General features: G+C 34.8%; 1 protein-coding gene across 1 annotated transcript; it reads right to left on the bottom strand.

Annotated features, from left to right (window-relative positions):
- Nucleotides 1-27,391: 27,391 nt before the first annotated feature.
- Nucleotides 27,392-60,646, bottom strand: ETS2 (ETS proto-oncogene 2, transcription factor). The gene is made up of 10 exons (XM_051984875.1): nt 59,438-60,646; nt 50,146-50,217; nt 45,199-45,319; nt 42,914-43,033; nt 42,262-42,462; nt 35,186-35,269; nt 34,036-34,260; nt 33,346-33,613; nt 29,942-30,056; nt 27,392-29,121 (listed from the first exon to the last, which is right to left on the bottom strand). Exons 2-10 carry the CDS (start codon nt 50,215-50,217, stop codon nt 28,906-28,908), a joined length of 1,422 nt encoding a protein of 473 aa, XP_051840835.1. The 5' UTR covers nt 59,438-60,646; the 3' UTR covers nt 27,392-28,905.
- Between the last annotated feature and the right edge of the window lie 11,443 nt (nt 60,647-72,089).

Below are 72,089 nucleotides of genomic sequence, written 5' to 3'. Positions count from 1 at the left end.
TTATGAGTCCTTTGGGATTGTCTTGGATTATTGTATTGCTGGGAATAGCTGGGAATGCAAGTCATTCATGGTTCTTCATTGTATAATATTGCTGTTCCTTGGTACAATGTTCTTCTGGCTATTCTCCCTTTATTCTGCATCAATTCATGTAAATCTTTCCAGGTTTTTCTGAAACCATCCTGCTTATCATTTTTTGGTAACATAATAATATTCTATTATAATCTTATGCCACATCTTGTTCAACTATTCCTTAATTGATGAATTTGCTCTCAACTTTCAATTCTTAGCCATTACAAAAAGAGCTACTACAAATATTTTTGTACAAGTAGGTTCTTTTCCCTTTTGGGGGATGTCTTTGGAATACATACCCAGCAGTGGTATTACTGGAGCAAAAGGTATGTACAATTTTATAGCCTTGTGCATAATTTTAAATTGCTCTCTGGAATGGCTAGATTAATTTACAACTTCCCTAATAGTGCAATAGGGTCTCAGTTTTTTATATTTCCTCTAACATTTATCATTTTTCTTTTTTGTCATTTTAGCCTATGAGATAGATGTGGTACCTCAAAGTCATTTTAATTTGCATTTCTCTAATCAATAGTTATTTAGAGCATTTTTTTCATATTATGATAGATAGCTTTGAATTCTTCTCCCTTTGACCACTTATTAGTTGTGGAATGACTTATAATCTTATAAGTTTGAATCAGTTTGAGTCAAATATGTGAGCTACTTTATCAAAGATATTTGCTGTAAATTCCTCCCATTTTTCTACTTTCCTTTTAGTTTGGTTAAATTAGTTTTGTTTATTAAAATTTTTAAAAAGTATTATGAACTTTAAAAAAAGTGGCATGAAATGGAGAAACAATTTTATGAATAACTCTATTGTGTTTTGTCAAATACATGGAAATTCTTTTTCAGTGTTTAAATTCGTAACAAGAAAAGAAAATTTAAAAAAAAGAAAAAGATTTCAGTTCTGTCATGTCCAACCTTTTGGCATTCCATAGACCATAGCGTGCTAGATCCTTCTATTACTCTATTATTTTTTACCCTATTTTCCTCAAAGTCTGTCCAAATTTATGTTCATTTTTCATGACTCTATCTCATCCTCTGCTGTCCCTTTTTCCTTTTTCCTTCAGTCTTTCCCAACATCAGGATTTTTTTTTCCCCACATGACTCCCAGATTTCTCATTATATAGCCAAAGCATTTAAGCTTCAGTTTGGGTATTTGACCTTTCAATGCATGACCTGAACTAATTTTTTAAAATATTGACTGATTTGATCTCCTTTTTGTCTAAGTGACTCTCAAAAGTCTTCTCCAGCATCAAAATTCAAAAGTATTGATTTGGTGATACATAGCTTTCTTTATAGTCCAACTCTCATAGCCACACATTGATAATAGAAAAAAGCATAGCTTTGACTATATTGAGCTTTGTCAGCAAGATGATGTCTCTCCTTTTTAGTATGTTATCCAGATTTGCCACAGCTTTCTCTCCAAGGCACAAGTATCTTTTAATTTCATGGCTGCAGTTGCTATCTGCTGTGACCTGTAAGCCCAAGAACGATAAGATTTAAAATAATAAAAACACCAAAATTCAGTGTGTTTAAGGGAAACTTCTTGACCACATTAGGAATAGTAGAACTTCTGGCTACTGAAAACTATATTTGCCACATTGCTATTTAAATATATACTCACTAGACTTTATATGTATTTGTGATAGAATGTAATAACCTTTGGGAGAGGGGTGTTTTGTATTAATTGTTCTTTTTTATTTTTTAAGCTTTTTATTTTCAAAATATATGCTTAGATAATTTCAACATTCACCCTTGCAAAACTTTGTGTTTTTGTGTTCCAAATTTTTTTCTCCCTTCCTTTCCTCTACCCTCTCCCTTAGACAGCAAGTAATCCAATATATGTTAAACATATGCAATTCTTCTCTCTATATATTTCTACACTTATGCTGTACATGAAAAATCAGATCAAAAAGGAAAAAAAATGAAAGAGAAAACAAAAAGCAAGCAAACAACAACAAAAGTGAAACTACTATGTTGTAATTCCTACTCAGTTCCCACAATCCTCTCTCTGGGTGTAAATGGCTTTCTTCATCAAAAGACCCTCAGAACTGGCCTGAATTATCTCATTATTGAAAAGAGTCATGTCCAGTAGAATTAATCATTGTATAATCTTCTTGTTGCTGTGCATAATGTTTTCTTGATTCTGCTTACTTCACTTAGCATCAGTTCATGTAAGTCTCTACAGGCCTTTCTGAAATCATCCTGCTGATTATTTCTTATAGAACAATAACATTACATAACATTAATATACCATAACTTATTCAAACATTCTCCAACTGATGGGCATTCAGTTTCTAGTTTCTTGCCAATACAAAAAGGGCTGCCACAAACATTTTTGCACATGTGGGTCCCTTTCCCTCCTTTAGGATCTCTTTGGGATATAAGCTCAGTAGAGACACTGCTGGATCAAAGGTTTGATAGTCTTTGGACATAGTTCCAAATTGCTCTCCAGAATGACTGGATCAATTCACAACTCCATCAATAATTCATTAGTATTCCAGTTTTTCCTATTAATTTTCCCTATAAAACCTACTTAGGGGCCATTCCATGGCTGCCATTCTTCTTTGAGTTAGCCCACCACAGTATCCTGCTTTGTGGTGTCTTTTCCCTTCCTCCATAACATGTGGTATCTCTAACTGCATTGTGCTTTCTGACCCCACTTCTTTTCTTTAAAGCTAATTAACTCTTTCAGTCTGCCAGTTAAGAGCATGCCCCAACCTCATGGGCTACGGTGAATTCTACTAAGAAACTTATAAAATCCCTTTCCTTGATAACTATATGTTTTCTCAAATCTATAATAAAACCTTTGTCATTGTAATTATTTCCACCAGGACCTCCTAATGAGCCTATTCAGCATACAAATTAGGGTTCTGAACCCCCACCTCCCATCTGGGGCCCTTCCACCCCCACAATTTGTGTCCCCAGTAATTAGAATAAGTAAAATTTCACAAACAAAACTGCCTATCAATCACAAAAAATGCTAAAAAAACAAACAAAAAAACTCCAAAAAACCAAGGAAACAAAAAAACCCCCAAAGCCCCCCAAAACAGATAAGATATATGTACCTAGCAACAGATTGATGACTAGGCCAAATACTCATTTACTTAATGACCACATATTTTCAGACAGGAAAGTATAAGATATTATATCTATTGAATACCTACCCTGATTATAGAAATTTGCTATAAGATGAAGAAGCTGGGACATGATTATAATCAAAAACTAGTCTTTCAGGATAAAGGATTCTTGGTTCAGTTTAACAATTCTACCTTACAGCCAGACTCAAGAATAATCAGGCAAGTTATTACACCACTGGGAAACTGAGTCAAAAGGATCCCACCTTAAGCAGAGGCCAAGGTTGTTCTCCCAACTTTTACCCAGATAGTAACCTCCACTTGTAATATTTCAAGATCATGTTCCTCTAGGTAACTTGTGGCATATTCCTTTTAGATGGTGATTTACTGGCTTGATGATCCATCAGACAATTCATATCTGAATTCAAAACTCCAAATAATATCAGCTAAAGTCCCAAGAAATTTTATCTCAAATAGCAAGTCTCATTAATCAAAATTTCAGGTGAATCTATCTCTCAAGGATCACTTATCCTAAATAATTATTGACTATACCTACTTACATTGATAACAGTAAGAGATTCATCCTAGAAAGTTCACAGCTTGTCTTCATATCTAAGTAGATGGGTTTTAAATTCAACATTACACAAATCATTTTACTTTAAGATGCTCAATAACTAATCTATATCAAAACATGTTATTAAACATGTTTTGGACAAAGACATAGACCACTGTTCTCAGAATCTCCCTAAAAAATGGAAAGTTTTAAAATTATTTAATACAACCAATTAAAACTCACATAGAATATAGAATATGCTAATTTCACATTAAAGAACCCTATCAGAATTAACATTAGTAATTTTTTCATCCTAAAAAATGTTACTTCAATTTCCTTCTATCAAGGAATCCTTATAAACTTTTCTGGAAATATAAATAACAGGTACAATGCAAATATTAAAATTCCTCTAAGCACAATTACTCTCCCCTCCCACCAAAACATTCCTAATTGCAAAGTCAATTTTAGAGGTTATAGATTGTCATTACCAGTGTATTCTTGAGGTTCCTTCACAAGCTCTTTAAGCCTAGCTGTGTTCTAAGTTTGCAGATGACAGTATCACTGATGTGCAATGTTTGGTGATATACTTCCCATGCTACTTCTTCCAGGACTCCTGGAACTGGAAACTCCAAAGATATTGTCTAGGTCAGTAAATCTTTCTTCCCCAGGGGTTAAAAAGGGATGAGGACATGGCCAGTATACAATTCCTTAAAAACATATCCTTTGTTAAAAAAGAGGGTATTCTCACCCTTTCTTTCTCCCAAATAAAAGTAAACTAAACAGCATCTCATATGGGGAAAGACCCAGATCATTTTTGGGAACAGTTCTAATTTTTTAACAAAGGCAAACACTTGGTCAAAGGCAATTTAGTCTCTAACATCAATTTAATAATCTATTTCTTAAGAATCTGATTCATTTTTTCCACTTTCCTTAATAAGAGCAGATGCCCAGTATATGGATTTGCCAGTCAATTTGCAATCCCTCCCCCTTATTTCTTATAAAACCTTAGAAATAAAGTATGTTCCATTATCAGAATCATCGGTCCCTATCAGTACATACTTGGACACAATGTTTTTCCACTAACCCTTCTTGAAGCAGCAGAGCTCAGGGAAAAGCTTCTCCCCATTCCCTATATCTCAATTTCTTTACTGATGTCATTTTATTAAAACCAAACCTAAATATTTTGGAGTCAGGCTCCCAACTTCTGGAGGGATACCTCCTCAATATCTTCTTATTTATCTTTAGACATATTACACACCTTTCAAATACAGTTTGTTCTGCAATTACACGTATCCCTATACACCATATTTTCTTGCTTTTACTTCTTTGTTAAAGGGAGAAAGCAAGACAAACCTTAAGATTAATATTCTAAATAACTTTGGATTAAATTTCATGAAATTTATACCACATATCCAGCTGGGCTGACGAAATGTTAAAGCACAACTCATTTAATTTTTACAAATTGCCTAATATACAATTTATCAATCTAATAGCTTAAATATTTTTCATTTAATTAGGAGATACAAACATATGACTTTTTTAAGTTATCAGAAAAACAAAAATTTTAAACTTAAATTAAATTAAATACATATTTAAATTTCTAATAACAATATTTCAATAACAATGCACACACATTTTTTCGAATCTTATACAAGAATAAACAAGTTCACAATTTTAGCATACACTAGTTTTTTTTAAAATTATAGTTTTTTATTTACAAGAGATATGCATAGGTAATTTTTCAGCATTAACCCTTGCAAAATCTTTTGTTCCAACTTTTCCCCTCCTTGCCTCCACCCCCTTCCCTAGATGGCAGGTAGACCAATATATGTTAAATATGTTAAAGTATATGTTAAGCACAATATATGTATACATATCCATAGAGTTATCTTGCTGCACAAGAAAAATCGGACTTAGAAATAAGGTAAAAACAGAAACTGGAAACTGAGAGGATGCCCATCAATTGGAGAATGGCTGAATAAATTGTGGTATATGAATATTGTGGAATATTATTGTTTGGTAAGAAATGACCAGCAGGATGATTTTAGAAAGGCCTGGAAAGACTTACATGAATTGATGCTGATCGAAATGAGCAGGACCAGGAAATCATTATATACTTCAACAACAATACTATATGATGATCAATTCTGATGGATGTGGCTCTTTTCAACAATGACATGAACCAAGTCAGTTCCAGTTGTTCAATAATAAATAGAATCAGCTATACCTAGCGAAAGAATTCTGAGAAATGAGTGTGAACCACTACATAGCATTTCCACTCCCTCTGTTTTTGTCCACCAGCATTCTGATTTCCTTCACAGGTTAATTGTACATTATTTCAAAGTCCGATTCTTCTTGTGCAGCAAAATAACTATGGATATGTATACATATATTGTATTTAACATATAAAAGATTTTGCAATTTTCAATGCTGAAAAATTACCTATGCATATATTGTAAATAAAAAGCTATATATATATATATATATATATATATATATATATATATATATATATATATATATAAAGATAGAACACATATTCAAGTAACTAAACTAAGGGGGTTGGGAATTGGTAAATCAATATAAGTGGTGCAACCAAAGCTTAAGGTGAGGCAAAAGCAAAAAATCATTGCCTTTTGGTTGGGATTAGGGCAAGCTTCATACAGAAGTTTACATTTGAGGTTTAACTTACCATAGGTAAAGTTAAGAGTTTGAAATTTCCAGTAGTAGCCATAATGACCATTCTTTGAATCAATGATCTCATTAAGTTCCATCCAAAAAGTCGATTCTTTTACAAAAGGAGATTATGAAGACATAGTTCACTCTAGAGCTACTAAATTGTCATTTTCTTTTTGTATAAAATTGTCACTAATCTTGCACCTAATTTATAAACATAATAAAAAATAAGATAAGCTAAAAAAAAAAAAAAGAAATAAGGTAAAAATAACCTGAGAAGGAAAACAAAAATGCAAATGGACACAAACAGAGGGAGTGGAAATGCTATGTTGTGGTTCACACTCATTTCCCAGAATTTTTTCTCTGGGTGTAGCTGATTCTCTTCATTGTTGAATAATTGGAACTGATTTGGCTCATCTCATTGTTGAAGAGGGCCACGTCCATCAGAATTGATCATCATATAATCTTCTTGTTGCCATGTATAATGATCTCCTGGTTCTACTCATTTCACTTAGCATCAATTCATGTAAGTCTCTCCAGGCCTTTCTGAAATCATCCTATTGGTCATTTCTTACAGAACAATAATATTCCATAACATTCATATACCACAATTTACCCAGCCATTCTCCAATTGATGGGCATCCATTTATTTTCCAGTTTCTAGCCACCACAAACAGAGCTGCCACAAACATTTTGGCACATACAGGTCCCTTTCCCTTCTTTAGTATCTCTTTGGGGTATAAGCCCAGTAGTAACATTGCTGGATCAAAGGGTATGCACAGTTTGATAACTTTTTGAGCATAGTTCCAAGTCATGCACTAGTTAACAATAATTATCTCATACAATTTTGGAATAGCAATTCCAATTTAAACAACACAATCCCAAAATTTAAGGTGAAAAAAAACTGCCCTTTCAAATCCATCCATAGAGTCTTAAGAAATTGACAGAGAACCTAGAGGAAAAGGGTTTGAGAAATTTGGATCCAGGTATCTGACTGCAGATCTGTGACCTAGTGACTAGCCTACCTTCTATGCCAGATATGAGAGAAAACAATGTCAAAGATGTTGGGGCATCAGCACAAACCCCAGGAGAATTCAGTCCAGTTGCTGACACTTCTCCTAGCCAGAATAAATTCCACAAACCTGAGATGCTAGGAAAATCCCAGAGAGGGTGGTTTTTTTTTTTTTTTTGGGTCTTCTATCTCAAGTTAAAGCCTCAGAAGACTTTTAATCATGTAAATTTTTTTTACATGCCCTTCATAAACAATAGATCAATTCAACTTGGCTGATAGTGCCAAAACAACTTAAAACTTAAGTCTCAAAAGCTCTAGAATCTGCTAAAATGTTTTATCAGTTCTGTAACTTTAACTATTTCTGCAAGTCCAAATTATCCAGTTCTAATTCCACAGAAATGTCATTATTTTTTCTTTTTGGTGTGGCAGTTAAAAACTTTTCCTATTTCAGAACTAGTCCTTTCTCTGTCTAGCTAAAGGCTATTTGTATAAGTCCAATTATGTACAAAATAAGCACTTTTAAAATTCCAAACAGCCAGATCTTTTCCTTTGTAATTCAGCTGAGAGAAACAGAAGACAAACATAGGCTTACACACACACACACACACACACACACACACACACACACACACACACAAACTGCTTGGAGTAGACTTGAGGAGGGGAGTAGAATCGAGGAGGCCTTAGGAAGCCTGCTGGGTATTGAAGGTTCCTTTGAATTTACATCCCATGCTCAGGGGGAATGGACAGTTTATTTTATCCCAATTCTTCCTAGGACTCCAGATAGGTTTAGAGCCAGCTACTTTTCTTTCCTAAGGTTTGCAATATCTTATCCTCTTTTAATGTAGAATTTACCTGATCTTACCAAAGGAAAATAATTAATATTGTATAATTATTGTATAAAATATATAATTATTAATTTTGTTTAATAATTCAATATTGATCAATGATCAATTAATTAATATTAACATTGATCAATAATTTGATCAATCCTTAAGGACTTGAACTGCCTAGGATTTTCCCACTATCAAAGGGAAATGGGAGGTTTTTATAGACTCTGCTTAAATTCTCCCAATCCCAATCCCAGTCGCTCAGATAGCTCACTAGTTGCTTGGCAGAGTCTTCCTCCCTTAGCAGTTTTTGCTTTTCTGGGCTGTGCTACACAACTTTCCTGACTGATTTCAAACTTTTCTCAACTGGCTTATCTCCTGGGCCAAATTAATCCTTATCTTTTCTAGTTTACTTCCATTTTTGCTTTCTCTGAATGTCTAAGTTAAGTCCAAAGACTAATAGAGAACTCTCCAGAGGGCGCCTGCCCAAGGATTCCATACAGGAGAGCCCCTCATAAACAGGAAATATTCCAGACAACTGTGTGCATCCACAAAAACAAAGACTCTCAGAATAAGAAAAAGCAAAAAAAGGGTTTATTATGATCTCACAAGAAAGGGCATCTCCCATTGGATAAGGTGCTTGTCAGTAAAAAGACTGAAAAGTAAAAACTGCAAAATAAAAGATTAAATAGCCTTGTGTGGGACAGGGGAGGCATCTTCAGATACAAACAGGAAGCATTTATTTGGTCTTTGCAAGGAAAGGCCCAAGCATTCTAGCTGAGCAGACAAAGAGCCTCTCAGCTCACATCTCCTAACATTGTGCCTGGCCTAGTGAGCTGGAAATAGTGAATTTGGTTAAATAACAAAAGACTTGGGTTCGTTGGAAGGACTGAAAAGGAACCATTGACCAATGGTTAGCAATGCTATCTACTTCCTGTGGGTCATATAATTTCCTGAAGCTTAGGCCTAGCATCTGACCATTCTGCCTTATAGATCTATGAGAATAGGGATGGTGTGACTTCCTGAAACTTAGGTCTAAGATCTGGCCCACTCCATGTCATAGACTTTTTGAGAAATCTTCACCCGGTCTCATTCAGTCCTTCCTCTTTATTTCATCCACTTGAAGATTTCTCACACCAGTCTTGATACATTCCTTCCACTAGAATATCCTTGTTTACTAAGCCTTCAGGCTGGTCCCCTTCTTCAGTATAAACTGTAACGAGCTCTCACCTGCCCATCAGTGGAAGTTTTCAGGAGCCTTTTTAGCTAAGAAATCTTGAACTACTCTAATGATTAAGTGCATAAACAAGTGGGTGATGGGATAGTGCTGCTTAAAGCAATGAGCAGGAGTCAGAGACCCCACTTCCACCAACTCCCACTATGTCTTGGAAACTCAGTCATTTCAGACCAACAGATTGGCATCTGGCAGCCAGTGTTATACAGCACTGAGGAGGCCCTGGAGCCTCAGGGCCATTGTCACATCATCCCCACTGCAAGCAGCCCAGACCCAGATTCATTTGGGATAGAGGTCTCATCTTCTGGAGCTTCTTCAGGCTGATAAGGGACGTAGAGCTATTCTTGCCCAGTGGGGTCCAGACTGAGGAAGAAAGACAAGTGACTTGTAGGCAGCAGCAGCATCCAGTGTTGAGTGTCAGAATTAGCTATCAGGTGATTTCAGGTTGACCAAGTGGTTGGAATTTCATGGCTTGGAATCTGGAAGAAACAACTCTCACAAGTATATAAAAAATGCAAGGACTAAATATGAACAACAAAAAAAATATAGAATAAACAAAAGAGGAGCTAATATGGGGGTTACTGGAGACAGTAATCAGGAATTCAGAGGAAAATGGGTCGGGGGGAGATGAGGTTATCATGAATGTCTCTCATCCAGACAGCTTTTCCTAGGATAAATACCAAAGAATGTTTTCCCCAAATTCCTGCTTTTGTTTCCTCAAAGGAGTAGGGGCAATGGCTGGAGTATTGTGGCCTTAAGTGAGTATGGTTTCTTTTAGCAAAAACTCTAGAGCATTTTTAACAGTCCTTTCAGAATTTACTTGCCTGGGAGCTATATGAGGGAATACAGGAGTCAGGAGTTGGGGAATTGAAGGTGCCACCAGCCAGGGGCATTCAGGCACCAGCACAGGCAGCTCAATCTGCAAGTCTGTTTCCCTTGGCCTAAAGTGGATTCCCCTTCCTTTTTGAAACATGATAGAAACTTCTCTAGATCCATGGACAGTTTGCAATAATTGTTCTTCTGTGTACTTAGAGGAAATATTTGGTTGTCAAAATAAATAAACCCCCTTTCTTTCCATATAACCCCCATGATCATGCATAACATAAAAAATGTATTTGGAGTCAGTATAGATATTCATTCTCATTTCTTTCTCCAGTTCTAAAGTTCTTATATAACAAAAATGCTCTGAACCCGGTGGGGAGCCTGAATATCTGATGATTGGCCCAAGATGAGCTTAGGAGCTTTTTCAATTACAAGGGCTGTGGCAGCTAGCTCTAAGACAGGAGGATCACCCCAAATACACCAAGTTTCTTTGAGAAGTAAGCTAGACTCTACAATAGGATTCTAGAGACTGAGTCAAAACTCCCTAGGACCTGGTCCTGTCCTCCATCAATGTACAGTGTAAAAAGGTTGGGTTAAGGCAGGGGAGAGGGCAATTTAGCTTTCAAGAGCTTTAAAACCTTGGCCTGGTCAGGACATGATAAGATTGTCTGCTTCCTCTCCTAATGAACAAAAGGGAGGTGGGAAATGGCCCAAGTGGGCCTTCAGGCAAAGAAACTCACCTGGGAAAAGGGGGTTTTTATGGCAGCAGCCAGAGAAACCTCTAGGACTAGGTGCAGATGAAGATATTATCTATATACTTGTATTGATTTACTGATTCTACTGACCACTTGTTGTGATTACAGAAATTTGCTATAAGAGGAAAAAGCAGGGACATGATTATAATCTAATCTAATCAGTCAAAACTGATTCTTCAAGGCCTCAATCTAAAAGCACATACATGACAGGATAAAGCATCCTTAGCTGTGACAACCAATCATGCAGTAACAATTCCACCTCATAGACAAACTCAGGAGTAATCAGGTGGGAAGCAAAGAAACAAAACTAGGAAACTGAGTCAGAAGGATCCCATCTAAGCAGAAGCTAAGGTTGTCCTCTCATCTCTTATCCAGGTAAGATGTGCACTTACAGTTCAGGAAGGCATCCTTGTGAGTTTGCCCCTTTACATAATAACATCTACCTTTTGCCAAAGATAATGGCCAATATGTATTCCTCACATGACCGAACCCCAACTTTGATGCCTGTTATCATCTGGTGTCCACATAGTACCTAACAATTTTAGGTTTCAATATTAAGACAATAACCCTAAATAATTTCGTCAACAATTTCATAATTTTCATAAGTGATAGCCAAATAAACATAATACAATTTATCACGAAAAATGGGTAGGAATCTCATACAATTTATAGCTGTTTACAATTTTAATATACACACCAATTAAAAAGTTATTTTAAAAAATCAATACTTTATCTTGTGATATTCTAACTAGATGTTCCATTCAAATTACCAATTGCTTTTGCAAATCAATCTTTCTTGTCCCTTGTTTTTAAAATCACTTAAAAAAAAACTTTAAGGTTCACAATATAGCTAATATCCAAATAACTTTGGACCAAATTTCATTAAAACTTATACATATGTCCAGCAGAGCTGACAAAATTTTAAAGCATAGCTCATAACTTTTTACAAATTACCCAATATACATTTTAGAAAATAAACATCCTTAGGGAATACAAACATCTGACTTCCTAAGGTAAACTTTCAGAACTTTGTTTTAATAACCTGTTTTTAAAATTTAAAATCAAATCAAATACAGAATTAAATTTCCAGTAGTAATGTTTCAATATTTGCACAAAAATTTCTAAGATCTTGTGCTTAAAATAAACAAACTCATAATTCTAACACATGCCACTTAATAGTGATCATCTCATATAATTGTAAGAGACTCATCATCTGAAATTTACAACTCATCTTGATATCTGAGGAAGTGGCTTTAAGTTCAACATTCCTGATATAAAAGCCAATCATTATAAGTTATTCCTACTTAAAATTGTACATTATCAGTAAAGTCATTCCTTCATTGGGACTTATGCAACTCAAACAAGTTGTTTCTCATTTTACAAAATAGTTTTAAAAAGCTCAACAAATTTACAGTTGAAGAGAATTCCAGAGGACTCCTCTTCACATCTAACAGTTTACTTTAATTGACATCATCTTTCTTTGTTCTCTTTTACTTTCACCCATTCTCAGGTCAATGCAAACTTGATCCAGATTTTGCTCACACATTCTCCCTCCCTCTCTCTCTCTCTCTTTTCTTTTCTCCCTCTCTCCTTCTTTCTCTTTTCCCCTCCATTCTTCCCCCTCTCTCCTTCTCCCTTCTTCTCTCTCTATCCCTCCCTTCTTTCCTCTCTCTCTCCCTCTCTCTTCCCCTCCCTTTCTCCCCCCTTCTTCTTTTCTTCTCCCTCTCTCTCTCCCTTTCTCTCTTCCTCTTCCTTTCTCCATTCCCCTTCCTTCCTCCCCTCCTCTTTTTTTCCTCTGTGAATCAGAAAAGGCTTGTGGATTAGGCTGTTTGTTTTAAAAGCAGCTGAGCCCTTTTCTGTTTTCCCCCCCAAAGTCAGTACAAAAGGATTATAATTTATATAAAATTGCTTTTACTATTATATTTCAAATAATAAATTTCACTGAACTGATTGAACATATTTTCTTTCTTGCCCTCTCACTCCTTGTCCATGTGTCCCTGCTGAAGTCAGGAAATGAGGGAAGGGGAGGGGGAGGGAAGACAAAGATTCTCTTTTATTTTATGCAGTATCCTCCTCAGGGAGGCTTTAATTTAGTTGAATTTGCTTCCAAATTACACACACACGTTGGTATTATATGTTGGTACATCTAAAAACCCATATAAAATTACCAAAACAAAGAAATTAAATCCAATAAAGAAGTTAACACTCATATAGCATTTATTTTTATGCTAAGAACTTTTGAAATTTTGAAATGACCAATTGCCAAACTCCACAATCATTGCTCTCATAGAATTGGCGAGACTTACATGAACTGATGCTAAGTGAAATGAGCAGAACCAAGAGATCATTATATACCTCAACAACCTCAACAACATATACTGTATGAGGATGTGATGGAAGTGGATTTCTTCGACAAAGAGATCTAACTCAGTTTCAATTAATCAAGGATGGACAGAAGCAGCTACACCCAAAGAAAGAACACTGGGAAATGAATGTAAACTATTTGCATTTTTGTTTTTCTTCCCAGGTTATTTATACCTTCTGAATCCAATTCTCCCTGTGCAACAAGAGAACTGTTCAGTTCTGCACACATATATTGTATCTAGGATATATTGTAACCTATTTAACATGTGTAGGACTGCTTGCCACCTGGGGGAGGGGGTGGAAGGAGGGAGGGGAAAAATCAGAACAGAAGGAATAATGTTGTAAAAAATTACCCTGGCATGGCTTCTGTCAATAAAAACCTATTTTAAAAAAATCATTGCTCTCATAAATTAGCTAAGTTCTTCTGCATCCCTCAGCTTGGCCAGAGATGAAGTGTGCAGGAAAAAGTTGGATTTCCTTCCTTCCTTCCTTCCTTCCTTCCTTCCTTCCTTCCTTCCTTCCTTCCTTCCTTCCTTCTTTCCTTCCTTCTTCCCTCCCTCCTTCCCTCCCAAAATCTAGCTCACAGAAAGACACAAACATAGACAAAAATTATTTGGAAGAGGACTGTTTCTTCCCCTCCCAACAAGATAGCAATATCTCATCAAGTGCACACTCTGGTGATAGTTTAGATTTTTTTTTGCTCCAAAGATTTGGTTTGGACTGTTCCTTCCCCTCTCCCTCTAGGGAGAATAATCTTCAATCTCATAGCTTGAGATCCTATGATACACAGAGCTGATCTCTTTGCTCAAATCCATAAACCTAGAGGGGTCATATTTGTGTGGAACAGCAAGTTCTCACTCAAAATGATTACTCAGAGATTTCTCAAAGTGAAGAATCAGAAGTTTTATTAGAATCACATGAGAAGTAAATGGTCCACTTCCTGGAGTTCTTCAGAAAGAGGAGGCTGATTTCACAGAAGTTAAGGGCAAATATATAGTCATAAACCACAAGAATCCATGACACCTCTTCCCCCCTACCCCTGCTCCCTTATCTGGTTAATTTTCACTGCCTGCTTAGATGGAAATAGCACAGTTTTGTTAAATTCTAGCCAAGCTGATATAGTTGGCTTATTGCAGATATGTTTACCTAAGTTTATGGTGGTTAGTTTCACTAAGTTTACAAATGCTTGCAGGTGTGTTTGCCTAAGGTTATGGGTTTATGTGTGGTCAGCCTTACAAGGTTTACAAATGCTTACTTGAGCTAATATGGACATTCTATTATAAAGTTTATACAAAGAATTTCATTTTCCAAACCCATCAGATCTTCATAAACTAAATTTAGGTTGTAGGTTCAATCTACCTTAGTTAATAATTTTATGAGAAACCATATAATCCCTCACAATAAAAATATTTATTTAGAGGTAAGTAATCCATTAAGCTAGAATAACTGAGTAGAATTAGTTTATCTCAGGCTTCCTCAATCAACAAATAGAGATAGCTAGTTTGAAGACTTCTTGACTATCTTTAGGGCATTAAATAATTAGTCATGTTTTTTTCTCTAAGCAGTTAAATAAAGGTCCAGGAGGTTATTTCAGGTATTTCTGCTAGAAGAGCAAGTCTCTTGTCCTTCTTCCCAGAACCTTAATGAGTAACAGACCTTTGGTGCTGAGACTTGAATTTCCCACAGTTATTATTCTGAGAAGTCCTCAGTTTCCTGTTTTACTTATCCCCATCCAGCAGTCATCCAGAGAATCCCTGGCCCTTTGTCATTTATCAAGACTTCTTTCTAGCTTATTAGGAGGCATTCCTTACCCATGGATTATCAAGCCTTGATGATCCCAGGGTCCCCTTCATCCTAAAGACACTCCAAGGACACAGGCAGTGGCCTGGGGACAGCAACTCCGATCTGGACTGCTCCTTCCCTTTTACCTCTGGATTATGTATACACAAGTTACCTGACTATTCACTTGCCCTCAGGCTTCTTCAGAAGCTTTCCTTCTGCTTCTGTTTGTATCTGGACACCTCTCTTCAGATTCATACTTCACAGAGAGGGAGGCTGATCTCAAGGACATAAGAGAAAACCCAATCTGGTGCCTGCCCTGCTTCAGAACTCTAGCCATCTCTCTGGGAAGCCACAAATCTCGGACAAGCCCCCATAAACTGTGTGGGATGGGGGCTCAACCCCTTACCCAAATTGATATTCAGAGGCATTTTCAGATACAAACAGGAAGCATTTATTCAGTCCTTGCAAGGAGAGGCTCAAGCACAACCAAGCAGACATAGAGCTCTCAGCATCCATTTCCCAGCATTGTGTCCAATGTTGAACCAGAAATAATGAATTAGTTAAATAGCAAAAGACTTGGGTCCATTGGATGGACTGAAAAGGAAATAACCATTGACCAATGGTCAGCAATGCTGTCTACTTTCTGTGGATCATGTAACTTCCTGAAGCTTAGGCCCAGGGCCTGATCTTTCCTGCTCTACAGACCTCTGAGAATGGGGATCACATAACTTTCTGAAACTTAGGCCTAAGGTCATAGGCTTTTTTAGAAATCTTCACTTGGTCTCATTCAGTCTGAATGCAAAAGCCTTCATATCCCAGTCTGTCTTTTTCTCCCATTGTTTGGGGATCTTACATTCTAGTCCTGGAAATCTATCCCAGAAATAAAAGAATAAATTGTCTTTAAAAGAGGTACTTAAATGCTAATTAAGAAGTCATGGGAAACAGGAGGGGAGGAACACCTGCAACTTTTTTTCTTTTCTTTTCTTTTCTTTTTTTAAGCTATAGTTCTAGTTGTTGTTATAAAGTCTCAAGTCATAAATAAGGTATAGTTTAAGGCTATATTCCCCTGAGAGTGTCTTCACTCAATTTATCCCATTGGTGGAAAACTAGACATGTGATGGGGACCCCTCTATGAAAGATATCTTAGTGAGACCAAATCTTAATGCATGTAGCAAGGACTACCTAATGAGCTATAACCCTGACAGTGTGGGGTAATAGCAACAATGAGATAAGTTTGATTCAAAGCAGGGTTTCATGACCAGTACATGGGTCCTGCAGGTGCTTGTCCAAGTTCAGAAATCACTTGATGCTGGTATAAAACAATTCTGGGATTTTTCTGCAACAAAGATCATCCACAAAGTGTGAGTACAAAAGATTATTGTTACAGCAAGCTCAAGGCATAGCTTCTTTGGTGGGCCTTAGCTCTGGAAAACAGGGTGTCTTCTAATAATAAAAAGGGAATAGTGAAGAGAGAGAGAGTGATTCTGGTATGTGGGACAATAGCATCCACAAAAACAATCAGACTATCAGAATAAGAAAAAACAAAAAGAGGTTTATTAATATCTTGTGATAAAGGGAGAAAGAATATCTTCCATCTGACCAGATGTTTGTCAGCAAAGAAGTACAAGGCATAAATTGTAAAACACCCAATTAAGTAGTCTGAACTCAGAAGCCCAACCCCCAAGCCTGGCCTTTTCTCCCATTGTTTCAGGGAGTCTGGGTTTACAATCTAATCAGATTGGGAAATCTAACCCAGAAATAAAAGAATATAAATAATAAACTCTTTAGAGAATCAGAAGCCATCATCACCTTTAAAAGAAGTACTTAAATGCTAATTAAGAGGTGGTGGGATGTTTGTTCCCCAACAAGAGGAGAATGTTCATCTAAGACTATCAAACATCTGCAGTCTTTTAGCTATAACTCCATTTATTATTATAAAGTCTCAAGTCACAGTTAAAATATACTTTAAGGCAATTTTTCCCATGAGAGAGGCTTCAGTTAATTCTTCACATTGGCATGGAAAACCTGACACTTGACCCCAGCAGAATCACCAGTCCCACAACTTGAGGCCATCTAATGCAATCCTCTCAGTTTATCAATTGAAGAAACAAGGACAAAGAGGTTTACATCTGAAGTATCAGGAATATGATTTCTTACTTTTCTTCATTTTAAAAAAAAATAATGAAACCCATTTATTAATAGAGAGTAGAGGAAGTACAATTACTTGAGCTCTTGAGATCTAAAGATCTGTTCAGAGTTATACAGGTACTAAGCTATACACTAGGGATTCAAACCCAAGCTTTCTGATTTCCAAGTCCCACTACATCATTACCCCACACCAAACTTAAAGATGGGCCCAATTGTAGTTTATTTTTTAAAAATTACCATCAATATCAGACATTAAGACAATGAATAAAACTTGCTTTGCAACTATTTGTATTTTTAAAAAAAAATAATTCTTTAAAAATGTATTTTTTTAATACATATTGCTTTATGAATCATGTTAGAAGTGAAAAATCAGAGCAAAAGGGAAAAACTATGGGAGAGAGAAAAAAAACAAAAAAAGTGAACATAGAATATGTGTCTATTTTACCTTTAAATAATGAATTTCAATGTAGATAATGTCATTACTTTTCAGTCATTTTTTAAGTCTCCATCAAGACTTTCACTGTTCATTCTTTTGACATTAAGTATACTCCATTTTCTGGTTCTGCTTTTCATAGTTTCAATTATTTCATAGAGTTTTTTTTGGATTTCTATTTTGCTCATACTTGTTAGGCTTAATAACATGATATTTCATCACATAATGTAATAGAATGTATTTAACATTTCCCTATTGTTGAACTTTAGGTTGCTTCCATTTTTTAAAATATTTTTTTAAAATCCTGCTATGAAAATCCTTGAAAATTTTGAGTAATATTTTTAGGGTATAGGAATATGATTTCAACCTACATCCTCTGACATCAGCATCAAGTGTTCTTTCCACTGTATCTCCCTCATAAGAGAACAGAGAAATACAATTTCTCAATCTGTACCTCTCTACCTCATCTCACCTAAGTGGTCCTAGAGGGCATTTCCTGCTCAGTCCCATTTTCTAGATTCTTCTTAATTCCCAAAAAGAAGACATTATTTTTTCTTTTTCCCTCTAAAATTTATGAGATTACTCATACCCTGTCAAAGCTGAAAGGATCTCTACTTCCCTTCCCTTCTGCCATCCATTGCAAAACAGTGAACTGAAGATTCAATTCAATTCAATAAATATTGACTAAGTGCCTGCTATTTACTCAGCTAAGTGCTGAGGATACAATAAGAAAAAGACAATCCCTGCTCTCAAAAAACTTCTAATAGGGGAAGACATACACAAAAGGAAATTGGGAGAGGAGGAAGGATATCCTTGTAGAAAAAGAATGAAGTGAGCTGGAAGTCCAGTTTCTTCATCTATTAAGGAAGATTTGGGGAATTCAGTATTCCACCTTCTAACTGTAAAATCAGGTAGAAGAAGAGGCTGAATGGAGTAGAAAGGTGTCTGAATATCCAAGGATGAATCCGCAGCATGGTATTAAGATTAGAAGAGAGGAATTTCTGTCTCTGAGCCTGAACAAAATGTTGTGATCTCATTCACAACAACATTTTCAACTCATATCCACATTATTTTTACAAGTACTGATCCTTTTATCACTTCTATCCTTGAAAAGAAAAAAATAAGAATAGTAAATTTAAAAACCTAATAATTATACCATAATAAATTCTATAACATAGACGAGTCAAGGGATAACATTCCAAAAGCAATGAAAGGTAACATATCAGTCCTCCCTAATTTATTCATTATTCTATTCATCATAATAGCTATTTTCAAACTTTTTCTTCTCTCTTCAATATTCCTACTTTACCCTTTTACATATGATTACCTCACCTCATACTGAAGAGGGGACCCCGAAACTCTGAAAATCCTTGAAGGAGAAAATCTTCTTCAACTCTGCCTCAGTGAGGGACCCTGCCCCTAAGGACAAACAGTTTCACCCTTGTTATCTGGGTGGGGTCAGCTCAGTCCCGAAACTCATTGAATTCAATTCAAATTCTAGCTCAAGCTGAAACCCAGGGAATAGCCAACTTGGGACTCTACCCATGGGTCCCTTTAGCTAAATCTCTCATTATAAAAAGAGCCAAACTAAAACCCTCTTTGCAGAGATTCCAAACATGCCAAGCTCCATGCTTAGCATGCTAAGGGCCTCTGTCCACTGGAGTACTTTTTCCAGTGCCAACCTCTCTTTACCCTCACCTATATCTCTAATCAGACTTTATGCCTCTCTGTCAGGATTTCTAACCTTACTTCCAATCCCCATAATAAACCCTTCTATAATTCTATGTAATGTTTTTCACTAAAATATAATGTTCTCTGGGAGCAGGTTTCTTGGGAGGCTTCTGGAGGCAGCCTTTGTTTCAGTTTAGTGTAATCACCCCAAATGCAGCCAGGAGTAAAAGTCCAAATCCTTTATCATCTCCTTCACTTGGGACTTGGCTAGTTTTTCTTAGAGGCCTTCTGTAGTCTTGGTTCCAAGAGCAGAAGCTGCCTTCTCTGGCTGGTGAATCTCCTCAACTCAATCCTGGCTGAGGCTCAGAGACCTTTTAGTGGGCTTCTGTGTCTGGCCCTGAGAGCTTCTTGCTCATATGCTGTAAATTGAGTATACACCAATCATTATATCATTAGGAAACCATTATTTGTTGTAGGATTAAATCAATGCTAAACTAGATTTCAACCATTGTCTCCTCAATTCTACTTACTTAGCACCTTGTAAGAATCCTAACAAATCTAGGTTTTCGGGTCTGTAAATTCTTTTATGGAGAACCTCTGCGCCGCCAAAAGGGAGTCCCCCAAGCTCCCTATTCTTGCGCTGAATCCCAAGGTGTTGCAGGGGAGCCAAAGCTCTCCATTGGGTTCCCTGAACTCCAGACCTGCCACTAGACCTTATTTAATTCCCTGACTACCAGAAACCCTAATTTCATTCAACCCTAAATCTAACCTCATCAATACTTTACTGAAAAAATGCAAGTTATTCCCTTTGAGTTGCTTCTTCTTCCTTTCTCATTTGTCAGTTTCTTCAGACCATTCCTCAACATTTTTTCCTTTATTCAAATCTCTGATGAAGGGGCAGGAGGTGAGACCTTTTCCTCCATAAAATCAACCTCTCAGTGATATTTCTCCCTTGATCACATTCCTTCCATATTCTACAACATATTGCCCTCACTGTTATGCCCCATCTCTATCAATGATCTTTAATCTCTCTCTCTCTCTCTCTCTCTCTCTCTCTCTCTCTCTCTCTCTCTCTCATATTTTTGCAGCAGTCCTAAGTAGTGCTTGTCAGGACTCCTGAGTGTTAAGAGATCCTCAGAGAAAAACTTTTTGTTATTTCGCTGAGGAAGTCAGTCTCCTAGCAAAACTGATCTCTGCAGTGCCAATAAAACTTTCTTTTTGCCATTAACATTCAAGAATTCTTTCACATCAAACCTGTGTCGACCAGAAGGGGATTCCCACCTCAACTCTCTGCACTGCCATTAGAACAGCAGCAGCAGCAGCAGCAGCAGAAGCATCATCATCATCATCATCATCATCATCATCATCATCATCATCATCTCTCTCTCTCTCTCTCTCTCTCTCTCTCTCTCTGCTGTTTAAAAAAAAACAAACCTGTTTTAAAAATGTTTAGATCTAGATTTTCTCCCTTCTTCCTTCCCTACCCCACTCCATTGAGAAGGCATATGTGAAGATACACAAAACATTTCCATAAAAATCATGTTGTGAAAGAAAACAAAATCTCCCTATGCCCCTTCCCCTTAAAAAAAAAAAAGCCTACAAGAAAAATAAAGTAAAAAAAAAAGTACACTTCAATCTGTAGTCAGACATAATCAGTTTTTTCTCTGGGTATAGATAGCATTTTTCTTTCTAAATCCTTCAGAATTGTCTTGGATCATTATATTGCTGAGAATAGCATTCATTCATAGGTGATCATCCCAGAATATTGCTATTACTTTGTATATAGTACATTTCACTTTGTATGAGCTCATAGAGCACTTTGGAGATTTTTCTGAAAGTATCCTGCTCATAATTTCCTAGAGAACATTAATATTTCATTATAATCACACACTACAATTTATTCAGCTATTCCCCAGTTGATGGACATCCTCTCAATTTCCAATGCTTTGCCCTAAGTAGAGTTGTTAAAATATTTTTTTAATGATCATTTAAAATATATTTCCATATTAGACACGTTGTAAAAGAAAAGTTAGAACAAAAGGGAAAATCCACAAGAAAGAAAAAAACAAAAAAGGGTAAAAATAGTATGCTTTGATTTGCCTTCAGGCTCACTTCTTTCTCTGGGTATGGATAGAATTTTCCATAATGAGTCTTTTGGAGTTGTCTTAGTTCGTTGTATCACTGAGAAGAGCTAAATCTATTATAGGTGATCATTGCACAGTGTTGCTATTACTGTGTACAATGTTCTTTTCCTCACTTAACTCAGCATCAATTCATGTCAGTCTCTCCAGGCCTTTCTGAAATCATCCTGCTGATTATTTCTTATAGAACTATTCCATTTCATTCATATACTACAACTTATTCACCATTCCCCAATTCCCATAACTCCTTAATCTATTCCAGGCTTATTCTTAAATGTAGTCCACAAATGGATAATATTTATGACTCAAAGTCAAAGCCCTTCCAAAGTCTGTAATGATATTTTTCTTAAATATTTTTCATGAAATGACTAGAAAATGGCGGTCACTTGTGCTGCATTATCTGAAACACCAGTGTACATTCTACATAATGTTCACCTTAACTTCTGTGAGTGCTCCTCTGAAGATTAATGTGATAATGTTCGTAATTTGAGGGGGAAGCTTCTTCCTTATCCCTATCCTCTTTTCCCAAACTGAATCTTTAGACTTCAATTTCTGTAGCACCAAAACTATATTTTCTTCACAAGGGTATCTAGTCTAAATATAACATGTTTTCTGTAGTTATAACAGAAGGTGCACTGGTCATTCTTGATTGTATCTTTTTTAGGCAATCATTTCTTAGTACCATTACTTTTCTAGATAGTATGGTTTTGTTCACAGTTCCATCTCTCACCATTTAAAAAAGTTTCTTTGGTCTACTTTATACAAGGTCCCTATTTTATTCTTTTTGCTGGGGAGAAGGTAGAAGGCTTGAAAAACTCTTTGTAGTCATTGCATTGATTTCAAGTCAATCCTATCAGGGATCTCCCATAACTTTTAACCTGATATCATCCACAACCTGATAAATACTTTTTAGGGGTACTGTTTTCTGATGAACTTTGTTATTGTCATATTATATATTGTCATATATTGTCTCTTGAGAGAAGAGACATTCGGTATATATTTTTTCCTGCTTCCTTCAACCCTTTTTCATTTATCAGCCCCAAATGCATTGCATCATCTATAGTAAGTGCCCCTTGGCTATACCTCTCAAATGCTTCTAGAGGCTCCTATCAGCTTGGATGACACAAGGAACTGTATGGTGGCAAGAATAAAACACCTTAAGGATTGATTCATTCTTTCTGCCTTTAATGATGAGAAATGTTAATATCTTAAAATAGTAGAAAAGAGAACGCAACATGGGATAGTGGAAAAAAGCACTGTTCCAGAAGTCTTAAAGATCAGTGTTCCAGTTTTTTCTTAGTCAAGACCTGGCTGGGTGATCATGGACAAATTACATTTCCTCTGGTAGTCTTTTTATCTGCAAAATAAAAAGGCTGGAATAGATTATCTTTAGGATTTATCTAGATTAAGTTTTAGCCAGTTATGACATTCTATGGATCCAAGTTGTTGTTAAATAAGGATGAACTTCATATTTTTCTACGTATATAATACCTTTCCCAATCACCATTTCTAGAATTAATCAAGAGAAAAAGTTTCCTTACATAACTACTTCCATAGACTTTGATAAGGAAGAAAGTCCTGGAGTCTTGATAGACCTGAATTTATACACTCTTTCTCATTATTATTAGTTGGATAATGATGGCAGGATTACTTAAGTCTTCTGAATTTGTTATCTGTGAAATAGGGATAGTAATATTTCCAGGAACTACTTCACAGGGTTGTGTTGAGAATCAAATGAGTTTATATGTAAAATCCTTTGTAAATCTTAAAGGGCTATATAAATATCAGTTTTAAAAAAAATTTATTTTGAGGAGAAACATTGAGAGGATGAAATTTGAGACAACTTCATGATTGAAAGTAGTAAATTTTGATTAGACTCTAATGATACACACACATATACGTACTTATATATTTTCCTTTGATTATCCACTAGAAAGCACTTAAAAGGGCATTAAAAAGTTAGATTAAGTTGAAATGTTTAAAACAGAATTCATCTTCTCTCCAACAAGCCCACTCTTTCCCCTGGAATCTGTATTTTTGTCAGTAATATCATCTACCTAATGAGTCAGGCTTGAAACCTTAGTCATTCCTTTCTCTCTCTGCCACCCCCATCAAAGTTCCTACACTCCTTATGTCTCTAGACTATCTAGATTGCTTTCCATGCAAAATTTCAAAAGTTCAAATATTTCTCTTTTAACCAATTCATGAAAAGTAGCATTTTAGTACACAAAGAATTCCAATGGAGACTATATAGGAAGGTATTTTAGTGTTTCACACCTAGTTTGTGAAAGAAAAATTTCAAGATAACATCATATTTGCATTGAGAATTGATTCCACTTGCAAGCAAGCAATGTAGTACACTGGGTAGAGAGCTAGATATGAGATCAAGAACAACTGAGTTCAAATCCAGCCCGTTAGTAAGTTATTTAACCTCTTTTCCTATTTTCCCATCTAAAAAATGGGGTCAATTGTGCTTCACAGGGGTGGAGTTAAGATTCAATTAAGATAATCAACGAAAAGCATTTTGCAATGAGTGCCAGTTTTTAAGGCACACTTTCGTCTTGAAATTTCTTTCTTAAAAACCTTCAAAGACTACCAGCTAGATGGTACAGCGAATAGAATGTTGGATGGACCTGGAGCCAAAACCTCAGTTCAAATCTAGCTTCAGACACTTAATTAACTTAGTGATCCTCTCAAGTTGCTTAATGTCTGTCTACCTGTTTCCTCAAGTATAAAATGGGGATGATATCACCTACCTCCCAGGATCATTGTGAAGATCAAATGATATTCTTATAAAGCATGTTGTAAACTTTAAAGCACTATAAAGCTAGTTATAATGACCCACTACTTACAAAGTCTAAACTTGTTAATCTGACATTAAAAAGGCCTACCACAGTAAGGTTCCAACTTATCTTTCTAGTCTTTTCCCCCTATGCTGCTAGTCCTATATACATAATTTTCAGGCAACTGTACTCATTTTTCCTTAGCCATAACCTATACATGCATGTGTATACACATAGAGATAGTTATACAAATCCATTCTACATCTTTTTTTAATATTATCTTCATTTATAAGTATCACTCTCCCTACTTCCTCACTCAAATTCCTCTCATCCACCAAATACTCTAATTATAAAGATTTTAGGGGCAGCTAGGTGGTGCAGTGGATAGAGTATCAGCCCTGAAGTCAGGAGGACTTGAGTTCAAATTTGGTTTCAGACACAACACTTCCTAGCTGTATGACTCTGGGCAAGTCACTTAATCCCAATTGTCTCAGGAAAAAAAATTTTTTTAAAAGGAGTTCTATTAAAGGGTGGAACAAGTCCCGTCTTTTCTAATATGCACTTACATTTATGTTGTTCATACTGCCTCTCCTGGTTTTTCCACCTGTCAAAATCCCCTACACATTAACAAAATACCAGATCCTCTATGAAGCTTCCTCCAATGTGATCTCACTCGCCTCTGAACCTTTCTTATCCTATTCTGCTTTGTTTCAATGGGATACTTTGGCAGATGGGCTAAGCCGGGTTGAGGGTACGACAGGCCTCTTATAGGCTGATGTGTTGGGGATGGTCCATCTGAAGCATGGGAAGACTTCTGCCAGAATGAGGCTAAACTTGTTCTAATATGCTATGAAAGTGGCTGAAGCAAACACCCTTTAGAGCTGAGAGCTTAGGAATCAAAGATGCCAAAGTCATCCACTGCATCCCAAGCCATCGCCCACCATCTTAATTTTTGTCTCCAATGACTCTGGAATGAGTGAGACCAACTTCACACAATTCTCCCTCACTTAAATCTCATTCACGGACCTCATTCTGAATATCTTTGGTCCTCTTTGAGAACAAAGAACAAGAAACAACACTTTGTGTTTACTTATGCTCCCTTTTATCCCTCACTTGTTTGAGGGCAGACTCATCTTGCACATGGGAAACCCTCAACAAATACTTATTGAAATCTGTTCTTCAGAATAGGAAAGGAAAAATTAGGCAACATTTTTTCAGTTCTCTCACACTATTACCTTCTCACTTGCTTCTCTCTTGGATATTAGTCTCAGTAGGTAGTAAATTTTCAGTGGAGACCTTATTGGTTTGATATTCTTCTGTGAAGTTTAGTGAATCTTTAATTTTTTGGAGAAATCCTAGTAGCAGTCTCTTTTGTATTTGCCTTTCTTCTATTAGAACAAAGATGCTTGCTAAGTGAAATGAGCAGAACCAAGAGATCATTATATACCTCAACAATGATAGTTTGAGGATGTATTCTGATGGAAGTGGATCTCTTCGATAAAGAGAGCTAATTCAGTTTCAATTGATCAAAGATGGACAGAAGCAGCTACACCCAAAGAAAGAACACTGGGAAATGAATATAAACTGCTTGCATTTTTGTTTTTCTTCCCGGGTTATTTATATCTTCTGAATTCCCTATGCAACAAGAGAACTGTTCGGTTCTGCACACATATATTGTATCTAGGATATACTGTAACCTATTCAACATGTAAAGGACTGCTTGCCATCTGGGGGAGGGGGTGGAGGGAGGGAGGGGAAAAATCGGAACAGAAGTGAATGCAAGAGATAATGCTGTAAAAAATTACCCTGGCATGGGTTCTATCAATAAAAAGTTATTAAAAAAATAATAAAATAAAATGGAGTTAAAATATAACCTACCTCAAAAAAAAAAAAAAAGAACAAAGATGCTTTGTTTCACAAACTTTAAATCCTCAACACACGTGTCTCCTATAAGTAAGTCATCTTGGAAAGTTTCTTTCACAAAGCAAAAAGTGAAATATACTTAAGCCTTCCCATTACAGTTTCCATTGGGATTCTAGGTGCCAAACAGTTTTGACTTTTTGATTGCATAAATTTTGATGCTGATTAGTTGAATTTTGGGTCAATGGTTTTTTAGAATAGATATGCATTAACAGAATGTAAGAGATAAGAAATACCTTAAAATTACTCATTTGGTAGATAAGATGAGGTCCAGGGAAGCATAACAGCCTATCAGGACTATAACCCAGGTCCCATAACTCCTAGTCCAGTGACTGACACCATCTGACACTTACTCAAAGATTAACAAAGGTCAGAAGAGTAGTAACAGTAGACAATGACCCATGTTTGCAGAATTTTTTCTTTCCCATTTAATGTAAAATAATGGGAAATGACTATTGTCAAAGAAAACGTGCTGTTTTAATACTTAAACTGGCAAAGGATCCTCATATTGTTAAATTTTGTGATACTGTTTCTATACCAATGCATATATCGGCGAAGAAAGAATTAAAAATTTGTCAACTCTTGTGTGCGTTGTCACATTGTATATTTCAATACTGATGTTAAAAGTGTGAAGTGAAGTGGAAAGCTATCTTTGGGAATTTCAACAGATTTTCCTTCACTTGACCTTGTTACACGTAGCCAATTATTTTTGGCAGTGAGCATTAACAATGAATTGTGCTTTATTTATGAGCAAGTCAGTTCAGATTACCTAGTATGAGGTTAACCATTATGAGCTGTAAAAGGTCACAGTTTCTCATATTATCTACTCCTAATGTTATTTTATTAATTATAAATTGTCATGATAAAATATAGAAACAATTTATCTGATCTTCTAAATTTTCTTCCACAGCTTCAATTCCCTGAATTTAAGTTTATCTACTTCTCTAATACAAATTTTAAGTTTACATATAAAACTTATATTCATTACTGAAATTCTAAAAAAATCTGCCTAGTTAGAAATTATGTTGTAATAAGTTCTATATCTCCTATACCTTCCTCTTTCCTTCTTGTACTACACATTGCTGTCCCATAATTTTACATAGATGATTAGACTGCATGGGTAATTTTTATGAAAACAGTACTTTAATATTACCATAAACTGCTCTTTTGAAGCCAAAGATCTCCACCTGAGATCAAAAGACAAATTTTTATTTCAGCAACTGCCAATATTCTCTCCTTAACAGCTGATTTTCGACAGTTTCTAGGTCTTCACAAGAAAGGATGTTTACTGTGAACACTAAGCAGAAATACATTTGATGGTAGAAAGAATCTTGAGCTATCTTGAGGAACAAAAATTTGACATGCCATACTTTACTTTATATTTTAAGAGGTTTTAATAAAGACTTGATTTTCAGGAACGTCTTGCTCTGTATAATATAATACATTTAACTTTACATGAAGCTAAGATAAAAATAAAACTTTCTTACAAATTATATTTTCCAGTGATTTTTTTTTTTGCAGTAAAAATAGCTGCTACATAAATCCCTCCTGATCTCTGAAAAGGAGTTGCATATTTCCAAAAATAGAGTTCCTATTTTAATCAAACAACATTAATTGGGGACAGGGAACCACATAGGAGAGGACATGTTTGAAGCAAGGAGGATGGGATAAATACAATTAAACCAAAATAAGTCTTGAATATAAACTTACTGAAAAACATGCACAGAAGTGGAAAACAGCATTTATCAGGAAAGATACTGCTTCTTAGCTAGTAACTTCAACATCAGAATAGAAACCACAAAAAGGTCAGTTATGCCCCATTACAATATTATTTTGTAAAAATGCCCAAATATACAAAGTATTTGCAGCCATGGCAAATAATAATAACCTTCTATACCTTTTCCCATGTAGGAATATATTATGTTTAATACACATTTCACAAATTTTCTCCGCCTGTCCCTTAGCAGATTAAATATTTTTCTAATGTTGTAGGTACTATTAACAATTAAACATTGGTAGTTCTTTGTCCCTTCCTGGTTGCTTATTTCAAGCACACTTAATAATTAGCTTAAATTACAATATATAATTTCTGTTAAAAATAGCACTGATGGAGATTTTCAGGAAGAGCCATAAGATTACAACAGCATACAAATACTATCACCTGAAATGGCATTATTTTTCCTCCTCCTTGAAGGAAATGCTTTTGCATTTGCTGCACTTGGTTCTACAAGGCAAAACCAAAAAGTGCTTGTGGCTTCCCAGCACATCTTTGTTAAAAATAAAATTCTTATGTGCACTGCTTTCATCCAAGAGAGCAGAACATTCCCATCCTATCTTTCAGGAGTTAAAGAGAAACATAAATAACATTTTGTCACTGGGTGTTAGAAGTAAGAAGCTTTGTTGACTTCTGTGTTTCTCAGGGAGGTTTCTCAGAGCCATGGTTTTGGATGAAACAAGCCCACTGCTTCCTTTGATATTTTTCCAGGGCTTACAAAATGTCTCCCTTTTTAAGGTCCTTCTTTTGCAGCACTTGCCCCTCTGGGAGCAGTCAGTATGGGTTGTCCGCAGTGGCATCCCATTCACAGTATATGTGGAGCTTGGCCACGGCCACTTGGGATACAGACCCACACAGTACTCAGTCTTCTGTATCCGGCTGCACTCCTAGCATGGTGTGAAGTTCTTCTGCCGTATATCCAAGGAGATTCTGGAGGTCACATACAAAGCGGTACACGTAACGTTTGCCAGATGTCTTGTGAATGATATTCTTGTCGTAATAATAGCGGAGGCCCCGGCTCAGCTTTTCATAGTTCATTTTGGGCTTGTTTTTCCTTCTCCCCCACCGTCGGGCTACCTTTTTATGAAAAGGGATATGAAAAGGAATGCTTAGATTCAAGGGAGCTATATTCTCCAGTAAAATTCCCAATTTGTTGTTAGACATATTTTAAAAAAACCTTAGCAAATGACTAATTGTTAAAAGGCGGGGGGAGGGGAAGGAGAAAAGGGAAGGGGGGGGAAGAGAAACACTTTTATAGACTGACAAGCTTAGAACTAGGACAATTCCAAATTGATTTCTTCTTTTGTTATGGAATGAACAGCATTAGGACACTTATCTCAGCATTAAGGTTATCCTTTTATGGAGAATATGTCATCTTTTCTTTGACCTATATCTCCAGATTTTACATATGCAGGATGCCAAAGAGCTGTACTTTGGGCCTGAGATATTAAGTATATAGAAGTTACTATTTTGCCTAAAGAAATCCTAGATTTTCAAAAATACTTTTCAAACAGTTTGAAAACATTTATAAAATCTTTGCTATCTTGGTCATTGCAACTGAGAAGGGGATATAGCTTAAACTTAAAGAAAGGAAGAAATGGATGCGTGGCTGACACTAGGGCACTTAAATGCTTGCTGACTATTTCTAACCATGAAGGCTCCAAGGCAGGTAGGTAACTACAGCATTAACATTCTTCATTTACACAAATATTTTCAAGCTAACTTTTTTCTATAAAAATTCCATATGAGGAAAATGTTTAAAAACATTACTGACAAAGTCCATCTTTACTTTTAATTGGTTGTATTATTTCATTCATATCAATAAAATAACAAAATCAAGAGGTTAAAGGACAAAAATTTCCCTATCACTATGAACATACTGTAAAAGCCTACATACTTCATCTGGATCAGCAAGTTTAAACTCCCATCCATCTCCGGTCCAACTAATAAATGACTGACAAGATTTGTCTGTTAACAATTCTAAAAGAAACTGCCATAGCTGAATAGGTCCACTTCCTAGAAAGAAAATAACAATAAAGAAACATTAATATAATACACTTCATTAAGCTTTCCCAAAGAGATAACAGATATTACTGTAACTAAGGGCCATATGGAATGCTACAGAAATGGAAAATTTTAAACTGACAATTAAAAGAAAACTTTTTTTTTACTGACAGTTTTTGTTAACTTATGAAGAAAAAACTTCTTGAGAAGAGATTTTATTTTGTATCTTTAATTAAATGACGGAACTGTGTTTTTAAAAGAACAAAATAAGTCAGTTATAACGATGATTGTACACCTGGCTGTTATCCTTTTCACAGCTAAATGTAAACATGTTTTATTGGGATTTTATGTGAAAAAAGTTATTAGTATCTACCTTTGAGATTTCCCTAGGATTAGAGATTTTTCTAATTTACTAAATAATCTTTAATAGGTGGGGCTCTGAAATTAATGGATAGTTGAAAGTTATGCTGAAATTTATTAATGAATGAGGAAATATGTAGCTATAACCTTGGGTTATCCTAGATAAACAAAGGAAAGAGTCAAGTAGCAGGCTACTGAGTGACATAAAATTAACTCCAAAAACTTTGATACATTTAAAAAAAACAATTCAATTTGGCTCAACTTTCTATGACGCCAAATAGCTATAATGGAGTGTAATTAATGTAAAATCACTAAATCTTTTAAATGGCTCTTAAATTACCTATTGGTGGAATTATGCATGTTTTAATTATTAGGGAGAATTATGTCCAAAAGGCTATAAAACTCTGCATATACTTTGATTCAGCAATACCACCAATAGGTCTGTATCCCAAAAAGATCAAAGGAAAAGGAAAAGGGAAAGACCTATATATAGAAAAATATTTATAGAAATTTTTTCTGTGAGTGGCAAAGACATGGAAATTAAGGGGAAGACCATCTCCTGGGGAATGGCTGAACAAACTGTGGTATATGCTTGTATCAAATGCTTCTGTTTGATAGTCAACTGTGAAAAACTTTAGCTACTCTAATTAAGACAATGAGCCAAGACAATTTCCAAAGGACTCATGATGAAAAATACTCTATCCACCACTTCCACAGAGAATTGATGAACTCTGAATGCAGATTAAAGCATAATGATTTCATTTCATTTTCTTCTTTTTTTTTTTTCCCCCAACATAGGCGATATGGAAATGTTTTGCGTGATCTCACATATATCACTGACATCATATTTCTTGCTCTAAAAAGGCTAGGCCTAGGTATCTCAACTTTTTTCTTTTTTGTCATTTTATACCCCATTCCTGGTAGAAAACAGTTGTTTCCTCAATTTTTTTTTTTGGCTGAGGCAATTGGGGTTAAGTGACTTGCCCAGGGTCACAGCTAGGAAGTGTTAAGTGTCTGAGACAGATTTGAACTCAAGTCCTCCTGACTTCAGGGCTGGTGTTCTATTCACTGTACCAACTAGTTGCCCCTTCCTCAATTCTTCTGTCTTCCCCATGCCCTCCACAATTTTATCCTTTGTACCTTACTTTAAACCTTTCTCTTCTCTATCCAATTATTGATTTTGGGAAAAGCACTTCCCCTTTCTCTGTGATTAGACTCTTGTTCTCTCATCCTCTAAACCAGGACTTTACATAGAGTGCTCACCCCGTCCCCTTTTAGTCATGGATCCTTTCTCTCTCTCTCTCTCTCTCTCTCTCTCTCTTTTTTAAATAACTTTTTATTAACAGAACCCATGCCAGGATAATTTTTTACAAAATTATCCCTTGCATTCACTTCTGTTCCGATTTTTTCCCTCCCTCCCTCCACCCTCTCCCCCAGATGGCAAGCAGTCCTTTACATGTTAAATAGGTTACAGTATATCATGGATCCTTTCTCAAGAATGCATTTTAAATGTATAAAATACAAAGAAAACAAATCATTTTGAAGTATAACTACTAAAATATTTTTAAGATGCAAAGAAAATAAGATAGTAAACACTGCTCTAAAATGAGGGAGATGGGTAGACAACACTTTTTCTCTACCATTGATGGGATGCTTATGAATTTTGAGTCTAGGCTTATACGACGAAAAAAACCTGAATTTCAGACCCATGAACCAACTAATCCAACTAATCAATCTACTTGACTTCTTGACAATCTACCCTGCCTCTATGCCCTGTGGATTCCCTAAAAACTCCTTTGCCCTGTCAATGCAACCTAAGACCAACTAGATTTTTCCATCTTCACTGCATCTTCTTCAGTATGAAAACAGGGATCCTTGACAGCAAGAATTGTCTTGCTTCATTTATAACCTCACTGATTAGCAAAGTGCTTAGAATATAGTAAGGATATAATAAATACTTTTCTAGCCCATTGCATTCCAAAATACTCTTGTTCTCAGTCATAGGATTAATGTTTTGGGAGAAGGAGGGAAGATTTAAGATTAAGATTCTATATTCTCCATCTAAACCAAAGAATAATAATGCGGCAGCCTTCTAAACAATGTATTTCTTTAAAATATATAAAAACCATATACTGTGCTAGGATATAAGGGCAGTTTATCTGTTTTACAGCTATTGGTGCCTCTAAAAATTTTGTCTTGAAACTGGTTCTTCTTTCTTTTCTCTCTCCTTCCTTTTTATCTATCTATCTAGTTTTACAAGAAGTATTAGTTTGGTGATTGAGAATTATTACTTTAATCTTCAGAGTGGGCTTTTAAAAAATGTTTTACAACCTTTGGTAGTTAGGATGCCTTACATTATAAATAACCAATGTATAAGGAAAACAAATATTTTAGAGGGAAAAATTAGGAAATGCAGAAGCATTAGAAGTATTTTGATATATAAAAACAAAGTAGTTTAAAAATAAAAAAAAAAAAAAAAAACAAATCTGGGCTGAAGAATAGGAAGGGTCTGAAACAGAACTTTAAAATAGGTGTAGATCAGTGTTTTAATTCCAAGAAAATTCAAATAATGCCTCTATTATTTGACACTGGCTTTTTTGCCTATGTCAGCTTGTTTCCTTTGAAATTCTTTAAGTGGGTGAGTCAGTGTGAATTCCATGTACCTAAATACTCCCTAAAATCCTTTTCAACTGACTCAAATGGAATACTCTTTTAAATTTTTATACATTACATTTAGCTTTCTATACCCTAAAATATTTGAATTCTAAAAATGGAAATCTTGCAGGAATGTGATAGGTCACATACAAACTACAGAATGTAAATAATAATGTACTTAAAGCAGAAATATCTTTATAATCATGGAAATACAGCCATGCAGGGAATTAGAAGAGCAAACAACTAAGGTCTCAGTCTATAAGCTCTAGGAGGTTACAACACTTGCCTGTAAAGCCAGCAAGAATGGCAGCTGGTATAACTGGTTTGCCTTGTTCTACTGGATCACTTCTTTCTTGAATGTAATCCTTGAAAGACATGGTAGGTTTATTCAAGCATAAGGACTGATTGCAGTCATCTTCAAAGCTTTCAAATGAAGGCACACGCTGCACATCCAATAAAGAAGACTGGCTATTCCATGACTGTAGCAGAGAATCAGAACTTTCAAAACTGTCTTTGCCATTCTCAACAGAATCATGTTTTCCTGGCTTACCTTTTGAAAGACAACCAAAATGCATATTTTATTTCTTATGAAACAATGGATCAATATTATTAATTACTATACTCACTTTATTTGGCTTTGAATTGATGCTCTAACCCTACTGATGTGTAGTTTAGAAATGTTCAAGAATTTTAGGATGAATGACTCAGTGCTATATTATGTGGCTCTATGAATCATACAAGTTGAACCACTCACATAAAAATACTTAAACAGGGAACTAACCCATAGTAAGTGGCAGGGAGAGCATAAAGTAATATAGAAAATCAACAAGTGCTTGCTTGATTCCTAATCTAGTGGCTGACCACAAAACATACTTATTAAGAAAATCAATCCTATAACTCATTTATGTTAAATGATTTTTCTAAAATCTAAAACCTAAAACAGATTTACACAAAAAGGCATTTCAATCTTACCAGGATTACTGATGAGCAAATTCAAATTGTTTCCTGGGAAGTCTGGATTCACTGAGCAATAATTCACACTTATTGTGTCAAGTCGGGATTTGGAATACAATTGAAAGTCCTGTTCAGAACTAAGAATATTAGGTCCTGTAGATGACTGACACAAACTATCCAGGAGAGTTGTTTTGGTACAACTTTGGGTCTGCATTCCATATGACAGCTGATCCATGTTGCCTCCTGTAATATCATTGAAAAGTATTGATACAGGAAATAATAATACCATCTTTATCTCACTTTTTCAAAAACTCAAACCAAAACCCATTTGTAATCTTGCCATTTACTACCCTAGAAAGCCACAATTTAACATTTGTGAAGAGGTTCCAAAAATAGGGGGCGGGGGCAGGAATTGATCATATTTTCACACTTTTGAAAAAATCAATTTCTCTTCTCATCTAAAGTCATCTAGACTTTACTGAGAGCAAATATCAACTAATTTCCCCCATATCTCTAGAACTTATATTATTTCTTCCAGATGGATGATATTCTGTTATGAGAAATCTAATTTTTTGGAGAATGATGTAAAGTGATTTACTTCAGTGCCATGTCATTTTATATCTGGACTATATGATTATTCTCTGCTGGTATTATGAAGACTAACTTTAAGAATTATGAAATATAAGGAAAACCCACAGGAAATTGTGAAATATTAATTTATATAGATCCTGCGGGGAGAAAGGAAGAGGTAGAGGAGGGAATAAATGGTTGTCATCTCAATAGTATGTCTTAGAAAATTTAGGCTTTTGACAAACCAGAAGTCTTGAATAGATGACTTTTTTGGAAATCTTATATTAAATTCAGTATTTCTTTCTACAAAATTTGATTTTATAATCTAGTTAAAAAAATATAAACTGAAAAGAAAGACTTCAAATTTGTTCATGTTTTTAACCTGTCAAGGCTCAGAAAGATGATTTTTTGAACTGGGCCTGCCAAATGTGATTCCTTATTTTCAATTGGGTTTTAAATTTCTAAGGTTAATGAGGTGGTTAAATTCTATTTCTAGCTAAAGTAATTGTCCAGATAACATTTCATATTACAGAATCCCAATCTAAGATAAAGCACAGATGATAGTGATATTCTTAAATGTAAAAGCAATTAGACTAACCTAGTGAATTGCTATTGATCCAGTGAGGCATTGAAGTGAGATGGGAGTTTTCTGCATATAGATCATCTGTTTTTTCTTGATTCTCTGAAAAACCAAAAAGAATATCCAAAAGTTCAAATATAGGTTACACATAGCAAGATACTGGAATGGGTATACATGTACACTCCTCCCCACCCCAGTTTACATATATATTCATTTTTATCCATGCATTTACTTATATGTACAAAAAAAGAGAAAATAATCAAGACAATATCCTGCCTGCAAAAAATTCTGTTTTCCAAATTGTATGATATATCAGAAAAAAAAGTAAAACCTCCTGATATGTATATACATATATATTGAGATTATACATTCAACTGAATACTTTAGAGTAAAGAAAGATTGACAGATAAAATGTAAACTAATATGATTTTTTTTTTAAATTGGGAAAAAAAAAAAACAAAAACATGAGGCTGCTGCTACAATAGTGTAGTTTAACAAAATCACTTCACTCTTGGACTATTACATTACAGTAGCAATAAGGTTGGTCTCCCTGCCTCAAATCTCTCCCTATTCTGTCCATCCTCCATTCAATTATCAAACTGATTTTCCTAATGCACAGGTTGGCCAGATCATTTTCCTATTCAATAAACTACAGTGATTCCCAAATACCTATAAGCTCAAATAGCAAACCCTTAATAACAGGCCCCTTCCTCCTTTTTAGTCTTCTATACCCTACTCCTCCCATATACTCCAAGTCCAGTAATACTGCTTTCCTTCATATTTCTCACATAAGACTTCATGCATTCACCTCCTCAGTTCATGTGTTTTCACTGCCTGACTTCCATGCTTGAAATGCTCTCCCTTCTCTTCTCTGCCTCCATCACAGGTTCAGATTGAAAAAGACTGATTGTGGTCTCTCAAAGATCGGAACACAAAGCAGGAGGTCAATAAACATGCCTTTCCTTAAATCATTCCACCTTGGAAAAACTGAAAACTTATAGGTCTCCCGAATTAGCTCTGAAAACATCAGCAAGAAAAACCTTGAGCAACTTCTCCACCTCAGGGACAGAGGCCAAACTAACATAAAATTAAAGTCAAGAAATTGACTGGAAAATGAGGAAAAACAAACAAACAAAAAGAATCTGACCAAAGGAAATTAATATGGTGATGGGGAAGATGAAAACACAAACTCAGAAAAGGACAATGTCAAAAACAGCCAAGCTGAAGCCTAAAAGAAAAAATGTGAATTGGTGCAGGCCCCAAAATAACAACTGGAAGAGCTCAAAAAAAGAATTTTAAAAATAAACAAAAGGGGCAGCAAGATGGTACAGTGATTACAGCACCAGCCCTGAAGTCAGGAGGACTTGAGTTCAAATGTGACCTTAGAACCTTAACACTTCCTAACTATGTGACTATGGGCAAGTCATTTAATCCCAATTGCCTCAGGGGGGAAAAAGAGAGGCAGAAGGAAATCAGGAAAAGGATTGAGAGGGTCACAAGAGAATCATGGAAAGAGCCAATAGTTTGGTAAAGAAATAAACAAAAAAATGGAAAAAATATAGAAAAATTCACTGTAGAAAAAAACTTGTTAAAAGTAGAACTGGCCAAATAGAAAAGGAGTACAAAAACTCCCTGAAGATAATAATTCCTTAAAAATGAGAAATGGGCAAGCGTAAGCTAATGAATATGAGACATCAAAGAAATAAAAAAACAAAATAAATAGAATGAAATGTGAAGTATCTCATTGGAAAAACAATGACATGGAAAATAGATCCGGGAGAGATAATGGACTACTCAGATTAACAGAAGAGGAAATAGAATACTTAAATAACCCCATCTTAGAAAAAGAAATTGAACAAGCCATCAATAACTGCCTCAGGAACCCCCCTCCTCCCCACAGCAAGATGGATTGACAATTCTATTAAACTACTAGGGAAAATAGGCAAAAAAGGAGTCCTACCAAATTCTTTTTATGACAAAAATATGGTGCTGATGAGAAGAGTGAAAAGAGAAAAAGAAAACCATAGACAAATTTTTCTAATAAATATTGAAGCAAAAATTTTAAATAAATATTTGCAAGGAGATTAAAGCAATATATTATAAGGATTATTCACTATGAACAGGTAGACGTTTACAGAAATGGAGGCCTGTTTCAATATTTTGAAAATTATCAGCATAACAGCATATCAATAGTAAAACCAACTGAAATCATGTGATTATCTCAATAAATGCAGAAAAGGTTTGACAAAATAAAGCATCCATTTCTAGTAAAAACACCAGAGAGCATAGGAATGAAGCTTTTCTTATAAATAATATCTATCTAAGAATATCAGCAAGCATTATCTATACTGAGGATAAGTTAGAAGCTTTCCAATAAGATTAAAGTTATCCATTATCAGTATTGTATTAGAAATATTAACTATATTAATAAGAGAAGAAAAAGAAACTGAAGAGGCAATGAGGAAACAAAAACTTTCTTTGCAGGTTATATGATGGTACAGTTTAGCAGGGGTCTTCACACTTTTTAAATAGGGGGCCAGTTCAGTGTCCCTCAGACTGTTAGAGGGCCGGACTACAGTAAAAACAAAAACTTTGTGCTGTGGGCCTTTAATTAAAGAAACTTCATAACCCTGTGTGAGGGGGATAAACGTCCTCAGCTGCTGCATCTGGCCTGCAGGCCGTAGTTTGAGGACCCCTGGTTTAAAGAATCAACTAAAAAAATTACTTGAAATAATTAGCAACTTTGGCAAAACTAGGATATAAAATAAACCCATGTAAATCATCAGCATTTCTATATATTATCAACAGTTTTGTAGAAAGAGGTAATAAAGACAACCCCATTTAAAATAAGTGCAGATAGTATAAAATACTTGGTTCTATCTAAGTTAGGATCATACCAATCAAATTACCAGATAATTACTTTATAGAGCTAGGCATAAAATAGAGCTATGAATAAAATAATAAAATTAATCTAGAAGGATAGGTCAAGAATATCAAGGGAATTAATGGGAAAAAAAAGTGAAGGCAGATGCTGTATCAGCAAACTGATTTATAAACCTAAAATTGTTTATAAAGTGATAATCATCAAAACAATCTTGTAATGGCAAAGAAACAGAGTGGGGGATTAAGTATACAATATAAAGTAATAAATGATCATAACAATCTAGTGTTTGATAAACCCAAAGATTCAAGCTTTTGGTACAAGAATTTACTTTGTGACAAAAACTGTTGGGCAAATAATGTTTGGGCAGAAACCAGATAAATATATCTCACACTGAATCCCAAGATAAAAAGTCAAAATGGGTACATGATCTAGATATGGAGGCTGATACAATGGGCAAATTAGGAGAACACAAAATAGTTTATTTGCCAGATCTATGGATAAAAGAATTTATTTTTTGTATTTAAGCTTATTTTATTTTTTCAATTACATATAAAGATAGTTTTCAATATTCATTTTTATAAAATTTGGAATTACAATTTTCTTTTTCCATCTCCTGGACAGCAATCTGATATGTTATTCATGTACAACCATATTAAAACATATTTTAAAGGAAGAATTTATGACCAAACAAAAGATTGTGGACATTATGCAATATAAAATAGATAATTTTGATTATTTTAAACTGAAAAGTTTTTGTAGAAACAAAACCAATGCAGCCACAACTAGAAGGAAAATACAAAGCTGAGAAATTTTCCCAGCCCATATCTCTGATAAAGACCCTGTTTCTCATATATATTGAGAACTAAATCAAATTTAAACAATACAAAAGTCATTAAATTGAGCACAGTCAATATCCTGTACCATTTACTAATATAAGGTCAAAAATGGATACATGATCTAAATGCAAGAGACAGCACATGAAAATTAGGAAAACATAGAATATATTACTTTATCAGATTTATGGATAGGAGAACAATTTATAAATAAATAAGAGATAGAAAGCATTGTGAGATGTAAAATAGATAGTTTTGATTACATTAAAAAGTTTTTGCACAAATAAGACCAAGATTAGAAGGAAAACAGAAAATTGGGAGAAAGTTTTTACTGATAGTTTCTCAGGTAAAGGTCTCATCTCAAATGTATAAAAAACTGTCAAATTTATGAGAATGTGATTTATTTGCCAATTGATATGTGATAAAGGATATGAACCCATAGTTTTTTTCAAAACCATATGTAATCATATGAAAAAATGCTCTAAACCACTATTAATTGGAGAAATGCAAATTAACACAATCTAGAAATATTAAATCTATCAGACTGGCTAAAATGATAGAAAACAAAAGCAACAAATGTTGGAAGGTATGTGGAAAAACTGGGACGCTGATTTACTGTTGGTAGAATTGTGAGACAGCCATTTTTTAAAACAATCTGAAATTATGACCCACTAATATCACTATTAAATCTATTTACCAGGGGATTAAGGAAAAAGTAAAAGAACTTATTTATATGTTCTGAAATATTTATAGCAATTTTCTTTGTGGTGGCAAAGAATTAGAAATTGAGGGGATTTTGATCCAGCAGTGCTACTACTGGGCTTATACCCCAAAGAGATACTAACGAAGGGAAAGGGACCTGTATGTGCTAAAATGTTTGTGGCAGCCCTGTTTGTAGTGGATAGAAATTGGAAATTGAATGGATGCCCATCAATTGGAGAATGGCTGGGTAAATTGTGGTATATGAATGTTATGGAATATTATTGTTCTGTAAGAAATGACCAGCAGGATGAATACAGAGAGGCTTGGAGAGACTTACATGAACTGATGCTAAGTGAAATGAGCAGAACCAGGAGATTATTATACACTTTGTGTATAATGTATTCGATACTGTATGAGGATGTATTCTGATGGAAGTGGATTTCTTTGACAAAGAGACCTGAGTTTCAATTGATAAATGATGGACAGAAGCAACTACACCCAAAGAAAGAACACTGGGAAACAAATGTGAACTATTTGCATTTTTGTTTTTCTTCCCGGGTTATTTTTACCTTCTGAATCCAATTCTCCCTGTGCAACAAGAGAACTGTTCGGTTCTGCAAACATATATTGTATCTAGGATATACTGCAACATATCTAACATACATAGGACTGCTTGCCATCTAGGGGAGGGGGTGAAGGGAGGGAGGGGAAAAAATCAGAACAGAAGCGAGTGCAAGGGATAAAGTTGTAAAAAAATTACCCTGGCATGGATTCTGTCAATATAAAGTTATTATTAAATAAAAAAACAAACAACCAACAACAACAACAACAAAAAAAAAACAAACAAAAAAAGAAATTGAGGGGACATCCATCAACTGGGGAATGGCTAACCAATTGTGGCATATGATTGTAATGGACTGCTACTGAGCATAAAAAATGATGACCTGATTGATTTTATGAAAAACATGGAAAGATTTGTATGAAACAATAAAGAGTGAAAGGAACAGAAATAAGAGAACATCGTACACAGTAACAGCAACATTGTTCTAAAAATAAATAAGCCATTTTCAGTAATAACAATATTCAAATCAACTACAAATGACCTATGAAGGAAGACTCTATACACATTCAAAGAAAAAAACATTAAATAGAAGTATGTATAATGAAAAATGAACAGCAGAGAACAAAAGAAAAATCAGAAGGAAGCACAGAAAAGCAAGGCAACTTTGAAAATGTGTAGTATTTATTACATAGTTAAAAAAAAAAGTTAACAGTGTAAAAATGGAAATTTATGGTTTTATATTGAATTCTCTTCTTATGTTGTACTGCGTACATAAAAATGTTCCCTTTTTTGTCTTTTTGTATTTAAGTTAAAAATGAATTTAAAAAAATACAAGTTATTCCTTAATTGATAAATAGCCAAAAGATATGAATAAGCAGTTTCTAAGAAATTAAATCTATCTCTAGTTATATGAAGAAATGCTCTAAATTACTATTGATTAGAGAAATGCAAATTAAAATAATTCTGAGGTACTACCTTATACCAGATTGGTTAATGACAAAAAAAAAGAAAAAGAAAAAAGAAAAATGATGAATATTGGAAGAGATATGGAAAAAATGGAACACTAATGCACTGTTAATGGAGTTGTAAACTGATCCAACCACTCTGGAGGATAATTTGAAACTATGTTCAAGGGGTTATAAAATCGTGGATACCTTTGACCCAGAAGTCCCAATAATAGATCTGTACTCTAAAGAGATTTTTAAACGGGCAAAGGATTTAGCTATACAAAAAATATTTATAGAAGATCTTTTTTTGTGGTGGCAGAGAATTGGAAATTGAGATGTCCATTAACTAGCAAATGATTGAACAAGCTGTGATATATAATTGTAATGGAACACTATTGTGCTATAATGAAGGATGAGCAGAAAGGATGTTGCAAAGACTTACATGAAGTGATACAAAGTGAAGTGAGCAGAGCAGAACCAAGAGAACATTGTACACAATAACAGCAATATTGTACAATGATCAACTGTGAATGATCTAATACAATCCCAAAGGGTTCATGATGAAAAATGCTTTTCTCTAGAGAAAGAACTTATAGTTTTTGAATGCAAATTGTACTACACTATTCTCCACTTTATTTTTTTTGTGGGGTTTTATTGGCCTGTGTTTTTTCTCCCATAATATAACTAATATGCAAATGTACTCTGCATGACTACATATGTAACCTATACAGAACTGCTTACCAACTCAGGGAGGAGAGAGAAAAAAAAAAAAATGTTAAAAATGGTTTTTATATGCAATTTGGAAAAAAAAAAAATTTTTTTTTGAAAAACCAAACCAACCCCCCCCCCAAAAAAAACAAACAAACAAACAAACAAACAAAACAAAACTTTGCCATAGACACTTACTGGCTGTGTGACCCTAGGCAAATAAATCACTTTACTTTGGTTGGTCTCAACTCTAAACTGGAATAATAATAGCACTTCTTACAACTGATGTCAAGATTAGAGGAAGTAATATTTGTAAAGTACATATCATACTGCCTGGTTCATAGTAGTTGGTTTATAAAGAATAACAACCAATTAAAAAAGTACACACATACACACACACATTCTCCCCCTCCCCCTTAAGAACTTATAGGAGATAAGACATGTCATTCTTTAGGTACCTTTAATCATCTGCTCCAGGTGCTCCCAAAGAATGTCACCGACGAAGTCAGGTGCTAGTTCCAGAAATCGTTCCTTGCCAAGATTGCATAAGACTTGACCATTCATGATAAATTTTTGGAAGTTTACATCCATCAGACTGAATTCATTGGTAGCCCAAAAAAGCCACTGGCATACCTGCTCCTCTGTCCAGAGCCAAGGATCTACATTGGAGGGAAAAGGACCAATGTGACACAACACAGAAAGATATCAGAATTAAAGTCAAGCTTGAATCCCATGGGCTTTTTGTAAGAAAAGTACTTTGTATTAAATATTATTCTTATAGAAATGGAAATATAAATAAAACATTAAAAATTTCTGACAAAACCATTCCTTTCATACAATCTAAACATGTTTATTAAAGATTTTTTAAAAATGTGCTGCCATTAAAATACTACTACAAAAAATTCTGAGATTAAACATCATTACTAACAACTCAATGATTGTTTTAGCCTTACTCTCTATTTGCTAGTCTTTGGAAAACCATTTTAAGCCTATGTTTTTAAAGTAAGTCCAGATCAAAGATATTTAATTCAATAGTGGTTGGTTAAGATGGACTACTTACTTAGCAGCTTTATTTTACACATTAAAAACTGACTATAAAAATATACTTACTGTTAGGAATACCAAGACGACATTGTTCCTTTGTGAAACCACTAAAAGTGGCTTTTAAAGCTTGACTCATAACAGCCTTACTACATGGAGTAAGCAGGGGTAATTCACAACTGGCAGACTCTAGAAAGCAAACAATACAACCACATTTCAAACATGAGCACATAATAGAAAATAAAGAGTTTGATGGCAAATACATATAATATTCTAAAATAAAAAAGAGTATATATACATATTTGTGAGAAACCTCTATCAGTTTTGGCTAAGAATTTTGACATCAATCTATCAATAAGCATTTAGGGAAAAGTCTACCATGTAATGGGACTAGAGACAAAAACAGAAAAACTGATTGGAAAGAAATATACATTGGTTTCTTTTTTTGCCTTAATTTCTTCAACTATAACATGGGCAGAGTCATAGGACCGGCCTCACAGGATTGCTGTGAGGATTAAATGAAATGATATTTGTAATAAATGTTTAGCATACTGCCTGGCACAAAGCAGATGCTATATAAATGTTTATTTCCTTTTCTTTTCTACATTTTCTCATTTCTCTACAAGGGAGCACATTCATTTATGGTTCTCAAACATATTTTGTCCTAATTCCTTCAAGTTGACCCAAAAGGCCAGGTCTATATAGACAAAATATCTAGGAGGCATATATAAAAATTAATATAATTCAAGAAATAAAATGGCTCTAAAATTACTGCAAACCTAACATATATTCTAGATTTAATCAGTGAAAATGCCATCCCAAATGAGCTTTAAAAATACAGATTATCAAAAACCTCCAAGTCTTTCTTCTTTTTTATTTAAACATTTTTCCTCTTTTAAGCTGTATACATAATTTTCTATTAATTTTATGAGTTTCATTCTTAATGTATATCAAAACATTACTTTTTTGATCTTACCATACCCTGTTGTTCATACCTATAGCAAAAGCTATACAACCCAGCAAGAGAATTTCCAATTTAGTTTTAGACTACTTTTTTTTTTTTAAGAAAAAGCACAACTTGAACAACAAGGATGAGCAAGAATGTATTTCTTCTTGTTCATTTGTTTTTTAGTCACATCTGTTCGTTGTGTCTCCAATTAAGAGTTTTCTTGACAGAGACATGAGTGTTCTCCCATTTCCTTTTCTTGCTCATTTTACAGATGAAGAACTGAAGCAATTAAGTTAAGTGACCAGCCCAGAGACACAAAGTAAATAGCTGACTTAAGAATGTGAGTCTTTCGGACTACCTGACACTCTATCCACTATCCTACCTAGCTGATTAGTCTTGTATAAAACCAAGGAGACATACTTTCATGAGCTCAGGTCAAGGGCTGCATTTCAATAATTATTATTCTCTGTGTAGTGCTTGATATTGAGTCAAATAATTGCTTAAATTCCAATGAATTTCAGTGTGGATATTTTTTCTGCTTTTATTTGAGATAAACCTCTTCTGTTTGTAAATAAATTCTATCTAGGTTAATTTTCTCAGTTCTTATACCTATTGATTTATTCTAAGATTGCTCACACTAGTAGGTTTATACTAGTAGCTGTGCTAAAGAGGCTGAAGTAACAGATGACTTTCTTATATATCAGTTATCTTTTTATTTTAATATAAACTGCATTCCTGAGGCTGAATTTGTGTTTACTTGCCATAAACCTAACAATATAGAATCACAGAATACTAAGAGTTAGAAGAAACCTTAGGGAGATCATCTAGTTCAACTCATTTTGTAGAGTAAGAAAATGGAGCCTAGAGGGGTTAAGTGACTCAAGGTAAGTGACTCACTGACAAAGTCAAAATCAGAATGCAGAGCTGAACAGAATCTGCTTTTCAAAATAACTTCATAAAGAGAAGAAACTAGCCTTCAGAATGTGGATAAATCAATTGGAATCTATTATTTAAAAAAAAAAAAAAAAACAAGAAACCTCCAATAACACCAATCCCTCCCCCCCCCAAAAAAAAAACCAAACAAAAAACCCCAACCAAATTTCAAATGACAATGGATTGGAAGCATCAATTTCCTATATAAAAGTTTCGATCAAATAGTTGTATTTGCTAAGTTTAGTGACAGAAATAACATTTAATTAACTATATCAACATCAATATATAAAGTAATTAAAATACCACAAGCTTCATTATAACATCAAAATCAATGAAATCTACATTCCTATATGTATGTGAAAATATTTTCACTAAGCTGACTTAAAGAGACACAGTTAAGTACACATATTAATATTTTTACCACAACTAGAAAAAATTATATTGAGTTTGTGAATTATGATTAGGAAATTACCATTAGACAACGAATCCAAGCCAGTTGGTACTTCTTGAAGTGTCTGCTCTTCATTTAGTGCAGGGAAAAATCCTTCAAACAGTGAATCTGTACATTCAAAGGTATCAAAAGCTGGTTGACGCTGCAAAAGTAAATTATAAAAAGATTAAAATAGCTTTAATTTGCTTTTAACCTACTTGAAACTGACTGAACCAACAAGAGAATAGCTGCTATGAAATTCTGTGGGAATCAATTATCAATTAATACTGAGGAATACTGACTTTACCATGTGGTACTCCTAAATAAGCTTTTAGGATGACCAAAATATCTAAAACTTTTATTATGTATCTTGCATATATTTTATATTTTTTCCCTTGCTTCAGTAGAATATAAGCTCCATGAGAGCAAGGATTGGTTCTGCCTTCTTTTCTACATCCTGCCAAGGCAGGGCAGCTAGGTGGCACAGTGGATAGAGTTCTGGACTTGAAGTTAGGAAGAAATAAGTTCAAATAAAGCTTCAGACACTGTGTGACTCTAAGCAAGTCATTTAATTCTGTTTATCTGTTTCCTTATCTGTAAAATGAGCTGGAGAAGAAAATGGCAAACCATTCCAGTATCTTTGACAAGAAAATTCCAAATGGGATCAGGAAGAGTCAGACAACTTGTAGTAAGCAGGTAGTGAATGCTTGTTCACTAACAGATATAATTTTATCATAATGTCAAGGGTTATTCTTGAATACAAATAAAAAATCATAAGCAAAAAATATAAATACTAAATAATATTATGTTGAATGTTAGCACCCTAAAAGTGTCTTTTGATATAATGGAATTCAAAACACATTTTGGAGGTTGAAAAAAAAAGGTGCTAATTTTTTTTTAGAAAAATACAAATACATTAAAGTAGAATAATCTCACTTTGTATTTTTTTTTAATAATATAGCATTTTTATGATTGCTAAGTTCATAATGAGAAATTTAAAAACACTCAAATACTTTATTACTGGTTATAAAAAATTAAAAATGAAATGAAGAAAGAGTTCGATACTACAGATATTTTAAAAAAACAACTTAGTAAATACTCATAAGATTCTAGCATTTGTAAATTATCAAAATACTTAAAATATATTTTCTTTATACAGATTTCTGGAAATTCCTGCATCTAGAGACAACAAATAGTGACAAATATATCTAATGACAACAAGTTTGCTCATCTATAAATCTGTATACCTTTTCAACAATTACAGTTGGATTTTTCTCAATTGTTTTACGTGCTATATAATATAGTAAAATATTAAGCAATATATGAATTCATTTGAGCTCCAATAATACGCCAACTTCCTAATATGAATACCTCTTTCTGGATGTCTTACTGGTACCTTAAACTCAACAAGTAAATAAGAAAATTCATTCTATTTCCCCAGTTCCTCAAACTGAAATTGCCTATACGCCAAATTTTCCCATTTCTGTTGAGGGTACTACCACTCCTTTAATCATGTAGGTTCACAACTCTGGAGTCCTTTTTGACACTTCCCTCTTTTTCCCTTTTAAGAAAACAACCAACTGTCACATCCATGATATGACATCTCTCATACCATTACATTCTATTCTAGATACTCCTTGCATTTGGATCTCTGCTCTCTCCAATTTATCTTATACATAGGTTCAAAAATAATCCTGTTCAAGCACAATCTCCTGCTCAAAATCTCTAACTATGACTAAACTAGCTCAAAACTATGTTTCTAGACTTATTACATTACTGCCTCCCTTTATGAATTTTGTGTTCCAGCCAAATTGTTACTTACATCTTCATTTATTTATCCCCATAGTTAGAATTTCAGGTTCTTGGAATTCCAGCAATTGTAACTGTTTTTTCTTAATTCAATTTCTCTTGCATTACACTTATTTTGTACATTTTGTATTTGTCCATTAAAATATAAATAGGAAAGACACTTTGTCTTTGTTTTACTAACATGCCAATTACAAAGTTGTATAAAATTTTGTGCTTTGCTGAATTGAAATTCAGTGCTTTAAATAAATGAGTACTTAGTTATGCTGATAGAATTATTATCAATAAAGTTACAGGCAAAAATAGCCTAAATTTTATGAAAAGATGAATCCTGATTGAGATAAAAGAAAAGTAATAAATGAGAAGATAAAACTTTAAAGTATATTTCTATTGATGTGATTTTCTTTGATAAAATCTTAAGTGCATCTTTAAATGCTTCTTACTACTTCTGAAGTGTCTACTTCTTAATGAATATAATTTTTTTTGATAAAATCTTAAATGCATCTTTAAATGTCACTATCTCTAAAATGTCTATGTCTTTCTGTACAGAAGAATCTTTTGGTTTATTAAAAATGAAACAAGCAATGGTTTTAAATACTAAAATACTCTCTAATACAAATGAAACTACTATTGTAACAGGCATGTAAGAATGTAATTAAGATCCTCTTTCTCCATAAGTAAGAGGTGCTATTTTAAATTTAACCTGTGTAAGAAAAAAAAGTATTTAAAAAAAAACATATTTTTCCTATGTAAATTGGAAGCCTTATACCATATGTAACATGAAGACCCATCTGTTGAGTCAACAAAAAGAAAATACATTGAGACTATTAAACAAATAGAAAATATATTTTTGTTTTCCCTTATTTCAGAAAAATATTATTATAAACATGAATCAGAGTAAAAAATTGAAACCTAGTCCCCCAAATCCTGGAAATAATTAATGAAAATCTTTGAAGAAAAAATAATATAGACCAGCAAATCAAAAAATAGTAATTCTCAGTCTACCTCTCAACCAGAACAATATGTGAAATCGTCAATCCTCCCAGCAGCCTATGGTTAGCAGAAAGAAAGCTAGAGTTGGAATTGGGAAGACAGTTCAAATCTCATTTCAGATTTGTTGTATGTGTACTTTCAAAGAGGACCAATGACATCATGGGCTAATATCTTGACTTGAACATGAACTAGATTCATTTTCTTCCATTCATTCCAGTCAACATCCCCTAACTCACCAATCTGAGGTACTCAATCCCATCAATTACTCTCAACCTGATTTAGCCCATCTGCTGAGAAAATTTTACTGGTTGTGGCTGCTCTAAGTGCTAGAGCTTCTTGAAGATACAGATGGGAGTACCTCATTTCAGATACTAGCTAGCTGTGTGACCCTGGGCAGATTATTTATAAACTACTCATTTGTAAAATAGGGACAATAATAGCATCTACCAAAGGATTATTGTGAGGATCCAATGAGATAATATATGAAAAGTCCTTTGTAAATTTATGTAAATTATATGTTAACTATTATTATTATTATTACTACTACAGAGATTTGAAAAAATATAGCATAGCAAGTCAATAATGTTAATTCTCAGGTTTGTTTTCAATGGTTTTAATTATGGAGAAATCTTCAAAGGAATCTAAAAAGGAAGTTAGATGTAATGGAACAAGTATTATATTTAGAGACAAAGGACCCAAGTTCAAATTCCGTCTTTGCCACTCATTATGAGTCTAAACTTGGTTAAGTCTCTCTGTATCTCAACTATAACTAGATGAATTTAGATAATGTGATCTTGAATTTCCCTTTAAGTTCTAAATTTATAATCCTAGAAGTAAAAACTTATTTGGAATTAATTTACATTATAATCTTTTAAAATCAGTTTCTCAGTTTAAAATGAAAACTTTTCATCTCTATCTCCTTAGAATCTAAAAATATTGTTTGGGACCTGCTTAACTTAGTTGACTTAATTTTTTTCAACCAAGATAGATGGATAATTATAAAATAAATTGAACTACAAACATGTTCAAATGAAGTAGAAAATATGATTAAAAGTTCTTTTCTCCTTAATATGTTTTTCCCTCATTCCTATAAAATATAAGACATTTAATGCATCAGAGGAATAAGCCTTTGAGATACTGGCACACACCTTAGTTCCATACTAATTATGGCATCATTTCTATTATGTCTCAGAGGGCATTAACTGAATACATCCTGAGAATTAAGCAACCATTGCAAATCAGTTTTGGATTTATGTCCATATATAATACTAAAATCCTAAGATTTTCTTCTTAAAGTTAGGTATCTTGAGTAGTCAAGAGCACATTTTTAGATACTAGATGGAATACTAGGATACTAGATGGATACTAGGGCAGGAAACACTGGAAAGAATTCTTCTAGTTATTCCTTAATTGATAAATAATCAAAAGATATGAAAAGGCAGTTCTCAAAGGAGGAAATCCTTGTTATTAAAAGTGATATTGAAAAAAGTTCCAAATCCTAATTAATTTCACATTATGCCCATTAGTGGCAAAGATGACAAAAAATGAAAATAACAAATATTTGAGGGGCTGTGGGAAAAACAGGCACATTAAAGTACTGGTGGTAGAATTATGAGTTGGTCCAGACATTCTAGAAAGCAATTTGAAACTCTGCGGAAGTCAATGGACTGTGTGTACTTTTTCATTCAACTCTACTACCACTAAGCCTATATTCCAAAGAGATCAAAGAAAAATGAATATTTATAGTAGGTTTTTTTTTTTAAGTGTCAAAGAACTAGAAATTAGTCAATTAGGGAATGGCTGAGGAAATTATGGCATACTAATATAGAACAAGATTGGTGATATAAGAATCAAAAAGATAGTTTCAGAGAAACTGGGAAAACTTGTATTAATTGATGAAGAATGAATAATACCAATAGAGCAAATTATTACCAATGAAATAGCCAACCACTATTTTTACCGGTGCAATTATCAACCATTATTCTAGAAAACCATCAGAGAATGTATTAAATGTGCAGAATTAAATATATTTTTAGACATGACCAATGAGGACATTTGTTTTTACCTGACTATGAATGTTATGTGGGTTTTGTTTTTGATTTTTGTTTTCAATGGGAGGGGTGGGATTTTAAAAAAATGAAAAAAGTTCTTTTTAAATTTCAGTTTATCTGTCTCCTCACATGTACTCACCTTAAGTGTTCCTCTGTAATAATTAGACACAGGGGCTACTTGGTCCATGTTCTTGATTCCAAAGTCATTCATCTTAAAAAACAAAAACAAAAACATTTTTAAAAAAGCTTATAAGTTGGTCAAACACAATTCTAGAATTGTAACAACTTTTTATTCAATACCTAATTAACAAATATCATTTAACAAGCACTTATTAATTATGTAATATGAGCACTGTACTCTACAGCAGAACATTTAATTCAAAAGTACTGAAAATTCTCATTTAAAAGACTTATTTTTTCTAATAGATCTTGAGATTAATGTTTCCCTCTATATATGACAAAGAACTAGTCTATTTAATTTTTTAAAATATTAAGTCCTATGGAAATGTCCATTGCATCTGGGCATACTCTCTAAACTATCTGGAGGGAAGAAAAAAGAAGGTAAAGAAGCTTAAGATGACTTTCAGGATAATTCTAGATTGTTACTTCTAACCTCAGTTGTACTTACTTTACCCAAATTGAAAAAGTAGACTGAGAGATAGGGAGAAATTCAAATCAATTACATTCAATATTGACTACACATCTTAAATACATGAGAACATTGTATCAGTTGTTGGAAATACAAAGATGATATGTGAGATAGACTACGTCCTCAAAGAGTTGTAGCATCATAATAAATGTGTCAAGGCAGAATGTGATAGAAGAAATGGAACACGACAGAAAAGATTTCAAGGAATACTTAAGAGATTATTTTCAGCTAGGAGGATCAGGGAAGGATTTATGGATAAGAGTGGCTCCTGAGTTGCTCTTTGAAGAGAAAAATTTCAACAGGTAGAAATAAGAAAAGGGTCAGACTATGATAATTTAGCTTTGCTAAATAGAATGAAAATCAATGTACAAAATTGCCATTCAGTTATGAGGAAATGGATTCAAAGCTAAATTTTCAAACTGCTTGAGATTATGATTTCAGTTGAAGATCAAATCAGTCGCTGAACTTTCTTCTAGACAGATAGCTGTGGCTTCAACTCTAGCTTTATAGTGCTCGTAAAGTGATTCATAAAAGTTTTGTTGGCTACAGGCCCTGGAGACCAATCAACTGTGGGAGGTGAGGCTCTCCTTGTGCCCAGATTAAGGAAGGAATGTGGGAAGGAAGCACAATGATAATAATTTACCCTTGTATAATTCTTTAGTTTACATAGCTCTAATATATATTTAGAGACATCCATACCTTATTTCATGTTATCCTTACAACCCTAGTATTTCAGTATATTATCACTTCTTTACATATAAGAAAAGTGAAGGTCAGAATGATTAAATGGTCAGTAGAAAGCTAGGAATTAAATCTAAGTCTTCCAAACTCAAAACTAATCCTTTTTAGATCTATACAGAGTTCTTTCTTGGGTCCTCTCTTTAATTTGGACCTACTCTTTCTTGGTGATTTCATCAATTTTCATATTCAATTATTTCTATTAAGATGTCATTCAACTCTATGTACTTTTACAAGTCTCTTCTGATCTCCAGTCCTGCACCATTACTTCCAGTGGGTCATTTCAAAATGAATGATCCATTGTTACTCCAAAGTCCAAAACAGGATTGTCTGTGTTTTCCTAGAACCCATCTCTCTTTTCAACTTCCTCGTTTTTGACAAGGGCCCCACTGTCTTTGAAGCTTAAAATTAAAAAAAAAAAAATCTCCCAATAACAACAACATGAAGATTCTAGCAACTGGTCCCATCACTTTCTAGTAAATGAGGAAGAAGAAATGGAAGCGATGGCAGATTTTATATTTTTGGGCTCAAAAATCACTGCAGATGGTGATTTCAGCCATGAAATTAAAAGATACTTATTTCTTGGAAGGAAAGCTATAGCAAATCTGAACAGTATACTAAAAAGCAGAGACATCACCATGCCAATAAGGTCAAAGCTATGGTTTTTCTAATAACAATGTATGACTGTGACAGTTGGATTGTAAAGCCATATAAATGGCCAAATAAAAGATAGGATTCACTGGAAAAGTGTTGATGTTGAGAAAGATTGAAGGCAAAAAGGAAAGGGGAACTAGCAGAGGACGAGATGTATAAACAGAATCAAAGAAACAAAGAACACGAACTTGAGCAGATTTGGAAAGATAGTAGAGCATAGAAGGGCCTGGTAACATCAGAGTCACAAAGAACCCGACAGGATTGAATGACTGAACAATAACCACTACTATCATATTTATCCAGGCTTGAAACCCCAACATATCTTAGACTCCTTCTCCCCACAAATCCAATTCTATTTGACCATCTCCACTGTACCTCTCATACCCATCACCATCCCTGTGCTTACAAGCCCACCAATCTAGTTCAGACCCCCATCATTTTATGCCTGGACGATTACAGTGATCTTCTCATTGGTTTCCTTGTCTCCAGTCTCCCCTCTGCAATCCCATTCTTCACACAGCTGTCAACATGATATTACTAAAGGGAAGGTGTGACTATGTTATTTTTCAGTTTTGAAAAGATTCAGTGGCTACCTCTGGTTTTAAGATTAATTAAAACTTCTCTTTTGGGTATCTTTTAAAACCTTTCACAATGTGACTTCAGTCTACCTTTCCATGTGTATTATATAAAACCGCCTAACTTTGCCTTCTAAGCAAACTGACCTTCTTACTATTTCTCATATGACATTCTAATTCTGGCCTCTATGCCTTTGTATGAGATTTTCCCTACTCCCTAAAGACTGAATCTTTACCTCATCTACATTTCTTAAAATATAAGATTGCTTCAATGCCAGTTCAAGATCCATCTCTATAAGATCTTTCTTAATCAACTCAGTTGCTACTGCCACCTCTATCTCCAAATTACTCAATATTTACTTGGTCTATATTTTATATTTACATATAAATATAATATATATTATATTTATGAGAGGCAGTATGGCATAATAATTAGAAAGCTGGCCTCAAAGCCAAATGGATGGGTTTATGTCCTGCCTCTGACATATACTGGATGCTTGATCCTGGGCAAATAATTTTAACCTTTTAGTGGTTACAAAAGAAATATTGGCCATTAAACCTTGGATTCCTGAAGCTGCATGTTGACTTATAAAACCACATGTTAACACTGTCTATTTTCTTCTGTATTTTGATTTATTTTGTGAAACACCTCCCCATTACATTTTAATTTGTTCTTGCCTACATGGGAGTGTTAATTGGCTTAGTGTTTGACATCTCTGTTCTTGGTCACTCTCTAAGACAATAAATTGCAGATGACAGTCTGTATTGGCAAATGGATTATTCTCATTGTAGGATTTCTCAAACCAATTAAATCACAGGTCTAGTCCCTATAACTCTTATTTTATATTGATTGTATAGTGTATGGACTAAGATATACATCTTGCCAAAAATATTACCACTGATCATTAAGACACACAACACCACTATGAGCTACTTATGTGTGCATTTTGTTTCCCCCTTTGTCTTTGTTTTTGTAATCTCAAAGACTGATCTTCTCCTATGCCAGAGTTTCAGCTTTAAGAACACACATTTAAAAAACAGGCCAAATTCATATAATTCTATTACTTGTTCAAATTCACAGAAGTTTGAGGTCTGACATTTCAATATTTCATCCATTTTTTTTTGAAAATTTGAATAAAATTATATAGCAGAGTATTTCTACATATTTCTCCAAGAAGTATATCCTGATTCTTTCTGTTACAAATATCTCTATTTTCTTCTGAATTCAAGGTCATCTTTTTACATAGAAATTAAATTTTACTTTGTTTTGTAGTAATTTGTGTACATATTACTTTCTTTAAAAGACTAAATTTCTTAAGAGTTAGGGAAACATGAACGAGAACCACTGGCACTGTCATTATCAAGAGGCTAATCAAGGGCCAAGAAAAGAAACACTGACTATTTGATTCTGCTGAAGCAGATTTATGATGTATTCCTACTGAACTCTCATTTTTTTTTCTTTTATTCTTCCAGGGAGACTAAGTTCATGTTCAAAGGTAACTCTTAAAGTTACATTTACATCTTTTGTTTTAACTATTACTGTACTGTTAGAAAAAGGATTGATCTTAATTGATTGGTTGTGTATTTCTTTATTTCTGAAGGAAAATCAAAGTGGGGAGATGGCAGGAGAATCAGTGACTGGCAAAGCATGAGAGATAAATAGCAAAGATAGGCAACTTTTGTATGGGTTTCTGGGAATGATTTTTTTCCCTTAGACATTGTATCATGCTTTTTTCTCCATTGTTTTCCTACAGAAATGCACAGGAATCACTCCACAGGAGAAGTTAAATGATTAGAGTAATGACTAGAGGGATGTTGAGAAAAAGGGAATAGCTGATGGGGCCAAATACATTCCAAAGGTGGGGGGATCAGCTACAAACAAGTGTCTTCACTTTCAACCTAACAGACTTCCAAAAACTTCACACAAATAGAAGAAGCATCTATAATGGATTCATGGAAGTATCAAACTATGCCCTATAGCATCTAGTACAATGTTTTGTCCCTAGTGTGTCACAAATTTATGAAGTTGAATCATTTAAATTGTAATTAGATTTATTCTTAGGTTAATTTTCAACTACTTAAAATCATTGTTAGTAATAATATAAATCCAACCTAAGAAATATTACTCAATCTTTTTGCTTCAATATTTTAGTAGCGATAAAGCTTCTGTCATATTGGAGAGAACTAACTGCTTACAATACAATAGGCATTATTAGTCTGTTCCTGAGGGCTACATAGCAATTATATAGTACTTCAAGATTTGCAAAGTGCCTCTGTGCATTATCTCATTGGAGCCTGACCACAATCTTGTGAAACAGATGCCATAGGTATTATTATTCCCATTTTACAGATAAGAAAATTAAGACTCAGAGAAATTAAATGAGTTGCCCAAGTTCACGTGTCACTGGACTTCAGAAGGCCTCATTCAATTTTCTATGTATATCTAATACAATATATAAACATGTTTGTGGTTTGTTTTTTTAAAAATAGTCTTTTATAATATTCTACCAGTCACAATTAAAAACAATTATCAAGATTTGACTTTGAAAAATGAAAATAGAAAATGGTTTTTAAAAATGCATACTGCAAATGTATCAATCCCAGATGAGAAGTAGCAAAATGTAATCATATATGTATGTATGTGTGTAGTATGTGTGTACTTGGCATCCCAGATTTTCTACATTAAGTTTAATTTAGAATTCCCATTTATTAATACAGTGGGGCATCTTTCCATCATGAGATTATACAAGGAGAATATTATTAGTCTATATTCCTATTGATTATTCCTCATTTTAAGTATCTCCAGATTGAAGGATTTTGCAATTTATTTTGTATAAATGTTCTTATGACATATTAAGTGAGAAATCTAGATATTTTGAATGACAAATATTTGTATTCTCACTAGTTAGTTGCATGAACTGAATGACTGCAAATTTCCATAAATATGCCAAAAGCTATTGTCCCCCCCAGGCCCTATAACTCGAAAAAGTTTATTTTCCTTCAACTGGTTTAACACTTGCCCACTTGCTTTATCTGTAACTTCAGGTCCAGGTCACTGCCCAACAAAGCCTGGTAAAACCTGAGCGCTAGCTAATCAGTGTCTGAACCTGTCTGCCCTGCTTAGTTCCACCCACACTCCCAGAATATGCAGGTTAGCTTTGGAAGGGAGCTTAGACTGAGGATAACCTAGTTCCCTTGGAATGGAGATCAGTCAAAAAGAGATGCTGTGGCTTAGACTTCTTCAATAACTTATTAATTTCTACCATTCCATTTAAAATTCTTTCGATTTACTAATTTTCTGTTTTCAAGAGTCCCTAGTCAGTTACTAGTACTTGAACCAAAAACATCAAACATTTCCTCAGGCTGGGAATGACAGCCTATGAATGATGAATGGCATGAGCTAGGCTATTCTGAGTGGGTGGAGAGACCTTGGGTGGTGTGTTTTCTTTACAATAATGACACTTTTAAATGTTTGTCCAAGTTAAATTTCAGGGTAGAATGTTTTTCCAGTTAGGCTTTTATTCAAAACATTTCAGATGAGAATGCAGTAGATTACATTAAGTTAAAAATAAGAAGTCCACTTTGAAGAAAGGAAGAAGTTTATTCTAATTGACTAGTTGACCATGATTAATCTATACAGGTGAAATTTATGTGTGTTATCAGTACTCTAAAGACAAATCAGTGTAATAAATCTCTTAAATTAAACTTTATTGCAAATTAGTAACATTATAAATAATGGAAGTATGTTATGCTCCATATTTAAATATCTCATTTTCATGGCTATTAATTTCACAGAAACTTAAAGTATTGTACATTATTCTTTTAAACTTACTCAGTAAAAATAAATATTAATCTTATACAGCAACAAAAATTGATTTATGGGTTATACTTGATGTGTTATATTTTAACAAGCTATGTTCAGTTTTTTTAAAGTAATTAGGTTATGTCTAGCTGAAAGTATTTCCTAGAATACTTTGATTCTGCATGATTTTTTATAAAACTCATTAAAAAATGAACAAAAGAATTCTATTTTGTAGATAATAATTATAGCTCTTTATATAGGAGTGGCAGGGAACCTTTTCTCTTAGTATTTGTATTAAAAGCCAGAAATACATTTTTATATTAATTCTATCTCAGTCAACAAAACTGAATGCTAGAACTAAAGAATTAAGAATCATCCCCCTTGATCTCCCCCCAAAAATAGGAAGGGGGAGAGAAAAGTGTCCATAAGAATGTTAGAGCTGGAAGGAGTATGACGCCACATTCTACAGGTCAGAAAAATGATAACAACAAAGAATGATATTTACAAGGTTGTACATGCGAGTTTATAGCTAATTCAAGGATCAATCCTCTTAATTCAAATCTAGTGTTATTTCACTTGTGTGGATTAACCATGATCTATTGACAAGTAAGAATAAATTGCTTCCCTTCTTTAAAGTAGACTACTCATTTTTAACTTTGAAATCCACCACATCTAAAGTGATTTTAGTGTTTGTTATACTGGATGTGTAAAAAATTACTATCTTAAAATAAAATACCACTCCACCTCATCAGGGTTATTCCAACACTGAAGTTGTTTGCATTTTCTAATTAGCACGAAGATGAGTGTGTTATATAATCCCCCCCCCCCTTTTTTAGTTGGGGGATAGTGAGGAAGGGTGCTGAAGTATTTTGAAGGAAAGCCTAATATGAAATTTAGCCCAAAAATAATATCAAAAAGTCTCACTGTTAAAAAGAAAACACTCTCCATTTGTCTATCATTCTTAGCCTGAGGAATGGCTTGTTCCAAGGCCCTAAGTACTTAAGAGTACTGGATTGAGTGGCTCTTAGAAATAGAATAAAATTATTTACTTGATAGAGGTTATGATTGGTGAATCTTTCGATTTACCAGATTCCTTTGCTCCTCACTAGAGCTCCCTTCCTCAACCAATGTATTTTCTGAAAGTGTGGGTGGAATTAAGCTGGCAAGACAGGTTCAGACACTGATTAACTCAGACCCAGATTTTGCTTGGCTTCTTCGGGCAATGACCAGGACCTGAGGTTCAGGTAAAGGAGGAAAGAAAACTTTTGTAAATTTTAAAGCCGGAGGTGGGGGGAAGGGAGGGAGGAGACTGAGGAATTCTGGCATGCAGCATATTTATAAAAAGTTCATTAAAAACAGAATCAAAATCTGAGAAGGAAAAAAAAAAAAAACCTGGCCTTGTGCCCCTCCCAAATCCGGGAAGCATTTTTCATCCTGTGACGTCATAGCAATAGCAGAGCTCAGATCCCGACTAATTCTAAACAATAACAGGGTCAGATGTCAGAGTACGGGCCGTTTTATCTTTGCATTTGTACTTGTAACCCAGTGCCTAAAAATGTCAGGTACAGAGCAGGGACTTAATAATAAATTCTTGTTAGTTAATTGAAAGAATATGCATAAATAAGACTGATGGGTTATGAATTCATTAATCCCTAAATCATTAAAAGCTATTTTAACCTACTTTCATTCTTCTACCACATAAAGTATTGCATTTCATGTCTACCGGAGAAAAGAGGTCTACCACACACTTCATATCCTCAAAATAAAAACAAAAACCAGCACCTTTCTTCACTCTCTCCGTCATCCCCCTCCCCCATACCAATCACTTGATACATAGCGCCCTACGTGAAACAAACATGTCCAATATAGCAACATTAAATCACTTAAACGCAATGCATTTATATAGCTAAGCTATATAAATCATAGATTCTTCCCCTATCTTCCTCACTCCCTTCATCTGAGCATATTTTAAAATCTTTGGGGAATAACATTAAATAATAGACTGTGAAAAGGAAAGCCCTAATTTAAAAATGAAAATAAAACCCAAGGAAAACATGGGTGAATGTTTCCCTCCAGTGATAGACGAAGACTTAAGGGCCCCCACTTCCCTTTCCAATTAGCCGGTCAACTAGCACTGTAAGGACTTATGACCCGGCGCGCACAGCGCTTAGGGATACAAAGAAGTGGGGAGGGGGGAAAAGCGGATTCTGCCCTCAAGTAGTACACATTTTAATGGCGGAAGCATCCTACCAGCAAAATGCATACACTGTAGGTGGAAGGTAATTTCTAAATTAAGGCATTGGCGGGGGGCGGGGGGAAAGGAGGACGAGGGAGAAGGGGGCGGTGAAGGCTTCTTGCATGTTAGAGCTGAGCTTTAGGAAGGAAAGCATGAAGGCTGCGGAGGTGAGGAGGAGGGAGAGCATTCCAGGCAGGGAGCCGGGAGATGAAGGGTCATTATTTTAATCTGGTCACACACCATAACTTCTACCTTTGAAGTGTAATAAATATCGGGTCCACCCACATTTCATTACATTTCGAGGGGCAGGCCACTGGGAGAGCAAAGAGCAAGCTAATTAACACCACCCTTCTAGGAAATGCAGCTGGGGGAGAGGGAGGCAGGGGAACAGGGGATGCAGGGGTGCCTTTGCCATTCTCTCCCCGGCACAGCTGGAAGCGACGCTTTCTTCCAGGAGTTCTGGAGCCGTATTAGAGCTCTTCTCTGTCCCTCCGTTGCTGGCCTGGCCCTCAACACTCCCTAGCACAACCACCCAACTTCCGTGGGTGCTGAGCTTCGCTTTCCCCCTCCCTCCGTCGTTCAACAAATCGCTGGCCGGGTCGGGCAGAAGAGGCAGTACCCCGCAGGCCGCTGCCAGCGTCTGGCCCGAGACGCCTAAAGCTTTTCCCGGCTCAGAGCCCCGGAGGTTACCTTCGGTCCCCCGCCCCCCACCCCGGCGCCCCCTTTTTCCAGGAGGCAATCCCCTCTCCCCACTTCGGGCGGGTCGCGCTTACTCACCTGGAAGGCGGGCTCAAGAAGTTCCAGCACAGGCCGAGGTCCACAAAGCCCAGGGCGCCCCTGCCTCACAAAAGTGGGGAGTTCCCGGCAAGCTCAAGGGTCACCACGCAGCAGGATTAGGAATGGGGAAAAACCAAGCCCCAAAGAGGATGAGGAGGAGAGGAGGCGGCGGGGGCGGGGGAAGGTTGGTCAGCACTAGAAACGAAGAGACCCGTTCCGCTCTCGGTTGGACCTGAAATGGCAGCCCTGCCCCCGGTTCGCTGGCTCCGAGCTCAATCGCCTCGGGAGGAAGTAACTCGATCGTCACCAACTCCTACGGCTCTTCAGGGGCGGGGAAAGCAGAGAGGGAGGAGGAGGAGGAGAAGGAGGGGCTTCGCGTCCTCCGCCTAGGCCTGTTCTCCCTAATTTTTTTTTTCCTGGTTTCTCGTCTTCCTCGCTCCCAGTATCTATGGCTGTCTCATCTTCTCTTCTCCATTCTCTATCTCCTCCCTTTTATACTTTCACTTGTTCTGCTTCATTCCAGACTGAGAAATTCAAGTCCTCCACGTCGCCGATCCCTCTTGTGTTTTGTTCACAACGTAATGTCAATGGCGTCTCGGTTGCCTTCTTCCTCTCCAGGCAGCAAAAAAAGCTCGGCCCGAGGCAGTCCAACTCAGTACAGGGCCGGCTGCGCATTAACCTCGATGAGCAGTTTCCTGGCCAAATAAGGCGGTGGGACTACGTGTCTCTTTACAACGACAAATGTTTCTGTAATTCCCCTCCCCCCTCCCTTTCCCTTCCTTCCCATCCATCCTCTTTTCCCTCGCTCCCTTTCTTAATTTCTTCCTATCTCTCTTCCTTCTTCCCTCCGTCCCTTAATTCCTTTCTCCTTTATTCCTTTCCCTCACCTTCCCTCCCTTCTTTGCTGCTTCTCTCCCTTTCTTCTTCCTCTCTCTCCTTCCCTCCCTCTCTTCCTCCTTCCTTCTCTTCCTCCCTTTCCTTCACCCTCCTCCTCCTTTCTTTCCTTTTTCCCTCCCTCTCTCCCTTGCATCTTTCTTCCCTTTTTATAGATCATGAGACACAATATGAAAAAAAAAATCCACCATTTTTCTTTGGACAAATGTTTTGTTTAAGCCATTATTGTTTGATAGTGCTCTCCATTGCAGCGTCTTCCACTTTGACTAGGTAAAAGAGGCTGTTCTTTGTTTGCCTCATTTCTTACTTAGCCTTAAATCATTAAATGGGTATTGCCTCAATCAAACTGTTATCTGTTAAAGACCTCAGCTTAAAAAGGCCAGCTGATTTTTTTTTTTTTTTTTTTGCACAGCACGACGAATATGGAAATGTTTAGAAGAAGTGCACACGTTTAACCTATATCAGATTGCTTGCTGTCTAGGAGTGGAGGAGAGGGAGAAAAATTTGTAACACAAGGTTTTGTAAAGGTGAATGTTGAAAAGTATTTTGCATTTATTTGAAAAAATAAAATACTATTAAAAAATTAAATGGCCAAGATCTCTCACTACATTCAGGACTATCACCCGTTGTCTTCATCTCATCCCTAGTCCCAAAGGGCTGCTCTGGACAGTGAGGCTGGTGACCTTGCACTCTCCTTCACTTAAATCCAATTCCCTTGTGTGTCAAGACATCACTTGTGTGATATCATGATCCTCTTCAAGATCTAAGAGCAAATAGCACCTTCTGCAGATAAGTGCTGAACCACAAACACCTCTAAATTCCCTTTTATTCAAGTACTCATGTGTGTGTCATCCTTTTAGGTATTAAGTTTAAAGGTAGAAAGGAAATAGTTCCTGCCCTCAAAGAAATTTACATTTTACTTAAAGTAGGGAAGGTTCATTCATTCTTTCAAGAAACATTAAGGACCTACTGTGTGCCAGGTGCTGTGCTGATTACTGGGAGTACAAAAGGGCAAAAGATAGTATTTGCCCCCAGAAAGTTTATCATCTATTAGGGGAGCACATACAAGGCAAGCTATTTAGAGAATGAATAAGGAGTGATAATACAAGGGAAAGCACTGGAATTAAGAGGGAGGTAGGGAAGGGATGTAGGATGTAGATTTTAGTTGGGACTTAAAGGAAGCCAGGGAAATCAGTAATTTGAGCAGAGAAAAAAACATTTTAGGGATATGTTTGGAGTTGAGAAATGGGTGTCTTGTTGGTGAAGCAGTGAGGAGGTCAGTGTTACTGCATGGGAGAGTTGGGGAGTAAGGTGTAAGAAGAGTGGAAAGAGAGAAGGCTAGGTTTGTTTCCTTTTTGGCTGAGGCAATTGGGGTTAAGTGACTTGCCCAGGGTCACACAGCCAGGAAGCGATAAGTGTCTGAGAAAAGATTTGAACTCAGGTGCAACTGACTTCAGGGCTGGTGCTCTATCCACTGCACCACCTAGCTGCCCCTGGTTATAAAGATTTGAGTGTGAAACAGAATTATCTCTTTGCTCTTGGCGGCTATACGAGGCTACTGGAATTTATTGAGTTAGGGGGATGACATTATTAGATCTGCATTTTAGGAAAAATTATTTTGTTGACCAAATGGCAGATAGATTGAAGTAGATAGAGACTTGAAACAGACTGACCCTTCAGTAGTCTATTTCAATAATCAAAGCATGTCAGATAAGAGGAAAACCAGAAGAATGGTTGCAGCGTGTATATAAGTAAATAAATAAAGTAAAAAATAATACAAAGTAATTTTAAAAGAGATAATAACTGGTAGAACCAGGAAAAAGCATAATATATAGGGGATAGCACCTGGCACATTATTATTTATAGTTTTTAATAGCTACATTTCCATTTTATTCCTCCTATCTTTCTCCCTAAAAGTCACTCACGTGTGTGTGTATGTATATATATATATACATACACACACATATATATACATACATGTATATATATGCATATATGTATGTGAATATATATGTGTATATATATTTCCACCCCTTATAGCACAGTAATATTCCATTACATTTGTTGTAGTTTAGGTACTTTTAAAAGATCAGCACCCTTTTATTTCAGATGCCTGAAAATTGAACAAAGGACGAGGTTTACTTTGTTCTAATAGCAGAGATAAACAATAAGGCTGCAATAGTACTTAGTTTCTGTGGACTTAGCCCTTTTAACTCCCTTGTCTCAAACTTAAAACAAATCTGGTTAATAACATTATCAGCGTATGGCAATTACATATGGTTTCAAGTACTTATCAAATCTGAGGGAGATTTTTATGCCTCTCAACCTGAAAGTTGTAGTGGAGAAACTAGGCCAATTAAATTGCAAGGAGAGAGGAAACTGGATCTGAAGAAAATTATGGGAGAAGGAAACGATGTGAGGGAAATGGAGGCCAGGAAAACTGATTCTATGCATACAGCCCCTTGGTGGGGAGGTTCTAAATGCTTATAGGGTTCTTATTAGAGAGTCTTCTTGTCATGGGTACTAAGGAAGGGAAAAGGAAAACAAACACCCAAAATATGTGGACAAGAAAAGGCAATAATCTTAGGGCTTTTCTCCTCTTCTCCCCTCTTTTAAAGGACCAAATTTCAAATATTAATGGATAGTCTTCTTAGTATAGGCAGGACTAAGGGAAAAAGGGGGAAAAAATTATGAATATGTGGAGGAGAGCAAAAATCAGACCTTGTAGGTTTTTTCTTCCTCCTTTAGAAGGACTAAGTCTCAAAGTCACACTGTCTTTGAGATTCACAGTGGATCTTCTAAATACAAAGTGGTGATGAACCAGAGCAGCCCCACAAAAACTCAAAATCATAGCACAGATGGTAACACTTCTATTATACTTGCAGATTTTTTCTCCTGCTTGCATGTTACTGCCTCAGGAATCTAAGTTGACACAAAGAGTCTCTGCATCTCTACCCACTCAATATTCCCTGTACTACCTGAAACAACCTCTCCCTCCCTGAAAGCTGCATCAGGGAAATAATACAAAATCTTTGCCCTAGCACAGAAAAGATATACAGCAAGCATACTATGGCACTTAGTTCACTTGTCCCTATCCTAAAATGCCTCTATTCTGTAAATTACTAGAATATGGTGATATCAGAATATTTTGATATGGTGATTTGCATGGTCTCAGGTACCCACCACATCCAAGAAATACAGATTACTAGATTGGACTGGGCCTTTTTTTATGTCTTTCAATCAGGAACTCAGTTAGGAAATATAAAGCCAGGTGGACTGTGTGAAGAAGCTGAATCAGAGAATACTGGCCAGGAAAATTATGGTCCTAGTATATCAGCTATATAGCACAACTTTTTTTTTTTTTTTAAAGGTATTCCCTGATCAATGGATATCTGTGTTATCTCCACTTCTTTGCTGCTTCAAAAAGTATCTTTTAGTACATCTGCACCTTTTTTAAAAAGTGTGCATGTGTGTGACTTACTTGGGGTATATATCTGGCAGAGATAGGTCTTCTGAGGCAAAGGATATAGACATTTTAGTCATTTCCTTAGCTTTTGTTTGAACCAAATTAGAGCTCTATCAATAGAACTTTATTGTGCTTGTTTATCTATAAGTAACCTACTCTGAACATAAAATCCATTTATCTAAATAAAGCTTTCTTTATATTTTTTCATCATAGCATATTAGTGAGAGACACAGTTTGGTTTGAATTATTGGAGTTAATTATTTTCATTACTAAAACTAGACACGTATCTTCATAAAAATTTTAGGTTTTAATATACATACATACACATGTAAATAATGATAGCTCATTCACAATTGTCTATAAATAATCTTTGACTATAGACCCCACATATCCCTTTCCCTTTACTTCTCTGTGAGTCAACCCATATGACAAACAGCATGTTTTAGAGAAGAAAAAAAAGTCAGCATAACTGATAAATACATTGAAAATATCTGAAAGCATATACATTGTGTGACTCCTGTGGATAAATTGGAAATATTTCCTCTTATCTCTTCATTTGAGTCTCACTTGATCTTTATGGTTTTGTTTCATTCACTTTTGATTTTTTTAGGGTATCCTTTTCTTTTACATTGTAGTTACCACGTATATTGTTTTCATGGCTCTATTTACTTTATTCTGAATTGGTTCATGTAAATCTTTCCATGCATCTTTGTAGTCATCACACATAATCTCTTATTCTATTACATTTTTGTACTATAATTTGTTTAGCCATTCCCCAATTGTCTTTCCTCTTATTGAAAGCTTCTTAGGATATAAACCCAGCAATGAAGTCTCTTGTTCAATAGGCATTTTATTTTATTTTTCTCAGTAGTATTTTATTTTTCCAAATACATGTAAAGATAATTTTCAATACTCATTTTTGTAAAACTTTGTGTTCCAATTTTTTCTCAAAGTATGGCATTTTAGTCACATTGGCATACTTCCAAAATGGTTGTACCAATTTACAGCTCCACTAACATATTACTGTATCTCTCTCCATTATTCTTCCAACATTGACTATAGCCTTTTTTTTTTGTAATTTTTGCCAATTCAAAGTGAAAACTCAGGGTTGGTTTGATTTATAATTCTCATTTTAGGGATTTGGAACATTCATTTATCCAAATTGGGAATGTTTTATGCAGTTTAATTGTTCGTTTCTGACCTCATTTCTAAAATGTGTAGAGAATTGAATCAAATTTATAAGAATAAAAGCCATTCTCCAACTGATAAATGATCAAAGGATATAAACAGACAATTTTCAGATAAAGGAATTGTTTCTAGTCTTGTTTCTAGTCAGAAAAAATCCTTGAAATCACCCATTGATTAAAGAATAAGATAGCTCTGAAGTACTACTTCATACCTTTCAAGATTGGCTAAAGTGACGGGAAAAGATAGTGATAAATAATAAAATAAATAATAAAAAAATAGTGATAAATATTGGAGGGGATGTGGGAAAACTGGGACACTGATACATTGTTGGAGGAGTTGCCAACTGATTCAACCATTCCGGAGAGCAATTTAGAATTGTCCCCAAGGGGCTGTCAAACTGTGCATACCCTTTAAATCAACGTCTCTACTAGGCCTATATCCCAAAGAGATCTTAAAGGAAGGAAAGGGACCCACATGTGCAAAAATGTGGCAGCCCTGTTTGTAGTGGCAAGAAACTGGAAACTGAGTGGATGCCCATCATTTGGAGAATGGCTGAATAAATTATGACATATGAATATTATGGAATATTATTATTCTGTAAGAAACGACCAGCAGGATGATTTCAGAAAAGCCTAGAGATAACTTACATGAACTGATGCTAAGTGAAATGAATAGGACCAAGAGAACATTGTACATGACAAGATTTATGAGATGATCAATTGTGGTGGATGTGGTTCTTTTCACAAGGAAGTGATTCAGGCCAGTTCCAAGAGACTTGTGATAAGAGCCAGCTGCATCCAGAGAGAGGATTACTGGGACTGAATGTGGATTACGTCATAGTATTTTTCACCTTTTTTTTGGTGGTGGTTGTTTGCTTGCTTGTTTTTTTCTTTCTCTCTTTTTTTTCCCCTTTTGATCTGATTATTCTTGTGCAGCATGATAAATGTGGAGATATGTTCAGAAAAACTGCACATGTTTATATATATAATATTACTTCTTTTCTAGGGAAGGGAGGAGGTGGGGAGGAAGAGAGAAAAATTTGGAACAGAATTTTGTAAGGTTGAATGTTGAAAACTATCTTTGTATGTATTTTGAAAAATAAAAAGCTATTATAAAAACTGTTCATTTCCTTTGATTGCTTATCTATTGGGGAATGACTATTAGTATAAAATATATGTGTGTATTATATGTGTGTGTATATATATGTATGTATATATGATAGTAAAATAGCAAACTCTAATTGGAGATATTTAATATAAAGTTTTCCCTCCTTTCAATCACTTCCCTTTTTTTTAATCTTAGCTACATTAATTTTGTTTGTGTAGAACCTTTTCAGTTTTAAATAAAGTTTTCTATTTTGTCTTTTGTAACTGCCTCTATCTCTTGTTTAATTAAGAATTTTTTTTTTTGCATAATTGTGAGAGGTATATGAGAGAATGAATCTTTCCCAGAGAGGGGTGGATAAATCTTTTCTGGGAGAGGCATCTTGGCATGATAAGCACTTAAGTCTCTGAGTTCCTGTTTTAATTGAGCAATACAATTCCGATTATTCAGGGAAAGAGTTTGAACATTGCTTTGGAGGGCACAAATTTGATTTTCTGTTTTTTCTTTTTCACTACTCAGCAGGGATTAAATTGCTTTCAGCTTCTGACTTGGTAGTCTTGAGTAGCCACTTGTTAAAAACATCCCATTCAGAATACATAATTTTCTTACTGACTTCATCAAGACATTTTTAAAGGTAATTTATTTTATTCCAATCAAAAGTGCCCCAGGTTGACCAACAATGATAGGGGTCATCTTTGGTTAATTTTTTCCCCATTAATTAAATTCCTACTGATTTCTGGGCCATATTATAGTGATATGTTACAACAATCTTTGCTTTAAGCATATGGCTTGGATAATCTGAAAACCTATCCCCCCCAACTATGGAGAAGTTCTGGTTGAGTTGGAACAAAATTATTTATTAAAAGGAAAGATATTAAACATGCATGCTGGGGCACCAGGTAATGGAGCCCACAGCTTAGGAGGCAGGAGCAAGTTACGCTTGAAAACCACACAAGGGAGGTTCAGAGAAGGGTTAGGAGACAGAGTGGACAGTTTTCCAGGAACAGGTGGGATTACAGAAGAAGGATGTTTTGCAGTAATGGTTGACCACAAGGTTGGTTTAAACTAGTTTGAAGTGCACAGCTCAGCAAGATTAGCCAGCGACCACCAGCAAAAACTTTTGGGAATAAGTAAGACTTTTGGCTCACTGCAGGCACACTATTGGCTCCTTTCAGCTAACAGGCTTACTTTGTGACCATTACATCTATACAATATGATAAATCATGGAAAAAAGAATAAAGTTAAAACTGTACATCAGAGATCAAAAGAATAACTTACAAAGAAACAGAAAAGAGAGACAATCATGAATATATAATCTCTTCTATTATAGATACTTTCTTGGAATGAAAATTTATTGTTACATATTTTGAATCCTCCCTGATGTTCTGCTAGGCACATGACAGTGCTGTGGGTTTTTTTTTTTTTTTTAATTTTCCTTTTCTGCCTTTTAAAAAAAATTTGTTTTTTTCTTATTTTGTATTTAGTTTTAAATAAATGTGTATGTGTGTATGATAGATAATATATATGTATATATATAAATATATAAAACAAAGTCTTGCACTTGAGTAAAAAAAAATCTACTTCACAAATATAATATAGGAGAAACATGGGTAAATAGCAGGGTTTTTTTGAAAACATGAAAAAAAAAAAAAACTATGGATCATGACCCCATTTGGGGTCTTCTAACTGAATGTCAGGTCACAAAATTATAGTTTCTTATTAGTAAATGTTTGACTTATATGCCTATTTTATATCTATGGATATACTTATATATCTGGGGTCATGTACAAATTTCTTGGATGAAAAAGGGACAAAAATGGAAAAAAGTTTAAAAAGCCCTGCTTTAGTGGACTGAAAGCTAAATGTGAGTCTGAACTGTGATGTGGTAGCCACAAGCTAATGTGATCTCAGATTTCATAAAGAGAAACATAACTTCCAAGAATAATGAAATGATAGTGATAGTCCCTTTGTAGACCTTATCAGATCTGGATAATTGTTTTAAGTTCTGAGATCCACAGTTTAAGAATGGTATTGATAAGGCAGAGAATATTCAAAGGAAGGTAATCAAGGTTAGTGAAAAACTAACTACCTGATATATGTGGATTAGTTGAATAAAGGAGGCACATTTAATATGGAGAAAAGATGACATTATAGTTGTCTTCAAGTATTTGAAGGGTTGTCATATGAAGTAGGACTAGACTTGTTCTGTTTGGTCCCAGAGAGCAGAACTAGGATCCTTTTTATTACCTGTCATTCAATATTATTTGTTATAGAAGTTTTGTGATTCATACATAAAAGTTCTGTGATTATTGATCCTTTTGGCCTGGTCAAAAGTATCACTATATCTTATGCTAAGTATTATAGAAATGTGCTTTCAGATTTTAAAAAATTAGAGATGGTAAAAGGAAATTAAGAATTAAAAGGCATGTGAATAAGGTGAGGAGATGCTAGTGCTAAGTTTTTTTAGGAGCTTCAAAACTTTTTTCTTCAAGATGCAAAAAATTATATAGAAAAAGTGAAAATTCCAGGAGAATATAATAATATAATATCCATTTATATGTATTCACAACACAAATACAAAAAGATGAAAGAAAGATAAAAAAGTTTTCTTGTATATTGTAAAAATCCAGATTCAATTGATTTAGCAACTTAAAATTATTAAATGATTCATATATGTACTTTGTTATTCACTGGGGGGTACAAATCATGATGTTATACAGTAGTCTTTCCTCAGGAAATTTATAATTTATTAAGGGAAATATGACATGTACATAAATAAAAATAATACAAAACAGAATGTAATATAGGCAAGGAAAAGATCCAGAATAAATCTTTAGGAAAAATTAAAAAGAGAGAGAAGGAAAATCATGAAAAATTTCATGGAGGAGTTAGAATCTCTTCTGGACTTTGATCAATAGATCAATTTAGAGTTAAGTCTCAGAGTCACATCAAGGCTCTGGAATTTTGTTCTAGAATAACTGATTTAGAAGGTACATGATTTTAGACCTCTAATCAGAAAACAACCTGTACTGGGGAGAAGTCAAAGAATGAGAGGATGACAATCGGGAGGGTGAGGACTATGTATTACCTCCCCAAACCTCTCCTATTCCTTTATTTTCCTGGTTTGATTGATCTTGTCTAGCTCCACTGGGTTTGCCTATCAAAAGACCACCATCACTAAGATCTGGAAAATTAGAGCCAGATATTTCCTTTTTGTATGAACCTCAATATTATAATCATCTACTTAAGCAGAAGCTTGAAAGTAGGACATGGGAATGGAAATGGGAATAAGAACTACCATCCATATATTATATATACATATTTGACATCCTTGGTCCAAATAAACAATGGCCTAAACTGGCATCTAGTTGGCAAGAAAACTGTTTTTTATTTATTAATATTTTTTTTTAGATTTTAAAATTTTAAAGAAAAATTAATTTAAAATGAGAAGTTTTTAGCTCCCCTTCCCACTTAGGAGTATTTATTCACATTTTTCCTCGCTGGTGGAAAAATAGCTCATTTTGGTTTTGAGAAGTCAATGTAAATAAAAAAGAAAAGGCAATATAAAATAAAATGAGACAATATCTGGAAGGCCAATTTGACTGAAATATAGAATGTTTGAAGGAGAATGATATCAACTAAGTGGAAATAATATGAATCAAATGGAAATAGTAGGTTAGATTGCTAGTCAACACTTTTTGAAAGATATCTGCCATATGTGAATAATGATAGCATTTTTTAAACTTAAAAATCAAAATCAATGTTTGGGTAAATAGTTGATAGCGTTCCTATTTATAAGTAAAACATATCATACTATATTCAGTCTCAACTATATTTAATAGGGCTTGCATTTTTATACATGCATTTATTTTTCCTATCCAGTGAGACAAAAAGCATCTAATTACATCCTTGCTGCATACCAGACACAGTGTTAAGATGTAGGGATTCAAGAGAAAAAAATCATTCTTTGTTCTCAAAGACAACTATTCTAATTGGAGGGAGACATATAAATAAGAACACATATAGATGAAATGGAGGTGAAAATTCTAATAGCTGGGGAAACAGGAGAGGCCTCCTGCAGGAGGTAGAATTCGAGTTGAGATTCTAAGGGAGCCAGAGAAACTAAAATGAGTAAAAGCTGTATATTGTCACCTTATTTATTTAACTTAAATACAGAGAACATCACATAAAATGCCAAGCTGGATAAATCAAGAGCTGTAATTAAGGCTTCCTGGAGAAATATGAACAATCTCAAATATGCAGATTATACTACTCTGGTGATAGAATAAAGAGGAATTAAGAATGCTTTTTGATGAGGGTGAAAGAGGAGGGTGTCAAAAGTGGTGTGAAACTTAACTCCTCTCCCTTGGTCCCCCTTCCCTTCCCAACAACAACACAAAAAACAACTGAAATCTTCCTTTCATCACTTCCTGGCAAATACAGGGGAAAAAATGGAAGGAATGTTAAATTTTATATTTTTGTGCTCAAAGATCACTGGATATGGTGATTTTTCCCTTCCCTCCTTCCACCCTCTCCCCTAGATGGCAAACAGTCTCATACATGTTAAATATGTTACAGTATATTCTAGATACAATATATGTGTGCAGAACCGAGTAGTTCTCTTGTTGCCCAGGAAGAATTGGATTCAGAAGATAAAAATAACCTGGGAAGAAAAACAAAAATGCAAACAGTTTACACTCATTTCCCAGTGTTCCTTTTCTGGGTATAGATGCTTCTGTCCATCATTGATCAACTGGAACTGAGTTAGATCTTCTCTTTGTCGAAGAAATCCACTTCCATCAGAATACATCCTAATACAGTATCATTGTTGAAGTATATAATGATCTCCTGGTTCTGCTCATTTCACTTAGTTCATGTAAGTTCATGTAAGTCTCTCCAAGCCTCTCTGTATTCATCCTGCTGATCATTTCTTACAGAACAATAATATTCCATAACATTCATATACCATAATTTACCCAACCATTCTCCAATTGATGGGCATCCATTCATTTTCGTTTCTAGACACTACAAATAGGGCTGCCACAAACATTTTGGCACATACAGATCCCTTTCCCTTTTTTAGTATCTCTTTGGGGTATAAGCCCAGTAGTAACACTGCTGGATCAAAGGATATGCACAGTTTGATAACTTTTTCAGCATAATTCCAGATTACTCTCCAGAATGGTTAGATTCGTTCACAACTCTACCAACAATCCTACTTTTAAAAAAATATATAATAAATTATATTTCTGACATGGTCACAACCCCCAGGTCTTTTGTTCTATGAAATATAGTATTCTAAGACCTATAGTCTTTCAATATAGTAACTATTAGGACTTGTGTAATCCTTATCATAATTTTCAGGTAGTTTCATGATTCTTATATTACTTCTCCTCAATTTGTTCTTCAGATCAGCTGTTTTTCTGCAGAGGTATTTCACTTCTCTTCTATTTTTTCATTCTTTTGATTTTGTTTTATTATTTGTTGATGTCTTAGAATGTCATTAACTTCTTTCTGTCAGATTTTAATTTTCAAGGAATTGTTTTCTTAAATTTTTGGTTTTCTTTTCACAAATAATTTTCTTGATTTTTTTTTGGGGGGGAATTGCTCCCCCCCTAATTTTTCCTTATTTTCTATTATTTGATTTTTTAAATTTGATTACATTCCTCAGGAATTCTTTTTGTGCCTGGGACTATTTGACATTTTTCATTGAAAATGAATGATTTTTTGTTTTTGGATCCATTATCTCCCTCTGAATGTGAACACAGATTTTCTGTGATACCATAATACCCATTTATGAGTGAGTTCTTTCTCCTTTGCTTATTCATTTTTATTTATTATTTGTTGAGTTTTTTATAGTAGCTAATTAGCATAATCATATTCTAGTCCCTGAGGTATGGGGAATGTTGCTCTAAGTCTTAGGTCCTTCTTACTGTTATTTGCTTTTTTTATGAGGTCTGTCTGGAACTCAACCTTGGTTTCTTCTTTCCATTTCTAAAC

This window comes from Antechinus flavipes, chromosome 3 (assembly GCF_016432865.1).
Source record: "Antechinus flavipes isolate AdamAnt ecotype Samford, QLD, Australia chromosome 3, AdamAnt_v2, whole genome shotgun sequence".
Classification (NCBI taxonomy): Eukaryota; Metazoa; Chordata; class Mammalia; order Dasyuromorphia; family Dasyuridae; genus Antechinus; species Antechinus flavipes.
Note: the sequence above shows the minus strand (reverse complement) of the source record. Positions and strands in the feature narration are given on the sequence as shown.

Excerpts from the sequence above, each read along its gene's own strand:
- ETS2 (XM_051984875.1), bottom strand. The coding sequence starts at position 50,217 with ATGAATGACTTTGGAATCAAGAACATGGACCAAGTAGCCCCTGTGTCT. Across the intron at positions 42,463-42,913 it reads TCGTCTTGGTATTCCTAACA|ATCCTTGGCTCTGGACAGAG; the intron begins GTAAGTATATTT and ends CCTCCAATGTAG. Across the intron at positions 35,270-42,261 it reads CCTGGAGCAGATGATTAAAG|AGAATCAAGAAAAAACAGAT; the intron begins GTACCTAAAGAA and ends TTGGTTTTTCAG.